At 37.9% G+C, this 72,089-nt stretch overlaps 3 protein-coding genes across 5 annotated transcripts; 1 reads left to right on the top strand and 2 right to left on the bottom strand.

The window, feature by feature from the left end:
• Positions 1-15,656: 15,656 nt before the first annotated feature.
• Positions 15,657-40,751, bottom strand: LOC140237541 (mitochondrial coenzyme A transporter SLC25A42-like). The gene is made up of 7 exons (XM_072317476.1): positions 40,669-40,751; positions 25,557-25,915; positions 20,785-20,893; positions 19,244-19,427; positions 18,879-18,995; positions 17,904-18,055; positions 15,657-17,286 (listed from the first exon to the last, which is right to left on the bottom strand). Exons 2-7 carry the CDS (start codon positions 25,704-25,706, stop codon positions 16,964-16,966), a joined length of 1,035 nt encoding a protein of 344 aa, XP_072173577.1. The 5' UTR covers positions 25,707-25,915; positions 40,669-40,751; the 3' UTR covers positions 15,657-16,963.
• A 2,918-nt stretch (positions 40,752-43,669) lies between these two features.
• Positions 43,670-49,028, top strand: LOC140237988 (calmodulin-like protein 4). Its single transcript, XM_072317917.1, has 5 exons — positions 43,670-43,732; positions 43,838-43,868; positions 46,181-46,321; positions 47,257-47,439; positions 48,309-49,028. The coding sequence occupies exons 1-5, from the start codon at positions 43,730-43,732 to the stop codon at positions 48,410-48,412; spliced, it is 462 nt and encodes a 153-aa protein (XP_072174018.1). The 5' UTR covers positions 43,670-43,729; the 3' UTR covers positions 48,413-49,028.
• A 5,639-nt stretch (positions 49,029-54,667) lies between these two features.
• LOC140237525 (uncharacterized) lies at positions 54,668-68,303 on the bottom strand. Of its 3 annotated transcripts, none has more exons than XM_072317458.1 (12): positions 67,816-68,303; positions 67,176-67,234; positions 66,513-66,731; positions 65,512-65,693; positions 64,783-64,885; positions 61,025-61,178; positions 59,830-60,028; positions 59,001-59,259; positions 58,313-58,478; positions 57,760-57,848; positions 56,655-56,736; positions 54,668-55,952 (listed from the first exon to the last, which is right to left on the bottom strand). In XM_072317458.1, the coding sequence occupies exons 2-12, from the start codon at positions 67,215-67,217 to the stop codon at positions 55,765-55,767; spliced, it is 1,683 nt and encodes a 560-aa protein (XP_072173559.1). In that variant the 5' UTR covers positions 67,218-67,234; positions 67,816-68,303; the 3' UTR covers positions 54,668-55,764. The 3 variants fall into 3 exon arrangements, with proteins under 3 accessions (XP_072173559.1, XP_072173561.1, XP_072173560.1); XM_072317460.1 differs by having other exon boundaries at positions 67,176-67,242; positions 67,818-68,303; XM_072317459.1 differs by lacking the exon at positions 67,816-68,303 and having other exon boundaries at positions 67,176-67,334.
• Between the last annotated feature and the right edge of the window lie 3,786 nt (positions 68,304-72,089).

Raw genomic sequence — 72,089 nt, 5'->3', positions numbered from 1 at the left:
GAATTAACTGAAAAGAAAATGATTTGTGTGAAATTCGTACATAAGAAGGTTGAAATTATACAAAAGATCAAAAACTTTACCTACACTTCAGTTCAATGAAAAAAAGAAAATAACACAATATCTTCCGTTCGTGTATAATTAATTCATGTTATGTCAAATTATCTGAAGAGCAAAAACAAACAAAGCTTCATAGATATCTTTTGAAAATTAATAATCCACATTCGTATGTGCGTATGTATGATTTATGAAAGAGAAATATTTTTGTAAATGAGAGACAAGGTTGAAGAAAACAAAACGGCCTTGTTGCAGGTAGTAGATAGTCTCATCTGTCTCCTTACTGTTACTCCCTCCAAGAGTGTCGAGGAACAGAAAGGAAAGGCAATTATTGCATTTTGGATTTTATAATCAATATGAATTTCAAATAAAACTCTGCGATGCAATTGATTGATACTACTTCAAAATCTAAGCGAGTTCCTCTTTTATATCAAAAAATCAGGTAAGGAATTTCCATCATCATTTTATGTATTTGCTTCAATCGTGATATTTTCCAGGGGAATTATCTTAAAACCCGACCATAGAGGTCATTAAAAGGCAGAAAACGTTACAACCCCGTACCCCCCCCCCCCAAAAAAAAAAACACGCAAAAGCAAACGACAAACAAACAACACACATGCAAATAAACACACAGACAACAAAAACACAAAAGCATATGTCTAAATATAATGCGCTCTATTTTTTGTGAATCTAAGCCGAATTACGGCACATCTGAATTTTCGAAGGAGATCACGCCCAGCCTAAAAATGGGTAGATTTTACACGATGATATCCATTTTGTCAACATCAGAGACCATTTGGTATTTTCATTCCACATCTTAGGTATTCTTTCTAGATTTATCGTACAGGTATCCTTGGTACAAAACTGAAAATTACGGAAAGACCAATCCCTAATGGTGAAAGATATCTCAGAGGACCTACAGAAACCTTGGCATAAGATCCACGTAGTTGGCGCCCTTCTGATTTCCGACTCATTCATTTCATTTCATTTATTTCCATATTCTCATTAAAATACATGTGACAAAGAACAAGGTGAAGATAATAACATTACATTCGGTAATAGTATACATGTACAAGAAAAACAAGCACAATAAAGAGAAAAAAAATTAAACAAAGAGGAAATTCTAAGAGAGAAAATGGAGGAGTCAGCAGAGGCCATTGGCCTTTCTACGGCTGGACTCCCACTTGAGATTTTTTTTTTTTTTTGTACATTATAAGATACACTTAAATGGACGGGAAAAAAGACAATTAAAAAACAGGAAAAATAAAAACAGGCAAACTACGTGTGAAAATATGTAGAAAAAAAATACACATTGCAGACATCATATGTACGTTGTCAGATTAAATTTCTGCAGAAACTTCAATTATAACTATTCAACAAATATATTTTATATCTACGTTTAAAAGAGGCAAGGGAAGGACATAACTTCATTTCTTCAGGCACAGAGTTCCAAACATGTACTCCTTGATATTTAACAGATCTTTGTGATGTAACATATCTCAGAAGAGGTAAATATAAGTTACCAGTTTGTCTAGTGTTATATAAATGAACATCTCTTGTATATTTGAACATATCATCAAAGACAGAGGGTAACAACTTATGAGTATACATATACATAAATGAGGCTGTTTGTAATTTACATATATCAAATACAGTAAGAAGCTGGAGCTTTTTGAACAGAGGCTGGGAAGGTGTTGAAGGGTGAGAATTTGTTATTGCACGCAATGACCTTTTCTGAAGTGTGAACACACGATTTAAAAGAGATTTTGCACATTGGCCCCAGATCATTGTACAATATGTTAAATGTGGCAATATAGTGGCGTTATAGATATACAATAAAATCCTCAACGATAACAGATGTCTTATCCTATAAATCACACCTGTTGCACAGGATATTTTATGCAAAACATCATCTATATGGGGCGCGCAATTAAGATGTTCATCTAACATAACACCAAGAAATGATGTACAAGACACTCGTAATACCTTTTGATTATTTATAACAACATCAGCTATATCATCTGCTATTCTCTTATTTTTCTGTTTAAATACTATACAATTTGTTTTCTTCATATTAACCAACAGCTTATTTGATAAAAACCATTGTTCAAGTTTGGGTATTTCAGTTGTTATAATAGATGTTATTTGGGTGGCGTTTCTACCAGATATAAATACATTTGTATCATCTGCAAAAACAACTGAACTCAAATTACTACTAACATTTTGTATATCATTTATGTACAATAAAAATAATAAAGGGCCTAGAATAGATCCCTGGGGGACACCTGAGGTAATTCTTAGAAACGTAGAGCTATTGCCATCAATACAAACAAATTGTTGTCTATTACTTAAATAACTCTTAATCCATTCCAAAGAAATTCCACGTATGCCATAAAAATATAATTTTTGTAACAAAATAGAATGATTCAGGGTGTCAAAGGCTTTCGACAGATCTAAAAAGATCCCAACTCCTACATGACCAGCCTCAAAAGCTATATTAAGATTGTTAATGAATTCCAGTAGAGCCATATATGTTGAGTGTCCAGATCGAAACCCAAATTGTTTATTATAAAGTATATCGTATTTATCAATAAAAAACATGAACTTAGCATACACAAGCTTCTCAAATATCTTTCCAAAAATTGACAACAAAGAAATTGGCCTGTAATTTTCACACTGAGACTTATCGCCTTTCTTGTATATAGGCAAAACTTTAGCTATCTTTAGTTTTTCGGGAAAACAACCAGTTTGCAAAGATATATTAAAAATATGGGTCAATACTGCAGCAATAATATGTATACACTTTTTCAAAACCATGATGCTGATGTCATCATGACCTGGACTTTTGCCATCTTTCAGACTTAATGTTGCATTAATTACATCAGAGTTGGTTATGGGTGTGAAGAAAAATGAGTTTGGGAAATCACCAATAAGAAAATCAGATGGACTTTTCACTGAGGATGGAACACTTTTTGCAATATTCTCACCAACAGAGACAAAATATTCATTAAATAATTCTGACACTTCCACAGAATTTGATACAGACTTGTTATCTTTCACCAATAATGGGGAATCAATCTTACTCTTATATTTCAAAATACCATTAATAACATTCCATGTACCTTTCAAGTCATTTTTTACTCCCAAGAATTTCTTACCATAAAAATCACGCTTAGCTTTTCTTATTGCATCATTAACAATATTTCTCTGTTTCTTATAAGCAGCCTCTCTATATAATGTAGGATTTTTTACAAATTTACGATAGTAAACATTTTTCTTCCGACAAAGTTTCCTTAAATTCTTATCGAACCATGGATTCATTTTTGTCCTATTATTACCCTTGGTCAATACCATTGGAAAACATGTATTGTATAAAGAACAAAATTTTGTAGAAAATATATCATATAACACATTAACATCATTTGTAAGATTGTGTATGATGTCATCCCAGTTAATCACAGTTAATTCTTCATAAAACAACAATATATTACTCTCATTAATATGTCGTACCAGAGATGAGCATGGCTCATTCACATTCTGTGTGTGTAAAGTTACATTAGATATGAGAAAAATTGGCATATGATCACTTACAGGGTAAGTGACTATACCTGACACATCAATATTGCACGGGTTATTAACAAATATATTGTCTAACAAAGATGATGATTCAGTTGTGACTCTGGTTGGCTTAGAAATAACAGGAAAAAAAGCATATGAATTCATGTATTGTATAAAGTCTTTGGAATTTGTATCATCCTGATTACAATGATTTATGTTGAAATCTCCCATCATAAAACAGGATTTACGCTCGTTTGCAATTTTGAAGAGAATTGTCTCAACACTGTCTTTGAAGGCAAGAATAGGCTGACCAGGTGGTCTATATAACACTCCAATAATGACATTTGAATCGGAGTACAACTCAATACAAAACAATTCCACTGAATCTACAAATACATTCAGATCATCACGTATCTTATATTTTAGAGTGTCTTTTATGAAAAGACCCACTCCACCACCGGGACGGTTCCTTCTTCCCTTTCCAACAAAGTTATAACCACTTAGACCATGTATAGGCAAAAGCTTCTCATTGTTATTCAACCAAGTTTCAGTAATCCCAAGCACTGAAAAATTAGTATTAACATTCGAAACACATGAGTACAATCTATCAATATTCTTTTTAAGACTACGAATATTACAATGAAAAAGATTGAGGGAGGAAGAGGTTCTTGTAGGTACATTATTCAGATCATAATATTCCGAACAAATATGCGGGTATATACGAGATTCATTCATATTGAAGGAATGTCACAAGGAGAGCTGATGACCCATGCCTGAATGAAAAGAAGTCTGCTATATACAGAATTAAAGCAATGAAAAAAATGTATGCTGTAAGACATAGGAGTTTGCCTGCAAGTAATATGCTGTACTGTATCCTGTCACTGAATTGCACAATGGAAATCATAGATATATACACACATGCCTTCATTGTAAGAACTACAGAGGGCAAGAGACGCAGAGAATAAAAACTGGGCAATTACACTGAATACTAATTAAAAAAAAATAATTAATGTACATTAAATGCACAAGCATGTACGAGTTTTGTGCAATATACAATTGTAATAACACAGACTAATCAGAACTAGTAAAAGAGTTCAAAATTTGCTAAAATAGGCATAAAAAGACACCTGCCGGGGACCTACATGTACGTCAGGACCCTTACTGATACAATAAATCAATACATATGATGACAAAAAGAAAGAGTACTGACATGACATGAGAGCACAAAATACAATATGTACAAGGTCAACGATTTAGCTCAGGGCATATCACATACACATTACAACTGCAAACGAGTACAATCGCTGGCTGAGGAGATGACGCATGGTCTGGGAGATGGCTGACCCCGTTGTGTCTTCAGTTGTGCGAAGATTCTGCCATCAGATGTCCATGCACTCGCGACCTTCTTGCTTGTGTAAACTTTCCTGTAGAGCTCTTGTTTTCTGGCTGTCAGGTCCTCTTGGATCGAGATACCACTGCCCTTGAGCTTCCTTCTGCCAGTGATTACCTTGCTCCGTGTCTTGTAGCTGCAGAATTTCACGAGGATACCGCGGTGCTTGCCTTCCTGCGTCTTGCCTACACGATGACATCTGTCGATGTCTGTCGCAGAGATCTCCAGACCTAGACGCTCACGGAGTACACCTAGCGCCAGCTGTTCAGTTGATTCACTAGGAGATTCCTTCAAGCCGAAGATTCGAAGTGAATTCCTTCTCGAATACTGCTGCAGGTCATGAAGCTGGTGTTCCACAGAAGAGAGCCGGTGTTCACATGATGTCAACTGGGATGACAGGGAGTCAATCTCCTTTCTTTTCTCCTGCAGTTGTACTTGTAGGTCGTGTATCTGGCCGGTATTCTTTTCTATGTCGACATGAGAGAATGATTTTGACGTCGCATCAACAACCTCCTTGACTCCCGACCACAGAACTCGTGTGTGTAAAGCCCGCCGCACACTACACGATTTTGCCCCGATTCACCGGTCTTAAGACCTTAAGACTAGAAGTGTGACGTCACAGTCTTGCCATTTTCTAGTCGTACGACTGGGTCTTAGCGCCAGTCGTAGAGATTTGACATGTTGAATTTCTACGACCAGTCGGGAGCTTTCAGCCATTCACAATGCAGTACAAAATGCAAGCTCACGCAGTGCGCACTGCGCGCGCTGTACAGTCGGGTCGTATAGTGTGCGGTGTCCGGTCGTACGACTGGCCTTAAAGGTGCATGGTCCCCGTGTTTTAGTCAAATCCGTACGCGGGCGCACGGCGCAAGTTTCCTATAGAGACCTACGCTATCGACTTCTTTTGGCGCTTACGCTTTGGCCCACTTTCCCCGAGTCCAAAGAAGTCCGATTCACTGTAGTCAGTGATCCGATCACAGTTCGGCTCATGATTCGGCTGAGGGGGATGACAGCTTTAGCAAACTTCTTTTGTGATGTCATAATAACAAGCACATATGCACGCACCCTGGCATTACTACAGACTGCGCGATGCGCAGAGAAGACAACAAAGGCAACGTTACTTAGCAACACCTACGCACTTTACTCTTGATGACAGCGCTACTTCGGTAAACTTCGGCAGTATCATCAATAGCGCCATCTACACTACCGGGACTATGCCCCTTTAAGACCCAGCTTGGCTTAAGACTTTAAGACCAGTCTGATCGTGTAGTGTGCGGTGGCCTTAAGAGTTCTGTAGCTGTGCTCCCGACTATTAGCAGTGCATCCAACCTACAGAGACTGGCAAGCGCAATGTTACTGCTGACATAATTCAGACACTGCAACCAATTGACAATTCCTTCAGGTTTCACTTCTTCTTCGTGTTTTTCCATACTAGTTATGGACTCATTCCACACATCCATCATGTATGCATAGAAATGATTCAGAAAATTGTTTTGGAAAAAGACTACATGTACCATGCAAGCTGCACATGCGAGGTTGCAACAAATCCACTCTTCAAACTGCAAGATCTGGTGTCGACATGTGCATTCAAAGCATCCTTGTGTCTCACTCCCTGGGCACCGAGTCTCATTGTGTGATGTTTACCAGATGATAATGCTGCAACATCAATAATCGCACCACTCAATTTATAGCCTGGCTACTAATCTGTGCATAAATTTGGATGTATTGAAATTGTTTCAAAATAGCCCTTGTCATGTGAACTTTGACCCCAAATCACTCACAGGATGCTATCATTAATTTTAACTTACTAGCTCCCTCTCCTCCCTATTCTCTCTCAACCTCTAAGACATTGCAACAGCAGCAGCACATAATATACCACACACACACACACACACACACACACACACATATATACAGTTGAACCTCTCGTATCCGGACAAGTCGGGACCGGGGTTCATCCGGATAAGGGATTTGGCCGGATACGGGAGACTCAATGCTTTATACACGTACATATACATACACATGTACTGATGTAGCCCATTGTAGTACCACATGTAGTAATGTGTATACTGCAACCTTTTCATTGTTACACTCAGTATAAACAGACCCCAAAATAGAGGTTCGTGTTTGCAAGAATTAAAGGAAATTTGATGTGATGTATGTTAATCATGTTGGAAGTAATATGTAATTCATGTGTGTTTGTGTAGGAGTTCTCAAGGAATTGGGAATCCCCATTTCCTCCCATAATTATTAAAAAAAAAAAAAGAATCACGGCGAGATTGCGTCCGTATAATAGAGAGATCCGGATAAAGGGAGGCCGGATAAGAGAGGTTCAACTGTATATATACATACATATATATATATATACACACACACATATTAAGAGACACTTTCGAAAGATGTGTTGTATAATACCTGTATCATACAGATTGCATTTTATTATATCATTCAAACATTTCAGTGCAATTTCTAAATGAACACTGTTATCTTTATATATAACTCCATAAACAAATAATTTCACACTCTGTAATGTCCCAAGGTAAGAAATGCACCAATATCAACAACTGTAAAGGCAAATCAATCACAAAGATTTGTATCTCAACTCATGTTACACATGCTAAACTCATCAAATGCAAAAATGAACATGATGACCCTCATCATAAGAACTTTTGAGATAAGAAATAAGTTTTGTATATCTTATATACCATTTATGAATTCTCAATAATAACACATTTTGTGCTGTAAATCTCTCTGATACATTAATTCATTGTATTGCAACACATTTAGAAAGATTCTGTCTGGTATTTAATACTTACAAATTTCCTTTCACTCGACAGCCACATTCATGGACTGTACAAGGAGCTAGTCTGTTATATTTTGTAGATTGATGTTGAGCATTTTCTTTTCTTCTCACGCCATTGCACAAGCATGTCCTCAGCTGATTGTCCAAAGAGCACTAACATTGAATATATGGCTCCCCAGTTCAAGCTTGTCTACTTAAAAATGGTGAAAATGTATTGAGATATAAATGGCATTACATTGGTGAAGATGAAATCCAAAGCAGTATGCACAGGTCTGCTCTGAGTATAATCATGTTAGCGCACAACATGTGAGCTGTAGCGAATAATGCTGACTTTCTTTGTGGGTACACAAACTAAGAGAAACCTGAGTCTTCATCAGGAAAGAAAATTCAGTCCAAACATCAATGTATCAAGAGCCAGGCGTGTAAGACGGATGATCTTAGAATAACAGTAAAAAAGAAATATCAAAGAAAACTTTGCATATGGAAGACAAATGAATGTTATATTGCATTGTATCTTACGTAACTTGCTTCAAGCACTGACTTCATTTGTTTGCAGGACAAAAGAACAATTTAGTGATGCAGTCAGTATGAAGGCATAAGCCTGCAAGAGTCTAACATATGAAGGGCTGTCCCATCATTTTATGTTGCTGGTTTGCATTAAGATATGACTCTACAGCGACACATATGTGCCATGATACATAAAATCAATCATACATCTGTGCTATCATCTGAGCATCCATTCAATCTCTTCCATGCCTATCTGAATATGGCAGCAGACAAAACAATATCAGCAAGAGGCTGCTACAGAAAAGATGGGTAGGGAGAAGCTTTATGTAAAAATTGAACATAATAGCTGCTGTGGATAATTTGCCCAAATAATTATGTGACTGTCCATACAATATGGAATACATGTCATTACAATTTACCAAAGGGTAACCCAATACACAAAAGTCATTCCAGATCACTAGAAGTCTTTTAGAAATTGAAAATGAATTGTACTTAACACCATTTTATTCCCTAAAATAAACTATATGACCAATAACACCACTTTTTAACTGATGAAATAGAAACACAGTCTGCCAGATATGAATAAATGCATAATAATTCCATTAACCTTTTCAGGACAACTAAACTAAATTCCTATCATTGACATTGAATATAAACGTCTTGGTCATGGGACTCAAAGAATTATGCATTTGGCAGAAAATGCTGGGTTTTCACTCACTTTTTTTTTTTTTAAATGAGTTGGTAGATCCTGAAAATAATCATAACCTTTATCATAATTGTCCTTATCTCATGACTTGGCCATTAATGCAGAGTTAACTAAAACATGTCAGCATTTATGGTACCTTTGTCAGCATATCTGACAAACCCCATACAACACTGGTGATAACACAATTTTCATTCACATTGACTATAAAACCCATATTTGCACAAACAGGACTACCATACTGGTTTCAAACTTGTTCATGACACAGTAGGTATAATTGTGCAGTTTGATCTCTGGCACTCAAAGGTCATACCACAGATCACTCCTTTGCCCAGTATCACACAATTTCTGCAACTAAAATTACTTATCCAGTACTAGTGCACATGCGCGTGTTAGAGCTAATTGTTTATTGCAGAATAAAGCAGTGAACTGACATCCAAGTACACAAGCTTGCATATACAATGTATTACCAGGTACTGTGAAATCTTCATGGTTTTAATCTGGAAATTTTTACAGGTTTCAAAAAGTTTGATGATTTGTGCAATTCATTCATATTTAGTAACAGATGACATTTCCTGAGAGGTATTTGTTTGAACTGTCCATGACTCTTATCAAAACACAATATAGAGATGTCAAGGGCCCTGCTGATTTTTGAACAAGTAATGACCCTTTGAGGTGAATGCTAAAGCTTTCCATGGTGTATCTAGAATGACATTTCCTTTTTAAATTCATGAAATTCATGCTCATGTCACATACACACAAGCTTGTACTAAATTCACACATTTCCCTTTTTCTTAGACAAACTGAGAGCACACCAATGTTTATTCAATGCCCAGTCATGCAATCACTTGCAATCCAACATTCCCTATACCATATTTTCACCAATCAAGGGATGAATTTGAACATTGCTAAGAAACATTTCATTTGAGAAATACATTTTCGAAGAGCACATCAGCAATTTGCAAGAAAGCTGATGTCAATATGTGTGGCGCTCCGTCGGAATGAGTCAAAAGTCGCAAAAAATGAAATCGAAGTTATGCCTATAGGTGAATTCTACAGACTCTAAGCTTTACACTGATATGTAATACAACTCCTTTCGACATCCCTATAGATCATAAAAACGAATATTAACCACGTTTGTTATGTCAGTTGATTTTCTAAATAACGGAGAAAATCGCTCTCAAAGTTCAGGCTATGTTCATGCTCACAACCTGTTTCTTTCACGGGACGAAACAATACAACTGTCCTGCTTAGCGACGGCGTTTACGCTCCATCGCACGCACTACCGTATAAGGCGATAGCTTGGGTATGTAAGATAATCAACCAATCGCAGGACAGGTCTATCATTAACGATTCTGACCAATACGGCAGCCCGAATGTAAACTTCGGCGCGTTTGTGTCCGTGCCGCTGCCGCCGCATGAATGAGTCGGTACGCGTTGTGTGTCGGCTGCGTTGTGGTTTGCCGCAATTTTTAACTCACAAACAATAGGAAACAGTAGAAAGAAAAGAAGGCACGCAATACGTCTTACGAGAAGCGTCTTTTAGCGAGGGCGTTGATCGCTTCCATTCTCCTCCCATACATGTTGTTGTCAATGGAAACTAAAGAGGATGCGTTTAGCAAGTACCAATACCTAAATAGAACCTGAGAACCTATTGTAGGCGGGCACGCAATGCGTCTTACGAGAAGCGTCTTTTAGCGAGGGCGTTCATCGCTTCCATTCTCCTCCCATGTTGTTGTCAATGGAAACTAAAGAGGATGCGTTTAGCAAGTACCAATACCTATTAAATAGAACCTGAGAACCTATTCTAAGCGGGGGTTCAAAAGACAGCATCGGTAGAAAAAGTCAATGAAGTTGATTAACGATAGTCGTCTTTTGAGATCGTATGCTTTGCGTGTACTTAAAACCCTCAAATTACGCACATGGTCGTAATGTTGCAGAGCATCAAAAACTGCTTTCGCGTCTTTTCTGCTGCAGCTGTATACAGCCGTAACATTATGAATTCCCGCCATATTAAAGGCACATTTCCTTTATAGGCGTTGCGTGCACAGTAATTATCGCTTATCAGAAGTATCAGAAGTATCAGAAGCAAAGGTTGATGTAGGCTTGACAGCTTCACGTTGGGTTTACAATGATTCTCAGTCACTTTTCTAATAGCATAGCATATAAAAAACAATTAACTTGTAGCTTAAGCGGATCTTTTTTTTTTTTACATCACATGTGCAGTTACAATCTTTCTGCGTTTGAGAAGTGGATCATAAACAATAATACTGAAAAATATTCGGAATTAATACTTAGGCCTTCTTCACTTCGTTTTGTATTCACAAACCTTATCAGAAAAAAAAAATGATTGCTTGATTACTTTCGGGTAAAGGAACTACCGGAAAGGAACCGCATTTAATTTTCTTGTTAACGAACCTAAGCTAATAGCAAACCATATTTCATTGTGTGATTAACGAACCTTCAGAATAATCAATTGTATTACCCCCCTCCCCCAAGGAAAAAAAAAAGCATTTCAATGTCATGCGTTGTCAATAGCGATAAAAGGCCCGTTTTTATTTCGTAGTGTGTCTCAGTACTCCTGTGCTTATTTCTAAGGATGTGCCTCTCTTAATGATTGCGATTGATGTTCAACTATTTCTTTCACGCGAGCTTGAACAGGAAGAAGCTAAAATTCAGGCAAGGAGACGAGTTTTCTTCCATGACATGCAATCATTAAGACACATCTATTCACGAAAGTTTTGTGATTGCTTATGTGCTAAAGAATTGTGTCCATTACATGAATCAGGCACTATACAAAACGGTTGAAATCTACTGAAAGTCGAACTTTGTTTTGTTTTTTGTTTTTTTTTGTTCAATTTCATTTCAATTTTAAGCGGGGATAGACTAGAAATTAGTTTGTCTATACTGGCAGGAGACATTACAGTTTTCCAGTACATGCTCCGCATTTAAACAGTCGCCATATTTTCGTGGTCAGAATCAGATAATGGACACGTGATATATTATAAAAATGAAAATAGAAAACAACGAACACGCCATATGTACGAACATTATGAACTTCAATGAATTAAACTTACCTGTGATATTCTGCATAAAAAACAAGCACGCCGATTAAATGATTTAATATAATTAATAGAGCACACAGCGATATCATGCATGGCAGATCAAATCAAGTTCAATTGGTGAGAAAGCTAAATGAAGTTTAAAAGTTGACTTCTTTTCGTTTCTCTTTCAATTCATGAAAACAGAATTACATTGTGTATCTATTGAAGAGGATTGTCTCTGTTGCGAACGATCGCCATATATAGCACTGTTAGTCTCCTGCGCAAATCCGAATCCCTAAATACTTTAATTTTTGCTTGATAATGTAATAACCCTGCTCATAATTTCATAAAGGACTCGCAAATTCAAAGTTTCAAACCGTATACTAAAACATTATATTGTATACAGTGTATTTCAAAATAACATTTTGAATGCGTTGCGTGTTAGCATGTTAATAGCACCAATCTGCCTTTTATTTTCCGTATACGTAAAGCGCACAGAAACGTAACCAAATGTTACAAAATACAGTGAAATGCATTGTACGGCGTGGTACTATCATTAGAAGTATATCCCATTCCTTTTTACTTTTATTGCTTGAACCAAACCATGTGTCATTTTCGTAGCGACATCACTAGGAATTAGAATGTATGAAGATAATCGTTACTCATTTTTTTTTTTGCGCTACTATTATAGCATTTACATTTTCCAACTTTTATTGACATGCAGTACTATGTTACTGTATTGTTACGATTACGAATGTTGGTTATGAATTCAAAAGACTGGTTTATTAATCGAACTACACAGGTAATAGCTGTTTCGAAAGTAGTTCGATACAAGTTCAAAACGCGATCGAAGTCATTGTCATAGGTGGAACTGATAGCTCTAGAAAACTTGTTTAGGCTAGTAAAGATTGCCGTATAGGCAATCTTTGTAGAAAGTTTTGACATAGGCCGTCTATTGAGTATTTTGAGAAATTTAATAAAGAATTATTTGTTTTGATTATGTCAAGAATTAGTTTGAACTATGAGAATAAAAAGGCGCGGTTACCCAAACAATGTCGTAGTTCGATTAGACAGTCATGATGGGTAAAGTGAATTCATGACTTGACTAATCCTTACTGAATTGATGATCACTTCTGTAAACCATCAGTTATGTCTTGTAATCGTAGTCAAAATTCTTTTGAGCGATGAGACGAAAACCAACAAACAAAATGCCAAGTATCATCGCTCGAGATTCCAACATTTGGCGTCACCCGACCAACAATAAGTGACAAATCAAATGGAATATTATATTGTGGGATAGCAGACTGTGTTACGATTTTTAAATGTTTCGAGCAATTGTTTAAAAAAAAGAGAGAAAATGAGGCAAAGTTCAAGAAATTAGAAAAAAAGCACGTAAATGCAGGCGATCATGTTTGATAATCATAGTAAGAGATTACAATCGGCCGTGCGGATGTATATGATTGCCTTATTTACATGTCTGATTTCTGTAAACTATGTGATATTTAAATTTAAGTTCCCTTCCCTCCTTGATAGAAGTTTTGTTGGGTTTTCGCTATAGGCATTTATTAGGAAACGCTGTAAAAACGACAACAAATGCCTACTATACATCAAGAGATGACCTATACATACATGAAACACAAAAAAATCTCTACGTTCTGATATAAATCAACTGCTTGTTTGTTTGTTTGTTTGTTTGTTTGTTTTGAATTACCATGGTCTTTGTCGGGGGAAAGATGAAGAAAAGTAGTATCACTCTCAAATCCGGATGATTGCGATAAGTGTGTATCCCCGCCCTTTCTATACAGGTAAACGATTTAAGCTTGGTATGCTATTATAAAAGCCGGCATGTGTCACGCGGAAGAACTGATTCCGTGATCACTTTTAGCCTTTCATAAAATTCACGTTTTAAGATGGTAACGATAGCTTGTAGGAGATAGAGTAAGTTAGCGTCACTGACTGTGGTTCTGAACACAAAAGGAGACTGAAAAATTCCTTTACAAATTAGCAGACATAATGCCGATCCTCCAACACTGTTGCTCCATTCCGTCATTGATTCTGCTATCAATGGCGAAGAAAGAATACTGGTTGCGTGATTATCCACCCCTTAATAGCAGGAAGTTTACCTTTCATTGTTTAAGGCTTCGTTGATGCGGGGTTTACTCGGATACAAGGCGTGAACATTGCCGTCCGAGTTCTTTCATTCGAAATTCCTCAGAATACGCAATTCAATGGGCAATTAGCGCTGCTACTTGGCAAAGCTGTTAGCCAACCCAATTGTCCCAATTCTTTGCAGACTTGACCTCTCACATGTCAGCTACACGCAATACACGGCAAACAGCTTTCATTACAAACATTCTGATTAAAAAACAAAACAAAATGAAGAAGCACACTTTTGAGTAGCGACACAGCCTTCTGTCCCTTTCTCAAATAGGTCCTACTTCTAAAAAAAATACACAGATGACTAGAGTCAGAATATCCTCCAAAGGGAACACGAGCTATCTGGGCATTAATGTCTTCCTATTTCTCTCCATGCCGTCACGGCCCAAACCATCATAAGTAATAAGGCAATGAGTTTCATTAACCAGGGAAATAATAGTACGCATTACATACATTTGGCGAATTATCACACAAATTGTCGACTTTATAAAAACGAGAATAATTGACAACTTAGGCCCTACTATATCTCCAGAGATGAACTTTAAACAGCAAGTCACATACCAGGGAACGAAAGTTATGATTATTTGAACAAATTCATTAATGAGGCCAATTAATAACCGTTGTAGAAGTACACACACGCATAAAAAAGGTTTCGAGTTCGATATGTGATCATTGTATTAGCTCATAGATAAAGTATCATAAATTTTGCGTAATCGTTCGTTGGAATTATTTTTTTCAGTGCGATTTGTGCGTCATGTCAATCACCACTCATTGAAATGGAGTGCATGTATCAAACGAAACTCGCTGGTCATGCAATCAATAGCCTTGGTCAGCTCACTATTATTGCGTAATTCTATAGCCCTCGCCGCTTGGCCGCCGACGCCGCCGCGCGCACCATGCTTTGTTTTGTCTTCAAAGGGGTCAAGAGCAATGCCTCATTAGCATACACCCTAGCAACGGAGGCGGAGTCTCGATCTGGCAAGAACAATAGGTGCGAAACGCAACGCAAAGGCGAGCGTTCGAAAAAAATGTAACCGAAAAAAATTGTCTCAGAAAAACGGTGATTTGGGACACTTGTACTCATTTTCACACGCTGAAATTTTCTGTACAAACAGATAAAACATAAAGGAATCAAAATCCGTCATAAAAAAATTTCTACCCGAGTAGTGCTTCCCCTTCATTTTCGGCTCATTACGGGAAAACTCCCCGTGCGACTTATGACTCATTTTGTCGGAGCGCCACACATATACTCAGTTTCTTTGACTGGCCAAAACCAATACACTGTACCTCATGTTGGCCATTTTGTTTTTCTTGGCAAGAATAAAGTTCTGTTCAATGCTGTTGCATAAATGCAGCATTATCCCCTCCCCCACCCCCACCCCCCCCCAAAAAAAAATAAATAAATAAAAAATAAAAAATAATGCCTCCGGCACCCTTCGGGCGGAGGCATAAAAATATCTAGGATGCTATTTCATTAGTACATCTTCTTAAAATTTAATTTCTGCGTGTCTACAGTTTAACATTAAAGCAAAACTTCATCTCAAAAATTTTGCATGAAATGTATGTTTATAGTGTTTTGTGATCATTGCAAGTGAATATAAATGTGCAAAGATTTACACTTTGAAACTGATGTTTAGTGCCAGTAAATTACCTTGGTTGAAGGGAAAAGATTAATACACATGAACAATTTCTTTCTTTCTTTTTCAATCTGACAAAAGAACAAAAGAAAATATATAAATAGAAAATATTGGATTTTAAAAAATCCTGAAATGTAAGCATGAACATCTTAATTTAAATTTAAAAGCTTAGGTTTGTAAAAGATTCTCTCCTGTTTGGTATTCATGAAGCAATCTCCTAACAGATGTTGCAAAGTTGATGGACGCACATTAATATGCAGGAATAATCTACCAGGAACAAATATCAAATGTATGTAAATATTTTGCTTTAAGTAGTCTCTGCCATAATACTGCAATATGCACTAGTCAAGTAGACCCACATGTTGCATAGGATGACAAATTTGAATGAACTCACACATTTAAACACACGGTAAATACTATCAGGCACATACTCATATCATTGGAGAAAAACAACAGAAAATAAAACGCACAGATAGTGTCCATATGTAGGAAACTCAAGAATATGAAGTAAGCACAGGACAGGAAAAAGGATAAAGCTTAAGAATGAGCCTATAATGAGAGCTGATAATCCTGGGCAGTGTCAAATTCAGTAACAGCAAGTTCAGGAGTCAGATAACAAGATAGAAAATTGCTGAGATAATTTGACATGTTTCCTGCTTTTAATGTTATAAACTTTTGTGCATTGATCCGAAGTACTGAAGTCAGGACCTGACAATTTGACCTTGGCATCACATCAAACATTTCCTTCCACCAAGTTTAGATCACAAATACAGATTTTATTGGGGTAGTCTAAACTTACAGGACTGAGTTAACATCACCCTGCAGTCGTGGTTTTTGACACACGATAACGGGCAGTTTATATCTTGCATTGATCAGGAATAAATCAAACCATGCAAAAATGTCTGGGTCATGCTTGCAAAGACGACCTCTAACCACACACTGAATAACTGCATCTGCGATGACCACTTGGATGTTGCTGGCAGATATGACCACCTTTACCAATGATTCTTGGTGAACGCATGCAACGTGTGGTATGGTAGCCATAATGGCTGCAGGCAAATGTTGCAATTGCAACAACTACTGCAACAAAGTTGTAAGGAGTTTTCCCTGTCACGAATCGTCCCTGAAAAATTCGGTTGCCGAGAGCCAGCGAAAGGTCAGGTCAAAGACAGTGAAACTAATTCCGACGGCAATGGGTCCTTTGATCCAGTTCATGCTGAGCCCCTTGTACAGTCCACCGATCACTCCCCCCTCCCGCACAATGTTCCTACCCGTATTCAAGATGGAGTCATAGCTGTACTTTGTGATGCCCGCTGTCTGCATCCTGCGACGAATGACATCCAGGGGGTATGATGCCGACTGACCCAGCAAACCTGCAATGGCTCCGAAGGCTAGTCTCTCTGTAGGTGTGGGCTGCCCTTTACTGGTGTACTCTGTCAAGGGTGAATTCAATAAACACGAAATATTACAACATGCACATGGCTTGGTGTTAGTAGTACTGGAAAACATCTGGACTTACTGGTAGTTTTTTGTTTAAGAAATTGGCTAAATACTTTGAAAGCAATGCTTATCTTGTCATTGGTAGTTTTATCTTATCTAAACCCTTGCCTATCAAATTCTCAAATAGGGCACTATGCAGTAATACAGTGCACTCCCGTTATAACGAACATGGTTATAATGAAATTTTACATACAACGAATTAAAAATTCAGGTCACAAAATCATCATCCTTTATATCTGCTTGTGCGTTACTGTTCAGACAGAACAACATTTCCATATGACATAAGAAAACTGCCGGTCTCGAGGAATTCATTATTATTGTAATGGGAGTCGCATGTAAAATATTTCTTCTCTTTTGTCTATTTTCATCAAGTGTGGAATGACTTCCATCTAAAATGATGAAAATTTCTACAAGCAATACTCATGCAAGGCCATGTGTAACTAAGATTTTGTTTTCCCAGTTGGCAACGTGGTGGGGGGGGGGGGGGGGGGTAAAGAGACCTTACAAAATACGGGTATGCCGAAGACAGCATTCTCTGAATCATGTTCACCTTTGTGCCACTTCTTTAGTGTCTCATATGTGAAAAAGCTGATTCCACCGTAGGGTATGACACCAAGCACCGTTGGCAGGAATCCTCGGTAGAAGCTACCCAAACCATCCACTCTCCAAGTATGTAGGAACATGGAGATGATGCCTCGATAACTGCAAAGGAAAAAAACATCTCCCTTATGACATCTGCCAAATCACTTAATAGACCAAACTTGCCTGCACATTTCCCCACCTACAGGAGGGTTACAGCTCTTCGCAAGTCTTCTGCTCATGCGGTCTGATGATGGTATGTGTTAATGGTAAGGCACAAGTCACATTTTAGCTCAAAAGCTTTGGTAGGTTGTGAGCAATGGAGGGATTTCTTGAACTTCTTTTCTATCTCTCGACACATGTTTGAAGTTTCATTTCATCTTGAATGGAGCTTGATTAAATAAAGGCACACAAAGAATGATGTGATCATTATACATCTTTCAACTCAGATTACAAATTAATTGTTTTTTCACTTTTGGGGGCTGTAAACTAGTGATTGTGATGTGAACCTGGACGTGTTTAGCATGGCCTTCATAGACAGTGTACACATATATGGATTTACAGGTATTTTACCTGGTATTTACTCTTCCAAGGTTTTATGTCCACATGTTGTCAAAGTTTGCAACAGGCAAACTGCAATAATTGATTTATGATCAAATCACAGAAACTTGCCAACATACGAAAAACACTCCCAGCATCAACAGTAATAATTTTAAACAACTTGTAATAAGACATTATCATTTATTCAAATAAAATGGCAAATCATTATAAATAATCTAATTGTGCACTCTTTCTAAAAATGTATCCAACTTTACTCCAGGAAATTTCATATGACAAACAACATGCACCACAATCTGAAGCAACAATGACTTTCGATGAGATTACTCAAAGAGATTATATTGTCCCTTATGGTCAACTACTGAATTGAGTTGAGATCGGTTCTGACCTAGCTCTGTGAGTGACCGCCATACGTGCCCTGAGTACGTCCAGTGGGTAGGTCAAGGATGCTGCCGTCACTCCTGCAAGGGAACCTGCCAAAAACCTACGGCCTGGATCCAGGTTTCTGCATCAGATGATACAACAGGATGTGAAAGACACATGAATACTAAATACTGATATAAAGATAAAGCCAACAGTCATGAAAAGGTGAACAATGTTGAATATTTGACAGATGGGAACAACATGCTTACCAAAACATTGAGAGTGGGTAGGCCCTTTTCAGGGCCACACACATATACCCACAAAAGTATATGTGGTGTACCATAAGGCCTTCTGCTACTAAATTTTCATATTATTATAGACTGCACTCACTCTGCATTGGTGGTGTTGAGGAGTTTCTTATACTGTTCATGAGCAGCATACTGAGTGGCAGCATATGGGATGATCCTGGCCATGGTCGCGGAGTTCCCTCTCCACAGTGCCACCACACCATCTTTGTGGTACACGTTGGTCAGCACTCCTAGAGCATTCCTCGCTGAAAACGTCATGTCGGACGCTTCAAATAAGATGCAGGGAAATTGTTCGGTTGGGTGTTAAGAATGGCAGGAAAGGATATATCCACAAAATCTTCATAAGATTTCTTTGCATGAAAAGAATTCAAAAGGAGAAACTACATCGTTCGCATGATAATTATTCAAAAGCTGAAATGAGTTTACTACAAAACTTTTCAAGCACTATTAAAGCTGCTACAGTGCTGACATATAAAGTGCATTGATATTGTTCATATTTAATTGTAGAAATGGGAAATTTCTCAAGCAATGACATCATTGCCTCATGTACTTTTTACAAAGGCCTACATGTCTGATCATTACCAAAATCACTGTTTCATATCACTACATGAAACCTATAAAATTCATAGCTTTTCAAATATTTGTTTGATTTGAATATCACTTTCACTTTTCAATTTGACATAACTCTTTCCATGAAAGTTAACTAAAACATGGTGTTTCCCTTTAACATGTGGGACGACAAATTTTTTCTTCGATATGTCATATTTTTCATTAAACTTATGAGCATTTTCGCCATTTCATTTCAAGCATTGTGAGTGCTTGTTGCGCTTATTTCAGTCGATTAGGGGGAAACAAATTGATGACAAGATACATTTTAGTCTACATTTTAACCAATGAACCCTACACATCTACTTGAGAAAAGGATGAACTTTTGAATAGGTTCAAAAGTCCATTTACAAATGTTATCTTCAAAAACTTCCACCACAATAGGGCAACAGGAACTACTCGTCACACCATGTGCACTTTAATCCATGTCCTTATAAGGTAAAGAGCTCTTTAACTGTAATCTACACAAGGTCTACATTGTACATGGGCTAAGCTCAACTGCACTTGAACTGCAGAAAGAAAAGACAAAAGGAATATTTGCCATAATAAATCATAGTCAAGCACTATCTAAATACACATATTGGATCACTCTAAACTATTTTAACATAGATGACAATGAATACTAATATTTGTACAACTGAACTATCAGTTATATACATGTAAAAGTTTGCAAATAACTTCGGTTTGGAGGACAAGTTCATTCATTGTTGTTTGCATTTAGGTGCATATTAGGCAACTGCACTTGTACATTGTACAAATGAATCTACACACTTCCGTAGACGCATTTTCAAGTGGATCTAGGTTTTGTGAAACCAACATTATGTGAAGACATTTTCATAAAGTGAAAGGAACATTAAGGGTGCTCTACATATTTCATATTCACACCTAAGTATAAATTCAATATGCCATGAAGAATTCTTGTCTTCTCCTGACATCTATCATAACATTGATCTTTTTTGTTTTTGTTTTTGTTTGTAAGTATCTGTAATTGTTGCAAAAGAGCAGTAATTGACTCACTCTGGAAGAGAATCTTGGTCCTATCTAGGGGTGCAATGACAGTCTTGGCTACGGCCCCTGCTGTGGCACCGGCAAGAAGGGATGACAGGATACGACGCCATACCCGTCTCTGAAGAAGCACAAGAGAAAGGGTAAGATAAATCAGTTGTAACATTCAGTTTTTCAGCAAAAGTATTGCACAGATAAATCTTTATCATTACATGCTGCAACTGAGAAGGGAAGGGAGGGGCTCAATACTTAAAGGACAAGTTCATCTTCATAGACATGTGGATTGAGTGAATGCAACAATATTAGTAGACCACATCACTGAAAGTTTGAGGAAAATCCGACAATCGGTTCAAAAGTTATGAATTTTTCAAGCATTTGCACAATCACTGCTGGATGAGAAGACTACTACAGTGTATGATGTCACATGCATAGAATGATAAAATGAAAATAAAAAGAGAATTTCACAAAATCTTACTCTTTGAATAAAGTGCACATTTCTATGACTTGTTCCTGATGTATGTTACGGGTAATATTATTCCCCTTGCCTTTTGAAAGAGAGAAGTTGAGTGTTCTTTTGTTATGTGAGAAAAGTGAAAATATGTTGAATTTGCTTTATACTTTCTTTATATCGTTGTACACACGTGACATCACAACCTATAGGCAGTCTTCTCATCCAGCCATGACTGAGCAGAAACTTCAAAAATTTGTAACGTTTGAACGGATTGTCTGATTTTCCTCAAACTCTCACTGATGTGTTCTACTAATATTGCTGCATTCGCTCAACCCACATGCTTATGAAGGTGAACTTGTCCTTTAAAGTATGAAAGAGTACAAGATGCTTCTTTTTCCACAAGGTATAGTAGAAGTACTAACCACTGCTTCGTGATACCCAATGTATCACTATACACTTCTGTGAAAACCTTCAAACATTGGGTATTGCCAAGCAGAAATGTCAACCGAGTATTTTGTTAGAACTCTCATAATCTGACCAGTTTGTATTCCACTGCATGAACTCTGTGTTGTCTGTTCATCTGACAAGTTACAAAAACATTTGATGTAAAATAACTTCAATTTTTGGAATTACTCAAAATACTATTCCTACTGTGCCTTTCATGTGAAATCAGATGGAGTTAGGAGAGACGTCAAGTTGAAATTCCTACAAATCTGAGGTACATTGAACAAGCAAATATACAAACTGAGGTTTCGTCACTGAAATAGCAAAGTTGAAGATTGGGTTGCACATGATTTTGATAGCATTTGGTTATGGTATCGACCACTGGTACAGTGTACTACTTTCAAAGCCATGGCACTTCCTCACTTTCCCGAGAGGAAGAAAGGGAGACAGACAGATAGCTATAGATAGTTGGATAGATACCATACTGTATATAAACAGAGAGAAAGACAGAGAAGGAGAGTAGAGAAACTAAATGTGTCCAAACTGTATGCATACAATGCAGGTGCAACAGATAATTTTGCTGCAAGACACAGCCTGTAATTCACAAGACTGTTGAAGTATGCATCCAGGTTAAAAAACAAAACAAAATCAATAGAAAAGAAGAAAAAAAAAACACAATGAGGTGTTGGAATACTATGATTCTAACCAACAATTCACAACCCTTAGGATTTGCATTGTACAAGTACTTGTACTGTCACAGTCATAAATTGTATCGGGTACATTTGTTTATGTGGAACATAATAGAAAATGCATATCAATCTTATCCCAAATTACATTTTAGGTACTAAAGGCAACATAATTGATCTTTCTCTTCTTCCATGGTTATGGCTTTCATGGTCACATCAGCAAATTGAAAGCAGATCCCCTGACTGGGGAAAAGCATTTCCTTGTCCTGAAAATGATTAAAGAAAAACAAAACTAAACAAACAAACATGATTCCGGAACTGGTTATACGCTGTCACATGACACTTGAGAGAAGTGTCTGTGTTCTTGTCCGCTCATGTGTGCTACTGCTTTAATAGAATTCAAAGCTGAGATCATGTGGCTAGGCGGCTACTCTGACTGTAATGTGGAAACAAAGAGAAGCAATGATGTGATTTCGATCTGGTACAGTGGTTCCAAAAATGCAGCAGAGCGCAACAATTTAAACTGCTTACAGTACAAGGCATATAAATGTATAGTATTTTATAAGCAATCTGTCAAAAGGACCTACACAGTACAAATGCATGTTGACTTAAGTATTGATTCATAATACCCTGGTCATAACTTACAGTATGTTAAAAAAAAGAGAAGAATATCAATGTGTCATTTACTCTATTCTATTATAACATTTCTACTATTTTTCTTTTATTACCTACCATTTCTTTTGTAAATCATATTAGCACTGTGGCAATCATTGACAGATGATATTACTCGCAGAATCTTGGTTTAGAAGTTTGTTTTTTGTGGGCATATCCAAAGTAGTCTTAAGACTGTATATAACACATCAGGCATGTACACTACGTACCTACAGTCTGTACGTTGGCCACATACATGTGATATTGAGGGTATCATGAATAAAGACAGGTCAACATGAATTTGCATTATAGATTCTATAATTCCTTTAAATTTCAGGGTGCTCACCTGCGCGAGAGAGAGAGTGAGAGAGAGGAAAACAAAATGAAATAGAGTTGAGTGTCAATCGACTTTAATAGCCATGCATCATCATCAGCTGACAAAACCTTATTCATGATACTTTTGTCCTATTCAGGCGAATAAAAGACACAGAATTGTTATTCTTTCATGGGGGAGGGGGTTACTTGTCTAGATTGGGTTTAACAAGGGAAACTGTAGAACTGATCTGGCAGAATATGAAAGTTTGCAGATATGAAGAAAACTTCAGATACTATGTACAGTACCATCTTGCTTTATTTGCCCACTCAATTTGTGTAGTGCTCAGATATACATGTACCAAAGCAAGGTTTGAGTAAGGGCCCTTTCAGATAGGCCTGTAACAGATTTCTTGTATATTCATACAACGCATGAATATGTCAAAAGTTATATTCATACAACGTATGAATATAATAGTATGTAACGTATTGATATGATTTCATTCAGATACATGTACAATACCCGTTTATTTGATAATTGTATGGGAGCATTCAGACGTCACACTCACTTGAGCTTTCGTGAGAAGCTCATTTACATGTACTGTCTCTCTGTTGCACAGTTTGAACTTTGCGCGATCTTTGCGCTTCATGTTTACGTTGTGATGGACTCATTATGTAGTAGAGATCATGCCCTCAGCGCACCTTGTGAGTAAGCCCCGCCCACTTATACGACCTACACGGTTGTATGGATACACGAGAGCTTTTAAGACTAAAAAAGGTGTCATATTGGTAATAATCCTACCAAACGATGCTCAAAACATCGTTTTGAAAACATGCTATATTGAAATGACGTATGGATATTATGCCGGCATTCAGACAAGAAAAAATGTGCTATGTCCATATATCATATATCCATATGTTGTATATCCATATGCTGTATATCAATACAAGAACACTCTCGTCTGAAAGAAGGGTAATACAGGTACAGGTGTAAGCTCATCAGAGGAATAAATCATTAAAGTGAATTTCCCTGTACCTCCTTCTTTGTCTTTTTATAAAATGCCCATGTACACCTTCTAGTCATTCAAGGTTTCTCTTCATAATTGCATTAACTATGTGGAGTGACAAGGACAGGTTTAATGCGTGAAACCACCTGTGTTAATAATCAAATGAGGGCTACTTCCTAAAAGTCCATGTTGAGTGTAGGTTGAACCATTTTGAAAGGCATGAACAATGACAATGAATGTAACATCCTCAAGGACTGGTAAGTTAACATCACGGCACTCTTCTGATGAATCAATTCCACTCTTTCTAAAGTGTTTGCTCAGCACACTTTCTTTTCATGGGAAAACTTCCATATCAAAGTGTTTTTGTTCTAACTCTTCAGTGTGGCAGGATGTTAGTCTTCAGTTACCAATAGAAACCAAAACAGATTGATGAAAATGTCCTTCTTTCCTTTTACAGACGCATTCTTACTGTCTGATGCAAGATACCATGAAGCATCTAGACCAGTTAGAATTTGTGATCAAGTAATGAGAAGACTCATGAAAGTATTTTCCACTTTAAACTTTTGCTAAAGTCTACAGTTCATGAAATGTTTTCACTAGAGAGTAACTGGCAATTCAATAAAAGGAAAAATATCAATAATACATTATACACTGGCGCTCCACACCCATATTTTCATTTACCAGTACTGAACTACACTTTTAAGCTCAGTAGACTTGCATGTTCCACATTTTCTATGGCCAATATTTCAACAATAACAAAGTGCAATCACCTCAATAAGGTGAATATTTCCATAATACATAAACCTCTAGTATGCTCCTAAGGTTTCAGATACATGTACCTGAAACTTCACTCTCAGCAGAATCCCCTACCATTGGTAATCTGGTAAAAATCACATGTAGGTAAAATGAAAAGTGCCTTCAACTATCTTCCCAGTCTGAGTAATATTTTACACAGTGGGTTTCCATATATTTTACACAGTTGGTTTCCACATATGAAGAGCAAAATGCTATGTAATACAACTTACAAGATCTAAACTGACCAGGAGCAAGCTTCTATGGGTACAGAAGCATTGCAAGACTCTGCCAATCGAACGTTAAGCCAATCCATTCCCTATGTCTAATTTCTCTCTTCTAAACATCACAATGAAAGCAATCCTACCTTGTGTTTTTGTTTATTCATGATGTTTGAAAGCTTTGGAGATTGAAAATGGAAGACTGTTTGGGAGGACTTACATAAGCCGGTGAGCTGGGAGGCCTCCCCTCGCCTTTGAGACTGACGGATACCTCCACCATGTGTGGGTCTTCAATGAGTGGCACGCGATGACCGTTGCTCCCCTCCCTGCTGGGCCTGGCTGATGCTGCCTGGACCTCACCTGAGTGCATACTAAACCTGATGCTCACATGGGGGTGAGCTCCAGTGCTGCAAACACACCAAACTTCTCTTCACTCTCTTTTGTTCCGCTTCCTGGTGAAATCCAATGGCTCAGAGAAAAGGCAATTGTTTCCCAGCGATTAGTACACCATGTGACTTTCCCCTGACCTCCAACTGGTCTATCTCAGTCAGTGATTGTTACATCTCAGCTCTTTCCACCCTGTAGATAGACACAATGAAAGGTGAATCAGTGTTTGCAGGTCAGCTCTTTGTTTTTCCCCCCTTTAAAAATTTCAGTCTACCTAGGTAATCAAAATAAGCTGCATCATTGCTAACAATACAAGAAATTACAAATTTAGTTTAATGCACTTTTTGCCATAACATGAGCTTTGAGTGAAAGGATTACTGACAGGTATTTGATATAAAACATTATCTTCATCTTGCATTCCCATAGCCTAGATCAGTATGGTCATTCATAAGTGTCTGTATGGTTGCACTGCTTAAGAAGTACCAGAGTACCCTGACCTTGGTCTACAATCAATGTAAAAAGTTAATCCATCTTTAATCGCACCATTGTAATATCAGATACTCATTGTTCTGACTTCATGCCACAACAAATGAAAATTAAATGATCAAAATGTCATTCTTTTTTTCATTCACGTGCAGTACAATTCTTTATACCTCTGAAATTGTATAAATTCAATATCTGAACAATAAGTAAGGAATAATCTCTTCCAAGAAAATGCACAGCACAAATGAATTCATCCATGACATTTTTTTCTTTTAAATGCCGACACAAACACAACTGCTGTGAATGAATATTTTTGCCTTTCTACAGGCTTTGACAAAAGCTCACTCTCCAAAAGAAACTTCTCACAAACACAAACATTTGACACTCGTCATAATCCAATTCAAAGGTATGTACCATTTTAGACATATAATATGTACATGTACATGTAATACTGTAGAGTTAAGCAGTCATTAATTGATATATTTACTGCCAAACTTCAATAACCTGATACATACAATTCTATCATTTGGTATCCATGTAATACATTTGGGGTATATAATGAGAGAGCTATTAATCAGGGGTTCCTTCTTTTTAGTACCAACCAAATCACTTTTTCCTGGCCAGGATACAGAGCCTGATAAAAGGTCATCATACAAAGCCATGTCCCTATCTATGAACCTGGCTATTTACCAGGCCATTACCATGCACTATTTACCTCTACATTTTTATTCCCAGTCATATTCACTATTCTCGACTTCAACCTGAGATCTATGACCAGTATTCTCAGACTGTAGATGAACTCTATCCTGAAGTCTTTGGGACTAAGGCACCAGGAACATTCTAGGGGTCGACATTAACGGTGGCCCAGTGGCCCAGAGCCACCAAAAAATTCATATCGGGCCACCAAATTTCACAAAGGGTTATCTTTTGGTGGCCTGATCAGCCAGCTAAAATTTGAAATGAAATTTTACATTTTCTTTTCTTTCTGGCCACTACATTTCTTTTTCGAGCCACTAAAATTTCACATTTATAGATTTTATTAGCCTGAACAGGCAACCAGAGAAAAATATTACTGTCAAGCCCTGCATTCTGAATCATAATGCCTCATTTGTGCCTTAGAACCTCAGCAAATCTACCACGGCTAAATGCAAACAAATACCCCAAAATTTAGGCAAAGACATGGGGCAAAGGGGTTATGAATCAAAATGGTCAAACATTGATTTTTCCTTTCAAAACACAGACATCATCAAGGTTGGCTGAGAATATATGAATATTATCTCCCTTTTTTTTTTCTTTGCACAAAACATTGAAGTTTAGCAATAGAACATAAAAAAAGACAAGGAGAACAAAATATCATGGCATCAAAACTCAAGATAGGCTTTTAATAAGCACTACATGCAATCAGCTGGCAGTTAACCAAAATGATATTGATGAGTAGGGATACATTAAAACTGATGAAGCTAAAGTACAATTTAAAGTGCAGTGTCATGATAACACAGTCCAGAGAGCAGTGGTAGATAAAAGGAATGCCTGTCCATCACTGCTCTATACAATCCATATTAGTCCAAAATTCAAGAAATCTAAATATAATCTGAGTATCATCTAAATATCTCTATATTGAAATACAAACATTCCATGCTGTAAAAAAAAAAAAGCACAATTCTTGAAAGATATGAGATCTAGAGTACCTTATTCACAACTCTGTTTGGCTTTCATGTAGGCTTAAGTATCAAAAAGATGACCACCATTGAGTCAAAAGTGAGAAGTTTTGTACAACATGTTTGGTAATGCTGCTTAAAAAATATTCAAGCTACTTCCCACCCCTTCTTTGCTCCTGCAGCCTTCAAGCAAAGGTTACATGTCACAGTTCCTCTACTTACAAGTAGAGTGAGCAGAGGGTCACCATGTGAGATGTGGAGCCAAGATATCTGCAGAGAAGAGCCAGACCCAGTGAAAGGTTTTTCAGAGATCGAGATCTATCCTATTTCCCTGATCCATGCATGGAGCAACAACACTCCATGATCCATGCCTACTGACCTAATTCTGCTACCAATGTTATAATACAATGAAGATGACGTGGCATAACAGAACTACTGGATGTTTGCAATGGTTATGTATCTGGGTCACTGCTTCTCATAGTCCAGGCGCAGCGACCCAGAAAAACTGACTTCGTTCAACCCACCCCGCAGAAAAGGTTTGACTGCATGGGGTGGTCGGTTGGACTCTCTGGAACACCCCTAGGTAGTATGTGATATCAAATTGTGGTATCAATGAAATTTTACAGGCCATTTTAGTTGCGACATGACCATATTCTTTGAGGAAGCGTCTGCGCACACTAAGACTACTACACGTACCACTAGCACTGCTACAGGTGCCAATGCCAGTGGTGCGTGTTATAGTCTTAGCGTACAAAGACTTTTTCCGCGACAAACATCGGTTTTTGCCTGCAAACTAACTTTTCACGCTAAGCTGGGGTCGGTGTAGTATAGTTTCCAGACATTTTTATTTCGTCTTTATTTCTCCGAGTTGAAGCAAGCCAAGTGAGAGTGCATACCCAGCGATTGTGACGCCCGAACCGTTTTTTGTGGCAATCATTGAGCACGCACCCTCACTTGGCTTAGCGCAATACAGCGGGCTTCTGCACAATACACAGGCTGTAACTCAGAGAAATAAAGGCGAAATAAAAACAGCTAGAAATTAAGACTAGGGTCGGTAACGCTTGTTGCTATTGGGGCACTGAAAATGACAAAATTATCACAGTTTTTGCGTTTATTTCACGAAGGATTCATCGAAACGCCTTAAAACTATATATGTGCATGTTGCTAGAGATGTCAGCAATACAATGGGATACATTGTAAGGTATAATATTGAGCATGGTTACCATGGTAACCGGATGCCTACAGGTGATTGGTAACTCCCAAAAATATCTGGAATTTAGACAGGTTTGTTTCTTTTGCCTTTCGTGCACATCATTCATTGTAGATGAGCTCTACACTGTAAAATTAGTCTGGATAAAAAAGGAAAAGACGCCCAAGATTTTTCCCTCATTCTCTCCTCAGCATTAATTCATTACTGCATGCTTTGAATAAAATTTACATATCATGATATTTCATTTAATTCTCTCTCTCTCTCTCTCTCTCTCTCTCTCTATATATATATATATATATATATTTTTTTTTTTTTTACAATAGCTAACGAACACAAAAGTACGCTTAATTCTTTGATGGCTAATCCAGCGCACGTGTATATTCCTTCTTTAGAAAGGAATTTATCGGTATTCTTGAATAAACTTCCTTTAAGAACATAAACAATCAATTGCTTTCCTCTGCTCTTTTCCAGGATTGTTTTGAATAACCATCGCTCTGTAAATACTCGAAAGAGCTACTATAGAATATTGGCTTTGCTTTCTGTATTCATCTTATTTTTAAGGGAAATTTGTGTCCATACATTATCAAAAACTATATACATTTGCCTATGCTTTGAAGTCAAATTTGTGTTGAAAGTACGACGGATGCAACTTTTTCATGCATTTTACTATTCGAAAATGATATCTTTCTTTCAATGGCTGTTTATTATGCCTTTGCTTACAAATTTTGCTGTAACTTGACAATGCTTCAAAATATTCTTCACATATACCTGATGTCGTACACTTTATGCAGAAGGAAGGACATGCTTATTGAGCTTTTTGAAATTATGGGCTTTAGTTTTTGAGTTATTGACAACTAAATTCTGATTGGATAATACTGGTTGCCATGGCAACAGGGAAAACTTTTTTAACGAAAATCAATAAAAAATTGTGTGGTTTTTTTTATTGCATCTATAAGATAAAAAAACAAACAATGTTTGCAGCAGCAGGAGGCATTTTGGGGGTTACCAGTCACCTTTAGGCATCCGGTTACCATGGTAACCATGCACAATATTATAACTGACAATGAATCCCACTGTATGGATGACATCTCTAGCAACATGTACATATAAAGTTTTATGCAGTTTGATGAATTCTTCATGAAATAAATGCAAAAACTGTGTGAGTTTGTCGTTTTCAGTGCCCCAAATAGCGACAAGCGTTTACCGACCCTGGTCTTAATTTCCAGCCGTTTTTTGGTCTTTATTTCTCTGAGTTGCAGCTTGTGTATTATGCAGAAGCCCGCTGTATATATTGCGCTAAGTGGAATGAGAGCACACACCCAGTGATTGCGATTCGGTCGTCACAATCACCGGGTATGCGCTCTCACTCGGCTTGCTTGAACTCTTCAAATAAAGACGAAATAAAAACGGCTAGAAACTACACTACACCGAACCTAGCTTGGCGTGAAAAGTTAGTTTGCAGGCAAAACCCTTGTTTATCGAAGAAAAAGTATATGCGCGCTGAGACTACTACACGCAGCACTGGCACTGGCGCCTGTAGCAGTGCTAGTGGTGCGTGTAATAGTCTTGGCGTGCGCAGACTCTTTTACGTTTGTTCCAACTAAGGCCAAAAAAAAAAAAATTGCTTGTTTGCCCTTAATTGCCAAAACCCAAGAGGGTCGGTAGGTCGGTTTTTTTTTTTTTTTTTTTTTTTTTTAATATCAGGGTACCCTTTTTTCCATGTCAATGCACTCAAAACTCCAAGAGATTCATTCAAATTTACGTCTTGCTATAGGGCCCGGTACGCGAGGCAGAAACACTCACTGACAAACACTTATAACGTTCATTTTTGTTAAATTTTGCAAACAGCACCAAAAAAAGTACCTTCCAGTGAGATGCTGGCAACTGAACTCCAAACAGTTTTGGTGCCATGACAGCTGGTAACGGATGCTGCAAAAGTAGCCATCTTGTGAAGGGCTGCACACTAACCCATTTTTTTCTGCCGGTCCGACCTGTCTCTGTCGGACCGGTAAATGCCCCGTTTTACCAGTTTTTACAGGTCCAAACAGAAAATTTACCGGTCAACAACGACAACATTTTAAAAAACATTAAATGACTTGTAAACTTATTTTCTTGTTTTTTATGGATGTACCCCCCCCCCCATGTACATTTTACAGATTAATATTTTTTTTAAACTTGCATTATTTATTGCACAAGAAATTTAAAAATAAAGACAGGAAAAAATTAGAATGTTTGTTTGTGAATTAGTGTAAAATGATAATGAACAAAATCAGATTGTATCAAATGCGTTTGCGACTTTTTCTAAACATCGGCGCACGAACTTGCTGCGTAACCTGCTCTTGGTGGTCAGTTGGATTGCGATGATTTAATGAATTATTTTAGTTGTGATATTTTCTGATGCACGCGATACAAGGGGTTCTTTATTTTTCTCCCGATAATCTCTTCGCATTTGTGCATGCGTTCTTGAAAGGTACACGACATGCAGGGACGAATTCGCAATCCTTTTTGCGCCCATTTCCACCTCAAATATTAGCGGGATTGTGACGATTTCATAAATTACTTCGGCTGTAATATTTTACGAAGCACGCGCCAAAAGGGGTTGAAAATGCGTCCTTTATTTTTTCCCGATAAACTCTTCGAATTTCGTAAGTGCGTTCTTAAAAGATGTACCACACGGCCGAATTCATGATACTTTTTTGCGCCTATTTCTACCTCAAATGTCAGCGGGATTGTGACGATTTCATACTAGTAAATCACTTCGGATGTAATCTTTTGTGATGCACGCACCAGCTAGAATGGTTGAAAATGCGTTCTTTATTTTTCTCCCCATAATCTCTTCGCATTCCGTAAATGCGTTCTTAAAAGATATACGACACGGCCAAAAATCATGATTCTTTTCGCGCCTATTGTTTCCTCAAACTTCAACGGGATTGCGATGATTTTATGAATTATTATTCGGCTGTAATCTTTATGATGCACGGGCCAAAAGGGGTTGAAAATGTGTCCTGTATTTTTCTCCCTATAATCTCTTCGCATTTCGTACATGCATATACGTCACGGCCGAATTTATGATCCTTTTAGCGCCTATTTCTACATCAAATATCAGCGGGATTGCGATATTTCGTTAATTATTTCGGCTGTAATCTTTTGTGATACATGCACCAGAAGGGTTGAAAATGCGTTCTTTATTTTTTTCCCGATAATCTCTTCGCATTTGTGCATGCGTTTTCAAAACTATACACTGCATGCTGGGCCGAATTCGAGATTCTTTTTGCGCCTATTATGGTTTACTCAAATTTTAACGGGATTGCGAAATTTTCATGAATTACTACTCGGCTGTAATCTATATGATGCAAGCGCCAAAAGGGGATGAAAATGTGTCCTTTATTTTTCTCCCGCTAATCTCTTCCCATTTCGTAGGCCTACATGCGTTCTTAAAAGGTATACGACACGGCCGAATTCACGTTCCTTTTTGCGCCTATTTCTACCTCAAATATCAGCGGGTTTGTGGCGATTTCATTGATTACTTCGGATGTAATCTTTTGTAATGCACGCACCAGAAGGGTGAAAATGTGTTTTTTATTTTTCTCCCGATAATCTTGCCGCATTTGTGCATGCATTTTGATAACCAACACGGCATGCAGGACTGAATTCAAGATCCTTTTTGCGCCTATTGTTTCCTCAAATTTCAACGGGATTGCGTTGATTTCATGAATTTTTATTCGGCTGTAATCTTTTATGATGTACGTACCAAATGTGTCCTTTATTTATTTTTTCTCCTCTATAATCTCTTCGCATTTCGTACATGAGCTTTTGAAAGGTGTACGACGCGGCCGGCCGAATTCATGATCCTTTTTGGGACGCTTTCTACCTCTAATATGTAAGCGGGACTGCGATGATTTCATGATTTTTTTTTTCTCCCTAGTATTATCTCTTCACATTTTGTGCATGCGTTCCTAAAAAGTACACGGAAGGGCCGATTTCGTGATCCTTTTTGCCCCTATCTTCATTGTGAGATCATTCTGAACGAATGAAAATATTCATTTGTGAAATGACTGTGTAAAATGAAACTGAATGCAATCAGATCCATTTACTCTATCGCTGAATATCGAATATGTTTTTACTTTTCTAAAAATCGACACAAGTAAATTAATTCTAACATGTCAACTGCCACGCTGCTGCGAAGCCGGGATCGGATCGTGAGTAATGACCCAGAAATGCGTGCGCTTCTAATTCTATCAATGCTTCTTGTCTGGCATGACCGCCGATCGCAAGCAAACGAAAAGCAGTTACACTGTACATGCTTTGCATGTATTGCATGGCATGGCAGTGCGTGAGCAGCGCCAATGCGCAAGCTAGCGCGACTACTGGGGCCCGTTGCATAAAACTCCAACCGGATTTTTTTCCGGTTGAAATCACAAAATTCTGGTTGGAAGCTCCCAACCAGAGTTTTTATGCAACAGATTTTACATTCTTATGTAAGCAACCTTAAAAAATTCAGGTTGGGCAAATCCCAACCAGAATTTCTTAAGGTTGCTAAAAAGTTTTATGCAACGGGACCCAGGTCGCCAGTGTGCAGACCTGTACTAAGTGCATGATATACATGCATTGATTGGATTTCGTGCGCGTGCACGCATGTGAGCCAAAAAGGTTGCTACATTGTAGCATGCAATGCATGCTGTAAAACGTAGCCTGTGGACCCGCGCGGCCCGAACACAATTACGACGGGTCGATGAGATGAAAAAAAAAAAAAACATTTTTAGACTTTTTTTTATTCTTTCTCTAGCTTAAAATGGATAATTTTGGGTTGAAAACCATTCACAAATTTGTAGAAGGTGAAATTTGTGGAAAAAAATAAACTTGAAAGAGCAAAAAAAAAAAAAAAAAAAAAAAAAAACGCGACCCGAAATTTTCGTGATTTTCGGTCGGTCGCGAAGGGCAAACAAACCATTTTTTTTTTTGGGCCTAATCATGATGAAAAGTGGCCAGTAAAATTCTACTGACACCACAATTTGGAACCACATACTACCTGGGGATGTTCATAGAGGTCCCATCTACCACCTTGTCTGGTCAAACCTTTCCTGCGGGGTGGGTTGAACGAACTCCTTAATTAAGCCTCTTACAGGAATTAGCGCCTTGACTATCAGTGGGAGGTACATGTACGGGACTGGGTCAACAAGAGGTAGTATAGGTACATGTAGAAAAGAGAAAGAGAAGGAATTAAACATATTATCTGATACTAGGGTGCAGTATCTATATTGTGTGAATGTAATAAAGCACAAGCTGTATGTAGAATGAACAAAAGCAAAAAGGTGAGGATGCAGCAAATACAGTTTGTATGATAAAACTCTATTGCAACTAGCATAAACTCCCAATACCTTACAAACAAAAGAGAGGCATGTTATTACTAATCAATGTACAAACATGAAAGCTCATGAGTTGATTTTGTTCCAAAGAGTACAGGATACAATGACTGTGATTATGGCTGGCTTGGAGAAGGACTAATTCCCATGGTAGTTACACTGGAATAGGCAACAATATCCAGTACCTCAGCACAAGTGTACTGGCACATTATAGAAGTGCTGTCATTCAATGCATATGACTGCCTTTCCCCCAAACACTCAGTGATGTATAAAGAGAGAGAGAGAGAGAGAGAGAAAGGAAAAAAAAAAAATCTTGTGTGATTGAGATGTCATTGTACACAAAGCAGAATGCCTGTCTGGCCCTGTGAACTTCATGCTCCATTGTTCTTAGAGGGTTATTTCTCTGTATTTTATTTTATTTTATTTTATTTTATTTTATTTTTTATTATTTTTTTTGGTGGGGGGGGGGGGGACCAAAACTTGTTCATACAACTGGCAAAGTTTACAATGTTCTGTGAAGTTCTGATTCTCTCTTCCATGAAAGGACAAAAATTACCTGTGCATATGTCTTTCTTCTTTGCAGTGTTTGGAAAAGATTTTGTAAAAAACGCGTATTGTTGTCCGCTCAATTTTTACCGTTCAATATCAGAGCATATTGAACGAAATGCATAGGCCAACGTATTAATTCCCCGTAGGGTACCATTATATACTGGCCGTTCAAGTTCACACCGTACTCTGTCTTGTCTGTTGCGTGAGCACTTGCCGAGTGCACAAACGCTTGATACTAGTGTGCGTCATTTTGTTACAATTCACAAGTGCGCAAACATTTTGCTAGTTGCTTATACGCAGTTTTAGGGGCTTCCCTTTTTCAGCGCTGGGATGTGACTGCCGAGTCAACTTCAAAGACGAGTAGAAGCCCGGTATTTTTGTGCAGTTTATGCTTGCTCTACTTGATTGCAGATGATAATAATTATATTGGATGGCATTACAGTAATTCATGGCATACCAGTGAATATTGCACTTGTTAGGGTCAATACTGCACTCATCTTCGATTCATGCAATGTTGGCCCTAACTCGTGTAATATTCCCTGGTGGTATCCCATTCATAGCCATCCAATATAATATAGATATATCAAAACTTGCGTATACTGAAGGAATCCGTTTGCATAATTTTGTCACGAGATTTTTTACAAACCCATATTCATCTTCTTCTTTTTCACCTCACTTTATACAAGTGAGCAGAAGCCATACATGTAAGTCATTATGTGTACACATGTGGTCACACTTACACAGAACAGATGTGAAGCTACCAGCTCTAACTCACAGCTTGAAACTATAAAGGGGATGCCTCTAAACTATGGGGGAAAAATATTGACGTGTTACAATGACTAAGCCCTTAAGTGGTGAAACATACTGAGCTGGCATATGTTTTCTGCGGGACAGTGCCACCACATGCAACAAAATGAGAACTTCAAGGAAAATGTACTACATGAAAAAAACAAAAACAAACATAGATTGTACAAACTGTAAATGTAATAGTGTAAATTACAAGCACAGAGTACAAAATTTGTATGTGGTAAATGGTGAACATTAGACTATGATCTAAAATATTCCATTATTATTTACATCATACATCAGCCGAGCAGTGCCCCGGATCAGGGATACTACCAGATAATGATTTTACAATGTATTCCTGTAACATCACAGGTGTAAGAATAATCATCCCTTGTTTTCCTGCTTCAGGTCTTATCAACTCAGTACACCTTCAATGTACTGGTAGGTACATAATCTATGCTTGTAATGTTTGTCTCTGTTCAGTAAAACCTGACTTTGCAATGTGAAGGTGTTTGAAGTTTGTTTGTTTGTTTGTTTGTTTTTTTGCCATATACAGTGTACAACGTGTACATCAAATCAATAGACAAATCATAGACAAATCATATCTTACTGACAAATTTATGACAGAATAGCTGCACAGGCAAACTTATTTGCTGGTTATTGTTGTTTTTTTTTTAAAGAATAACATGCGCTATTCTCTGCTACTATAAAATGCAAGTATTGAAATTCAAAATGGCCACCAACATGTCTATAGAGGCCACTTCTGTTGTTTCCATTGGGTGGCCGCTATAGACAGGTTTGACTGTCTGTGCAAACCTGGCAAGCCATTGACTAAGTCGCGTGTGCGAATGCAGCACATGATGAAGAGTGAAACAATTCCATCTAGCTACCTCATGCACGCAATTCCTACCACCACTCTCTTATTTGCATACCAATATACCCACATACCAATATGCAGCTTTTGCAGGCTTTCTAGTGGCATTATGTCCCTCTGAATCACATGAAAACATAAACATTATGTAAATGGTACGGAAATATGTGGTTAATCTAACCACAAAACTGTGAAGGACAGTTGCTACAGAAGGCTTACAGCAGTGAATTATTTGTAGCTCTCTATGATCACAACACCCTAAATACATTTTTTACCTTCAATTTTTCACGAATGACCTTGCAGGATGTAAAATTGTCTGTTAAGATGAAGAACTTGTCCTTTTTTGCTTCTCTAGACTTGTACGGTATGACAAATCTGATTTTACTTAAAGGACAAGTCCACCTTCATATACATATGGATTGAGTGAATGCAACAATATTAGTAGAACACACTAGTGAAAGTTTGGGGAAAATCCGACAATCCGTTCAGAAGTTATGAATTTTTAAAGCATTTGCGTAATCACTGCTGAATGAGGAGACTACTACAGTGTATGATGTCACATGCGTACAACGGTATAAGGAAAATAAAAAGAGAATTTCACAAAATTTTGTTTTTCAATAAAGTGCACATTTCTTCGACTCATTACTGACATATGTTAAGGGAAATATTATTCCCCTTGCCTTCTGAAAGAGAGAGGTCGAGCGTTCTTTTGTTATGCGAGAAAAGTGAAAATATGTTGAATTTTCTTTATACTTTCTTTATATCGTTGTACTCATGTGGCATCACAAGCTATAGTAGTCTTCTCATCCAGCCGTGACTGAGCAGAAACTTCAAAAATTCATAACTTTTGAACGGATTGTCCAATTTTCCTCAAACTCTCAGTGATGTGCTCTACTAATATTGCTGCATTCACTCAACCCACATGTCTACGAAGGTGAACTTGTCCTTTAATAGGCTCAGTCACCATAAAGATTGAATAATAATATTCAAATGTCTAACCTACAAAGCTACTTACTACTAGTATGTGAAAGAAAAAACAACAAATGATGTTCATCCACTTTCATTCTCATTTTAATAGCAGTACCGGTACACACCCTAATGTAGGTTTTGTTACAAAACATGCACAAGTCATATTTTCATGCTTATGGTAAGATTCTTGGACGTGGAAAGAATAGAATACTAATCCCTATACACGTCAGAAAAACCATCTCTATCTAGAGTAACTTGCACTATCAACTACCAGATAATCTTTTGGCAGTATCCTTGAACATGTCAGTATATCTATAGGTGGGACTAACAGCTAGATGTATAATAGGCTGATTTTAATATTCATTGTCATACTCCTTAGTGGTAGCCCGACCAGACGCTGTTAATACGCTACGCGAATACAGCGTCTGACCAGCGAGCGGGCACCTTCAAAGTGGGGAACCACAACACAACTACAAAACTTATGAAAATTTATACGTTCTTTATAAACAATGTACACATTACCAAACGTTACTCACCTTAAGTGCATGCTTGTATTACAGAAGGTTCGTAAGTCCATTGAGAGCCCTCGTGATAAGTCCGTGGAACCAAAAAATGATACTTTCTGGCGGATTCCCTAACACCGTTGTGGTTCATCGTTGCAGAATTCAAAATGGCGCCTTGATCTCTGCGGAAATCTTTTGCGTGCGTGCGATGCGCTGCTTGAGTGTTGGTGTAGCAGCACGGTCGACAGCGCGACCTTTTGAAAGGGCATTCAGATCATGTGACCTCCCGGATATTGGAAATGGCCTTGCGTGAAAGACGATGTACCGTTCGTGAACCGTTCACACATGCTGCATATAACCATCATTTTAGGTAAGTTGTTAAATCTAAATTTCAATATTCATAGCATAGATATGAAGTCTCATTATCATTTTGTTCGTCAGATGAGTTTGAAGTGACAAAAAAAATATCTAAAGTATCAAAATTCAATCCGATCGCATGCGATCGTTGGACCCTCTTCGTGTTTGGAGCTTCGTTGGTACAGCCCTGTCGCGCTGCGTATGTACAGCGGCGACTGGGCTGTGTATAATTACCTTAGTGGATGCTAGTTGCACAGCCTATATAATATGCCATACTGCAATCAGGAAGGTGACCCTCACCTTGGAATTCCCTTATGGATATCTGGAAACATGGATCTAGAAAATCAAAGTCCACTACGATGCTCCCCAACATGGACATACAACTACAAGTATTGTGATTGACCTGGTCCACTTGAACTCAGTTTTGAGTTTAACTGTTGCTTTCACTTGACCCCAACCACTGTAAATGTGATAGCATACTACTAGAAGCCACTATTCAAAACAACTACTGGTATCAAACACAGTGCTGTACACAGTGCTGCGGCATGTCTAGCCCGACCAGACGCTATAGCGACTGGGCTGTGTATAGTTACAGCATGTCGTGAAGCAACAGGCTGTGCTTCATGTGGTGTCTGGTTGGGCTTAAAGGACAAGTTCACCTTCATTAACATAAGGATTGAGAGAATGTAGCAATATTTGTAGAACACATCATTGAAAGTTTAAGGAAAATCAGACAATCCATTTAAAAGTTATGAATTTTTGAAATTTTTGTGGAGTCACCGCTGGATGAAAAGACTACAGCAGTGTACAATGTATGATGTCACATGCAAACAACAATATAAGGAAAATATAAAGAGAATTTCACAAAATTTCATCTTTTGAAAAAAGTACACATTACCTTGACTCGTTACTGACCTATGTTATGGGTAATATTATTCCCATTGCCTTTAGAAAGAGGCAAGTCAAGTGCTTTTTTATTATGCGAAAAAAGTGAAAATATGTTGAATTTTCTTTACATTTTCTTTATACTGTTGTACTCATATGACATCATGAGCCTTAGTAGTCTCCTCATCCAGCAGTTCCAACACAAACATTTTAAAAATTCATAACTTTTGCATCGATTGTCCAATTTTCCTCAAACTTTCACTGATCAGTGATGTGTTCTACTAATATTGCTGCATTTTCCCAATCCTTGTTTATGAAGGTGAACTTGTCCTTTAAAAACCAACCATGACATTGCATGCAGTACCAGGCACGGCAATACTGTGTAATTAAGTCGCCAAAAGCATGACCTCGAAGCCTCATTTGCATAAAGTAGACAGCTTGTGTACGCAAAACTGCTGGGGAAGTGTTGCATGACAATCGCAATATCTCACCTCAGAAGCTATCAAATGATTAAATCTAGTGCTATACAGCAAACTGAAGGAGGAATTATTGTCTAATTCGCAATGCTAGTTATTTTGGGTTTTATTGAGGATAAACCTGTGAAAATAACATCTTTTTCTAACATGTTTGTTAATTTACAGATCAGCAGTTGCGATCTGAACAAATTTAATTTGTAGAGGGAGACAAACTGGATTTGAAGAAACTCACACCTGAAAAGACTTCTATTTTGGGAAATTGCATGCATGAAAGGGTGGAAATACAAGTGTGAGTTGCTGCCTAATGCTGGCTTGGCGGAGGTCTGTGAATTTCAAATATGACCGACTCTGACTCTGTGCTCTCCGAGTGCTTTTCTAGTTGTTTTTTGTTCTTGTTTATTGTTGTTGTTGGTTTTTTTTTTGTCAGGTGAATAGATGTCAAATCAGTTTGACCTTGAGTGTCACTATACCCATCCTTTATTCGTAATGTGCATCATGCTCGTCAGATACCCCCTGGCCCTAATATGTCACTGCAAAAAGTGGGTAGGCCTACACTATCGTAGGTAGGTAGGTGATGATTTTACTCCCGGGCCGCGCTGGCGCGCATGGCATTGAAGACACGGTCACACTCCTCTCTCTCGATCTCGTCTGCTATTCACATGGCCATGGGTGTATGAAGTGTTTCACTCAACATTTTATACGACATAAAAACAATTAAAGAAGGGTTGCATTCACTATCACCAGTAAGAGGACTTACATAACACATATTCAGGATAATGTTGAGACTGATATGACAGCATATATCGTGTTGATAAAGAATGGACTTACGAATTACCTTTTCAGTTGTAGAAGGAATGCACGTTGCATCATTCCGATGTACCGCCATTCACAGAATGCATATTGCGGTAGTTGGTATCCGAACTATCCGAGGCCGAGCGAGGTACTGTACGTACGTAACGTTTATCGGGCTGTCTCGACTCCCCCAGGCCTCGCTTCGATCCTTCGATTGTTTTGCATTACTGAGAAGGTCACTTTGTACGGTGATGGGTTTGCGACACCGAGCTCGAGCGACGTCGGCCTACGTGTGCTTTGAAAGAATAGAGGAGATTTTGTTGTTGTTATTGTCGTCGTCGTCGTCCTTGTTGTTGTTGTCGTCGTCGTCGTCGTCGTCGTCGTCGTCGTTGTTGTTGTTGTTGTTGTTGTTGTTGCTGTTGTTGTTGTTGTTGTTGTTGTTGTTGTTGTTGTTGTTGTTGTTGTTGTTGTTGTTGTTGTTGTTGTTGTTGTTGCATTCAAGCTTTTATCCCGGGCCTTATCTTACATAAATGTGGCGCAATTAAGAATACAACTTCCACATAGGGTAGGTAGGGTATGATTTAGCGAAAATCACAGAGGGTAAACAAAACCGAGGGTCACACGCATTATTATTATTATTATTATTTTTTTTTACTGAAATGTGTATGTGTGTGTGTTGTTGTGGGTGCATGGGATTGGGGTTATAGGGGCGTGGGGTGGCTCGGCTGACAGGGTCTGGGGGATTCACAAAGAATTTATAGTAAATATATTAAAATATTTTGTGCCACTGGTTTCAAGCCTGATCAGTTTTACTAAGTGTTTTTTTTTTTTAAATCCCCTCCAAATTGGTATAAAAATTATATATACAGACAAATTCTATTGTCCCTTATTGATTTTGTAGGCCTGTTCATTTTCATGAGGAAGGTAGCAGGGGCGGATCAAGGAATTCTGTAAATGGGGGGGGGGGGCGTGACTAATATTTCTGGTGCCACTTCCGGGTTTCATTTCTTTTTTTTTTTCTTCTTTTTTTTTTTTCTTTTGTTTTTAACGAAAAATAAAGGGGGGCGTGCGCCGGTTGCGCCCCCCTCTGGATCCGCCACTGGGTAGGATGCTATTGAAGACACAACACACAGCATACCATCATTTCACAGGGGCCGCGGAACGGGGGGGGGGGGCCCACACACACACACACACACACACTTTTTTTGGTTCGTGAAAAAAAAAAATAGAAGAGAAAGAAAGAAAAAAAAAAGGGGGAAAAATCGGGGGACAATTAAAATCCCAACACCCGTGAATTTGAATTCCAAAGATTCCGCCCTGACATAAAGTTCCCGTCTAAGCACCGGCGTAGCAAAAGGGGGGGGGGGGGCGATGGGGGCTTTTCGGAGGTGGGGTGGGGTGCTTGACCTTGACCCCCCCCCCCCGGTCCCGCAGCCCCCCCCCCCCCCCCACACACACACACACTGAAAAACGTTCCGTGGCCCCTGTTTCAAGATGATTTCCAGTTAAAGGGGTATAAATTCCAGACGATTTTCATGATTTCACATCATGGAGTACATCAATCAACAGCTCCATGTATACATTTGTGAAATTTATTGTCGTCCTTGAGCAGAGAAAATACTTTGAAAAAACCCAAAACATCAAATTACACTGAACAAAGATGATGACATCCACATTAATGTATATAATAACAATGTAATTCAATTACAATGAGTGTACCACATGCTTTACAAGAATATATGCATGCATGCTTTCTTCTTTTGTTCTGCTTCCTTGAGCCCCTATTTAAATATGTATTCTTATAGTGCATGAGGCTACCATGTCACCATCCTATTTCATTATAAATTTTGAAAACATTCTTATTCCTCATCCCAATCACTAGGCCCTATAAATTTTGAAACTTTGTATTTAAATACCCAGTATAACAAATTTAGAGTTGTTCATATCTATTATGTAAAAGTCTGAAAATCATCCGGAGGTCTCCTTTTTAAGGTCGACTTAAATTCCTTGTGAAATATTGCCCTGATGGGGTCAGATGGGCAGAACTGTTATATGTCTTTTTTATGCAATTTGCTTCTCATTTTTTTCTTTTTTGTAGCCAATCGTGTATTATAAATGCGTTTCATCACCTCCTCTAGATCAGGTACCTACCTATGTATGGAGGAGATTCCTCGTCCTGCACGAGGACCCGAGCTTTTGCATTTTTAGAATTAAATTGGCAATCCAGCGGTGCACAGTTTTGGTGGAGCATTTGGCAAACTTTCAATTGAAAAAAAAAAAGTGGAATGCAGATTGATTTTAGATCTATTAAAAGATTTTTTCGTTGAGGTCCCACTGATAACATCCGAGTCTAAACTTCAATCAAATGGATCATTATCCAATAATGTTATTCTTTTAGGACCCTAAATCTTATAAATGATTCAGAATTAATCTGATTATTATATAAGCACTGATAGAGATCATACTAGGCGTGGAAACGGGACGGCTGCTCTTGTTAAATAAACTTTGCAACTAGACTGAGAGTTGATTTTGTAAGGCTTAATATTTCTTCTTTTATTAGGGCCTATATAATCGTTAGGGAAACTGAACCTCAAGGTGTGGAATTTATCTTTGTAATCTTTAACCTATCGCTGAATATAATCATCTAGAATGTTTTTTTCGTTTATATCCATATTTTCGAGTGGCAATATGAATGATGCTATGATTCGTAGTTATGTGGGGCATATTTTGTTCATACTGGAGCATGGGGGTGGATGGGGGGGGGATCGACCAAAATGTGTGTGGGGGTGGGATTCGAGTGTATACAGTATCCATCAAAGAGATTTTCCCCATCCAGAGAAAAATCTCTTTGACGGTACACGCTTGTGTATCCATCAGTGCAGGGAGGTACCTCCCTGCTTGTATCATCACAGCAGGTATTTCGCTGCTGCTTCGCCGCGTTTTGGATACGCCACTAACGGGAAAACTCTGGCCGCCGTTTGTACCTGATGACTTGGCTTGTGTGATAGGAGGTGAATCAGCGAAGTACGCTAACGATTGGTAGACGACTGCTGCTGTTCTCTGGACTTCTAGCTCTGACATCTGTGGCCTGAGTAATCGCGAAAATGGTATGTAAACCCTCATATTCTCTGTTCGTTCGATGTCATTGTTGTATGAAGTGATATGACCCTGTCATAATTTGATAAATTTGGTTCTTTTCTTTCTTTCATCAGGCGCAACTCTTCACTCAAAAGCAGATTGACGGTAAGTATTCACTGCCGTAACCGGTGTAGCTGTAACGTTAGACACGTAAGTCTGTGTATTTTTGGCCCTGCCCTGGCCCTGTGCCTGTGCTGCGGCTGTGGTTATGTGGTGTCGTGTGCTGCTGTCTTGGAGCATTGTGGTATGATTCATGCAGTGCCTATGCGTTAAAATGGGCGTGTGCGTGTAGAGATCAATACAGTACAAATTATGTTGAAAAATAACCCTGTAAAGAAACTGAAATAGGGGTGTTCTTTCTGTTTCATCTGCCTCCTCCCATTGATCCCAACGACCTCTCAACCTTTTACCTGTACACTACTGTAGAAGTGGATATTTTCGCGCGACTAATTTTTCGCGCTAGGCCGGGTCAGCAGAGTTTCGCGTGTTTTTAATTCCGCGGAATCGAGACATCACGCACAGGAACGTATGGCAAGCAAAAATATTCGCGTGTTTTTATTTTCGCGCTAGTTTCTGGTTGCGCGAAATGCGCGAAAATTTCAACACCGCGAAAATTTCCACTTTTACAGTATACGACTCTCTCTCTCTCCCCCTTGGCCTTCTCCCGTCGTCTCCACTGCACTGCGTGCGTGCAGTGCAGTGCAGTGGAGACGGTAAATACTAAAACTGTTCTTAGGAGTGCCCTGGGGTTATATGGAGTGCACTGGACTGCTACTGATACTGGTAGTGCAACTTCAACTTCTAAGTGTCCAGCTCACTGCTGCTCCTCAATTTGTTATTGTCATAAGGCCTTCATATATTTTGCCTTCCTTCCTTGTGAACACTCCTATGTCGCTTCCCTCCTCATCTCTCCTCTTACTACCAGAGTACTCGTACTAAAAAGTACTATGATGTACTAGGCTCTTCTTCTGGCAGGCAACGGTCCCTGCAAGGACCACATACGCATGGTTTTCAATACAGAAGCCTCTCTCTCTTTCTCTCTCTCTTTTAACCACTTGACTAGTTGGGCAAGCATTTTTTTCTCATTATTGTAGAACACTTGCCTGAACATGAATTTTACTTGTCCAAGAAGAAAGTCCAAAAATATAAGAAAATGAGGGGGAAAAAACTTTTGTAAGTCAAGGGCGTAATAAAACATACTCATTTGAATAAACTGCACATATTAATTTGCACACTTAAGCACACCTTCTTCCGTTATTAAAGTGCAGCATCATGCTTGAAGATTTCTACACACTGTAGTGTGTGAGATTGTGAAGTCAGATAAGTGCTCCACCAGTCAAATTCCACAAAGAAGTGTACAATATGTATTTACAACATACCTGGAGTGCAAGTAAAATCCATAATTTCTCATGAGGTGCAGTTTGTCTCCCTCAAGAAGGACTTGAATGCCTCAAGGGAGGGTGAGTCAGGCAGGTACATGCTGGTTGGTGGTTCCTGGTTTGGAGTAACAAACTTGTTTCAAAATGATTAAATGTTGGTGTTGCAGTACATTTGGGCTTCTTAACTTGCGTGCTGGAAAGTTGCTGTAATGAAATCAAAGTGTGTTGCATTATCAGTAAACAGTCATGATTATCTTTGGGCTCTTGAATGATGGAATTTATGGGTTTGTAAGTGGAAAAAGAGAAGGGAAAAAAAAAGTAGTTTAGAAACTTTTTGCTTGCCAAATTCCAGCAATCATTTTTCTCAATATTTTTCTGATTTTGTTCCTAAACACTTGCCCAACTTTGATTTTCACTTGTCCAAGGCAATCAGGCAAGCGCTTACCTGGTATGTAGCACCTTGCTCAGGATCTATTTTCCCCCTTTCATTTTGTCTGATGCCACATTATGAGGAGAACTGAAGTATGGTCCTATACCTTTGAATTCTTTTCTGTTTTCAATAAATCCTATTAAACTACAACTAGTATTTCTTTCAAATTTTTATGTAATAATGCAGCCTGTAATTGAATGAAATGTGAAACTTTTAATTTATCTCCATGTTTCGTCTGTGAGATAGAGTGGCTCTGAGCATGGCTTCAAGATAAGCATAGAGGCATGTTGGACATCACATTGTAGTGCTTTAGAACCCAAACATGTCTTTGCATGGATTACCAAGAGTTTTTACTCCTTCTATCACACCTCCCTGCTTATTCTAGACAGGGTCTTTTCTCCATGTTGTTCTCCTGTTTATGGTAACACCAACTTAGCCATTGTGAGATGGATGCTGTTTGTGCTTGTGCCTCTTCCTCTCTGCTAAATGCGAGACAAAACTTTCCAATGTGCTCTTGATATTACACTGTATATTCAAACAAAAAACATTAAAGGTATGCTCACAGCAAAGACAAATTTGCATATAATACTTTATTTTTCTTCCTTCAGAATACAAAGAGTGTTTTGCCCTCTATGACAAATCTCGGAAGGGTGTGGTCTTTGCAGATGAGTTGACAAAGATTATGAGATCACTGGGATCAAACCCAACTGTTGAAGAGATCAAAGATTACAGGAAAAAGTATGAAAAAGGTAAGAAGAAAAATAAAACAATTTGCATGACATAGATGTTCTACTAGTACTGGTTAAAGCTACCAGTAATGAAAAATCCAAACATATATACTGGTCTTAGTTAGTTTTAGTGATGAGGAATTTATCTGTCAATAAGCTAGGTTTACAAAGTAAATGGTAAACTTTCCACAGTTTGAAAGTCATGTTGGTGTCTGTATAAATGTACCAGACTGTGTATATGGGGGAGAGGTAGGTATGCTACCAAACTATCTTCTCATTGGTTCCTGAAACTGAATTGCAATGATTGAAACATACAAACATTCACTGACAAGCGAACAAAAAATTGTAGTATTCCATACACATACACGTATGCACAGGCACACATTATACTGTATGTCCCCCCAAAAAAATTACAATGGGACCCTCCACAATTATAACTTTAAAAATAGCAAACCAATCCAAATACAATTTCAGGGTATGAAACAAGAACTCATTTGCCACATCTTACAGAAAGCCCCATTCGATTTGCTTCAGTGGTCAAAGAGAAATGAGGAGCTTTGTAGAGCATGCCAGGAATCCCTTCCCTCCAAGTTCTGTTCATTGTGTTCACACATTAATATCCAGTTCCAAGAGCATCCAAGTGCTAAACTTGGAAGAATCAGACCCACGACATGCTTTGCAACAATCCACATTTCTCTGTGACCACTTAACCAAATTGAATGGGGTTTTCTGCAAAATAGAGCTGAGATGTTATATCTCACGACCCTGAAGTAGCATTTAGATAGTTTAATCATATTGGGAGTTATCAATGCGAAAGTCCGATTCTATTTCTTTCTTCTTCTTTTTTTTTGGGGGGGGGGGGGGAGACATACTGTATAAGTATACAATGTCTACCATGGAATAGATATGTCTAGCAAGAAGAGGCATAGTATCGTTCCTCCCTTCCATTCCTCCAGACAACAGGATAACATTCAGTGACTTCCTGGAGATCATGTACGAGCAGCATAAGGTGGAGAACCCATTCAAAGAGATCATGGATGCCTTCAGACTGACCGACACACAGAACAGGGGCTTCATCATGGCCTCAGAATTTCGCAACATCATGACCAAGTTCGGGGAGAAAATCTCAGATCGAGAAGGTAAGAGCTGGTAGCCTCGGTCAAAGGCTGTGTCAGTTCAGGGTTGACCTGTATCTCACCATGTGTATGTGTGTGTTGTAGATACGACCTATACCTGTGAACAATATTCATATACACATAGAGTCAATATTCAAGAGACGTAAAAATGTTTCCACCAAACAATGTGAACAACAAAGGGCACAAGTAACTGAGAATTATTTACTCTACCTTATGAATAAAGTTACAGATAGAAGTTACATTCAGACCATGATCCCTAACCTATAAGTTCGGCTAATTTTGAGAATAAGCTCATTGTTATGTACCGTGTAGACGTACTCAAAGTTAAACTCATTTGAAGTTAAATCGATGATAAGAACCATAAGATTTGTCAGGATTAGTGCTCTATCCATGAGCTGTGGGGGGTCCTTACTTGTAGTTATACATTGTGTGGACACAACTGCAAGGTCGTCATGACCTTTCCATGATCCCCCATTCCATTTAGCTTCCAGGTCAACCTTCCAAATATAAATACAGTGCCTCCTGTACTGGGGTCATCGTGAACTTCCAGTTGTGTGGTTTTACCATCGAGTGGGACTCGCCCAAAGTTACAGGGGCAGGAGCTTATCATTGATGATAGCTATCTTGGAGGAAAAGCTTCATCGTGTGGGCGCGCGTGATAGGGGGCAAGTGCTTATCCTCGAAGTAAGCTTAATTTAAAGTTAAGGATCATCGGCAGAATGTAACTACTGAAGCACCAAGCCACAGAAATGTGGCTTCTGGAATTAGGTAGGAAAATGCTGTGCTACTATTCTGTGTATCAAAACCAAAATATGTTTTTTGTTTAGGTCTTTTGCTTTGTAACTCATCTCTTTCCTCTTTTTATCTTCCAGTGGATGACATCATGAGAGAGCTTGGCATTCAGAAGAATGGATTCGTTAAGTACTATGAGATCGTGCCACGGCTCCTCGAACCCATTCCTGACCACTTTAAATGAGGTGTCTTGGTTTCGCCTTGCAAGTCTTCCTGTTCTTAATGGGTAACTGGATTTTAGCTAGACATAATGAAGAAGTCATGATTATGTGAATTAGAAACAGACTGAAATATGTAATGAGTACCTCTGGAAACAACAACAACAACAGAAATACATGGAGCATGCTCTCAATGGTAGGTGATAAATGGGGGAAATGTAATGGGCAAGAAATGATGTTGCAACTCAAAGCATGTAAGCTTGATGTTGCATGTAATGTGTCAGTGTATACAGTCGCGTAAGATATGTTTTGTTGGAATTTAAGTGAGAATGCATGTCAAACTTTACTCTCTTTTTTTAATGTGATGGGTAGTGATTAAAATAATCTTGGACACAGTGATGTTCTGGCCTGTGCAGGAAAGAAGAGGCTGTTTCATGGGTTGTTCTGTTGTTAGAAGGTATTACAGTGACATGCATGTACAACATAATGAAAGCTGTTTTATAACCATTGTTCTATGAGCCATCAGTTTATGAAATTATATTTTTGTATTGGTCAAAACAAACATTGCATCTCTTAAAGATGCAATCATTTTGAGCAAATTCATGAAGACCATAGAAACAGCTTTAGCATTACATACAGAATATTTGTGACCCGCTACAACAAAAAGGTCCTAAAGTCGCGCACGGTCGAAGCCGTGAAAATCGAGTTTGAAGTCAGAACATCATAATTGGTCAAAACTTGTGATTTTCTGATTTTGACATATTATTGGAGTCTGACATGTCTTCTATCATCTGTCGAAATTTTGAAGCAAAATGATGAAAGGAAAGACCAAAAAATAGCGTTTTTCTGGGCCATGTTTTTGGCGTTTCAACCAAGCAGAAACCGGTTCGAAAATTTGGATTGAGCGCCACAGATAGGCTCCGCCCCTAACAACGACCGGAGTGATCTCATTGGTCAGTTTGCTGCTTGCCGCTAACCGAAGCGTGAAGCTCGCACACTGCCAAGTCGACTGGTGCGTGCGGGCGGGGTGCGCTATGCCCAGCCGCTTCTCCTGGCATCCTGGTCACTGATTGGTCGGTGAGGAGACCGCCGACGCTGTGCTTGAATGAGCATTTCGGGGGTTGCTAGGGTTTACCTTCTATTGTCCGGAGGTGAAAACTGACTTGCGTGTCCCTTGGTCGCGATTGCGTTGCAAGGAAAACTTTTAGGGCGCTTTTCTCGAAACAGTGATTTCCCATACGTCTCGACATGCTCTCTTTTAAACATCGATATCTCCGCAGTCGATTATTGTCATAAGATGTGTTATATATCAATTTAAAGCAGAAAGATTAGGGAATTTTGTCATGCAATTTTCAAATAATCGACCTCACCCGACTTTAGGATCATTTTGTTGTAGCGGGTCACATTTGTTCTGTAGAACTGAGTGGGAAATCAAAAGACAGTCGATAGGTGTACAGATTGTCAAATCTCTAGATTGCTTTGTTTGCGTGTTTGCTTCACTCTTGCAGTGTTGATTGCACCGACACAAGAGAATTCAGAATACATGGAATGGAAGCTATCTGTGTCTTGACTGTGGTTCTATGCTTTTTGTGTTAGCGAGGTCTATGTACAACTAGCATAGAATTTGATTTCTTGTATGAAATCTGCTTTACACTAGCAGGGTATTTAGGAAAACTTGTCTTAATATGAGTGGAGCTGGTGCATTCTTTTCCTCTAAAACATTACCCTCACATTAATACATTAATATCTACCAACAATCATTCAATGAAACTGCACCTCCTTTGCGCCATTAGAATCCTTATTTTATTATTTTTTGTCTAATATTGCCTAGTCTATGGCTGAATTATTATGTAGCTATACAAAGAATATTCCATAAAACTTGAATTTTTATTGTTTCCTGTATGGAGATTAATTCAAGATGATACCACTGTTTAGAATATGTATTTTACATAAAGTGCACTAATCTTTTTTCTTTTTTACATCTTTGTACGGAACATACATTCATCAGTATTCATGCCAAATTTCTAAAAAACTTAAAAACAATGTTTCATTTCAAACATCAAAGGTGACATCTTTTAAATTACCAGGTAGCTGATGAAAGTTTTCTGCCTGACCTGGTAGTTTGTTCATGTACAATATCTTAGCATTTGTTTGGTACATTTGCATTGACCTTGAGAAAAAATTACCTATGCATACCATGATGTCCTTCGTAACTTTAAACAGAGCTTTATGTAACAACCCCCAGGTATCGTACATTATGAAGTCTGACAACAAAATGAGAGTACTTTATACAGTATGTACCAATTTTCAGTACTAGTTCAAGAAAAGGTCAGTCAAGAAGCTTTTAGAATTAACTTTTGGTCTGTGTATGTATGATTGCAGGCAGTTCATGGCTACAAGATGTTTTATCTGACAGTGTGATAGCAATGTGTAATGGCAAGCTGTATAGAGTTTTTTTTTTTTTCTTATACAAGTACACGACGGATTGGAGTATGTACAGTAGTATGGTCATCTCGGCAGTGTACAAGGGAAGTGAAATTTGTCAACAGAGCTGATGTAAACAATTGTGAATACTGGTCTTGTTTACAGACCAAATTGCATCTTTTGACTAGTTATTCAGATGTTGACATGATGTCTGCTAATTCTGATATATGCACACAGTATGCTCACAATTACTACCCCCCCCCCCCTCCAAAAATGGAGCAAAAGCAACTGAAAGTGCACACACACATGTACTGCCATTCATTTTTGCATCGCATAAGACATGGAAAAGAACAATGTATAAACAAAACTTTGTATGATAATGGCGTAGATGAATCTACATGTATTTTCAAGAGTTAACCCAGCAGACTACGTACAGAAAAGGTACTTCTGCTGAAATTTGTGCAATTACAGTTGTAGTATGTCTGTCACAAACTTTTGTAATATGTAAGGTTTGTTATATCCTTTACACGTTTGTGAGATATTGATTTTGCAAATCACCACTTAAGACATAGTACATGTATTTGTTTGATATGTCAGAAAGGTCAAGACACAAGAAATACAGTATGTTAAGTTGCCAATACAAAGATGGCTAAAAGGAGCAAATTAATAACAGTACCGAGTAATAGGGAACTTGTTCAATCAGCGATGCCGACATTATCCAGCTCAATATGGTGTGCTGAATAATGGCTAGATCAGCAAAAGATGTTCATCAGGAGCTGCAATTGTAGTATACAATGTATATTCACACAAATGTTGTTCAATTTCGTATCAATGTTCAGTACACTCAATGGAAATTTGATATCCAATGTATTCATGATTCCAGAAACTTGTCTTTCACTAATCATCAGCCTTGATTTGTATGACCAAACTATTTCACATAAAAGATTAGTTATTTATTTAGTGTCATGCGATGTATATTAAATGTAACCTGACTCACATAAAGAACAAAATGTAGTATGTGTTCTGGATTGAATTGCAATTTTGTCCAGCTAGTGACTGTAATGAAGTGTGTGTATTTGAAGCAATGTGAAATGACTACAGTAACATGCTAGAGACACAAAGTTAGGTAACATCAGAATTTATTCCGAATGGAAAATAGGGCTGTACACAATCACTCTAAATGAGCTACATGCATGTAAATGTAGAAAGCACACATTAAAATAACATATACAGTGTACAATGCTAAATATACAAATAAATCCTCATAGATTTTTCATACACACAAATAGCTTTTTCATTCAAGGTGGATAATAAAACAGAAGACCATGCTGTGAAAGACTGGATTTAAGACTAACTTCTGTATACTGTAAGACTAGGAATTCTGCATGTTAATTTTGTAATAGCCAAGATTTGCAAAATTAAATTGCATGCAATAATTCTTGTCTACGATTATGCATTGAATGCCAGTGGCGATTTTTGAAAATTTCACTCTGCGAAAAAAGCCATCGGGTCCAGTTTGCAAAAATTTCACGCTGCAAAAATGTCTTGCTTTACAATATTACTGTTCGCAATAGGCATACAAGATGTATGTCACTATGAACAATATGTATGTACAAATGTATACATTGTACATACATGGCTTCGTTGTGAATTCAGCCAACCATCAATTACTGAGCAGATCAAATTTATGCATTCTTGACATCTCGTTAGACAAAAACAAAACAAAATGAAGCACTACGTGACAATAAACTGTACCAGAAAAACAAAGGTGGTATAAGTTCACAGATTAATCAATATTCTTTCTGAAGCGCCCTCTATGTTTGGTGTTTGCTGTGTTTATGAAAATTATCCTGGTATATTTTTGTTTCTTTAATCAGAGGAATGATCAGCACCATAATTCTACAGTGTACTTACTAAGTAATTATTCACTTCCAGGAACATTTGTTGGGTAAAATTACTCCATGTTCATGTAACATTTGTGTTACAGTGCCCACACCTTTTTACACCAATACACACAACATTAATACAGTACATCATGTCCTACTCATTAAAGGGAAGATAAACCCCAAGAGCAATGTGGATTGAGTGAAAGCAGCAACATTAGTAGAACACAGCAGTGAAAGTTTGATGAAAATCGGACAATCGATGCAAAAGTTATGAATTTTTAAAGTTTTGGTGTTGGAACCGCTGGATGAGGAGACTACTAGAGGTTATGACGTATGAGTGGACAACAAAACCAAGAAAATATAAAGAAAATTCTACAAAAATCCATTTTTCATGAAAATTACAAAATCCATCAACTTGATATTGACATATGTTAAGGGTAGCAACTATTCCCCCTGCTCTCTGAAAGCGGTTGGTCCATTGCTCTTTCATAATTCTAGAAAAGTGATTTTTTTTGGTTGAATTTCCTTTATATTTTCTTTGTATTGTTGTCCACTCATACGTCATATCCTGTAGTAGTCTCCTCATCCAGCGGTTCCAACACCAAAACTTTAAATATTCATAACTTTTGCATCGATTGTCCGATTTTCCTCAAACTTTCACTGATGTGTTCTACCAATGTTGCTGCTTTCACTCAATCCACATTTCTCTTTGGGTTTACCTTCCCTTTATGTAGTGAAAGACAATGAAAATCCTTGGCATAAATATTCCACTTAATATGTGAAAAGTGCTTGGATTAAATTGAGTTTCACCCACTGTCTTGGAATAGCCTTATCATATTTTTTATGTTTGTTGCACCATTTTGAAATAGTCATACAATATTGTTGTGACTTTGTCAGCACGTTGATACTACTTCTTCCAGTACTGGCCTTTTAGCTAGGATCATATGTACTGTGTCGTAACTACTTGTAGCAGTGGCCAAATACAGTATTAATGAAAAACATCAAGTACATTGTACTAACTTTGAATTTTTGTGAATACAAACAATGAGTGATTCAACTGCCTTTTTACAAATGATGGACGGTATTTCGAACACACATGAATAATCATTAGGTGCACAAACGCTATTACAAAATTTTGTGCTTCACATTATGATTGTCGGCTTGCTACTCATCTGTTACATAGCTGTACAGGTACTATGATAAAAGTACAAGAGCTACCAATACACTGCACTGCTATGATTCACTGTAACTCCAAAGTCCAAAATCTATAACCAGTATCTACATCCTCCTGTGTTAGTAATTTAGAAGATCTACAATTGAGTAAATCAAGCAAATTCAGCATTACTCATTGAACATCTCATCAGTTTGTAAGCTATGAAATTAGAGTGCAATGTACAATGTTTCACACACTAAACACATTTTCATAAACATACACTGTACATTGTATTGCTTCTGTGAAAAAAAAAAGGTATGAAAAATATAACTTTTTTTTTGTTGTTGGACAAATTAAAGAAGCAATCGTGAGGCACAACAGAGGCACACCTCGAACATTTCTGCCAAAAGAAACATATTTTTTTTCTTTTAGCTAGAAAAACATCTTTACAGAATCACCAAAGACCTCTAATGTTTGCGATACAAATGTATCTATGTTATACAATATTACAGCTAATTATTGCTGTGGTATTTTTATTAAAATCTATTTATTTAGCTACCTGATGGATTTAGGAATGTAACAACTGAATTATTCAAGAAACATTCCGGTGCAGTCTTGTTACATTCTAACAACTGTAAATAGCCGGCCTTTAGATACAAAAATCTCAAAGGTGACCTGCTATTGATGTGATGTGTTCACACATACACTGTACTTTACTTGTACATCACTCATCTGTCATATCTTTAGGACCAATTCACACTGAAATGATGATCACCACTCTGTCTCTCTCTCCCCCTCTCTCTCTCTCTCTGTCTCTCTCTCTCTCTCTCTCTCTCAAATCTGCAAAAATATATTATCAGACATGTACATCAGAAGTTCTATACCAAATATCACAAAATCCTTGTTTTTACACAAATAAAAGTAGCTGAATTCAAGGTGTCGTTAACTGGCCATTCGTTGCCAAGCTAGCTGACCAGCGGTCTCCCGATTTGCAATGGACGGTTTGAATACTTCCTGCCAAGGCAAATACTTATGCGAAGATGAATAGATTTTTCTGTCTTTATACATATTTACAGGCAGCCCTCAATCTGCAGTGGGTTGCTTAGATCTTGAATCTTTGTAAATCAGTGACGTACACAGTGTACATCTTTTACACTCACTGCAAATCATCGAGTTAAATTTAAAAAAAAAAAGAAAAAAGAAAGGTCAGAAAATTTCTCTGATGTTCCTTCCAATCTCAACCATCATACAACATAAATTTTTAAAGGTTCTAAGATCAACTTAACCACAGCTTAAAATTGCACTTGTGAATCAAGCTCAATACTTTGCCTCAATTTATCTGCTTACTTCACAACTTGTCTTGTCCCACTGTCTGTAATGATTTATTTCCAAACAGTCTGTTTTTGTTTGAGAGAGGAAGGGGGAACACAATCACTTGTGAAATAATTTTTTGTACTTAAAAAGAAAAAGCCAAGAAGTGTCCTAATTTCAGGCACACAAAGTGACAGACCAAAACAACCATGGAAATTAGCAAATAAGTTGCTTCATCAGGTGATAAACATCCACAAAACAGTCTGATTCATGTCTAGCGTTCCGAACATAAGCCACATGCTGTAACTACTGTACATGAAGGTGATAGCATCAATACCAAGAATTTTCTCTCTGGAGTGGAAGTGGCAGTTTGGAACATTGTTCTTGACAACTCTTAGAGTGTGAAAGAAGTGACTTGTCGGTAACTGCAGTCTCATTCACATCAGGTACTACATAGCTTGATCAAAGCAAAACGCCATTTATATAAGAGATTTGATCTGTACAACTTAAATCACAAGGACAGAGGATGTGCGAGTGGATTTCATCAACGCAGAAAGACAATCTCTGTGAGAGAAATGGTCGAGACAAAGTCTCTCCTCCTACTTTAGTAGGGAGACGAGTCCTGCAGGGCTGCCATCTCGGCTTCTTGAGCGGCCTGTCGCTGACGCCTGGACCGGCGGGCTGCCAGCTTGCTCTGAAGGTCCTGGTCTGCCCGGGTCTTGGCCACCTCCTGCTGACGCTCGTACTCTTTGACCTGCTCGTCGTGCTTCCGTTTCAGCTCCTCAATGTTGCCTACGTGACAAAGAACCAGGTACCAGAATTAGTGACATCAGCAAGCATCATTTGATACCAACAGCGCAATAATTACAATTACATATCATTCATGGAAAGATGTTTAGTACAGGCAACTCACATTACAACAAAGTCCTCAGGATTGGCAGTATTCTTTTGTTATATCGAAATTTTGTATAAGCTAACAGTAAAAAAGGTACATAGATACAGATGATAATTTCAGGACCTCATTATTTACTTTGTTGTCACAGAACCTCGTTATAATTGTGTATGTTATAACGGGAGTGCACTGTATGAATTGTTTAATAATCCACATACAAAGTACAAACATAGACAAAACTATTTTCCACAAGGAGAAAACAATATATTTGATGACAACAAATCTAGCTTTAGCTCCTAGATTTTCTTTCACCTACTCAGGAGAACATGAGAGGCAGGAAAGCCTGCAGAAAAATGCAAGAGAGGATTTAAAACAGGCAACATATTACAGCAGCAATTACATGCAATATAGCAAATTTGAACACAGAATATTCACATGGATGCTCTAAATCTAACTGGGGATGTCATGACTACACTTTCAGTAACTTGCAGGCCTGTCACATTTGGGAATAATACTGAAGAGTTAGGTATGTTCAAATGACACAAAGAAGGCGAAGGGTATTCTGAAGATGATGGGAGTCACACTCTTGACAGGTGACTTACCAAAGATATCATCCATGGCTGGGGTGGGGGCGAGCTCCTCTACACCCAGAGGCGTCGGTGCCTGGATACCATTGTTCTGCTCCTGAGGGCGTAAGAAAGCAGAAAGACAAAATTATACACAGGGTATACAGGCAGGGCAGTTATATCCTGGGGGACCTTGTTTTAATGAGTACCTAAAAACCATGACAATAACCTTGTGATATCAGGTTGCTTGCCATATCAGGGTATTATAACAGAGATGTATTGAACTGGAGCCTGCAAAATCACCTTTATATATGATGAGGGTTTTGTAAGATATCACACCTCTTTATAACAGAGTTCAACTATACTTGGTATTCACTGGAGTCATGTCAATATGAATCATTCACTATTACAGAATACATTAACACTCCACTTGATGGACAAGTTTTAATAATTTTGAGTACAACATTACAACTTCTATTGTTAGCAAATAATAATAATAATAAGTATTATTATTATTATTATTATTATTATTATTATTATTATTATTATTATAATTATAATAATAAGATGCACATGTGCACAGCTAGAAAGCACAATTGAATAGAGAAAGTAAGATGAGACTATTCAACTGTGGTCTCTTTAAATCACTATCCTTTTACTAATTTTTCACTACGTTAAAACATATCTTGGCTGTCTGAAGATGCCTTTACAATCATTACCAATTGCAATGACTGCTGTTTTGGGTAACTTAATTCCGCTACATAATCTTGGTTTGCCTGGCCGTCAAAACATCAAATTAAATCCATAAATGTCTACTGTAATATAATCCTGAGGCTCATGGTTACCAGATTGAACTGGTACTTATATAGGACTGCTGCTTTACAGACCATCAAGACAGCAGGCAGACATAATATATTTCTGTTAAATGTTGCCTCCTATTTGTTTGCTTTGAAATTTATTTCATTGATGATCATATCAGCTCAAAAGTGATAAAGTTCTTAACCCGTTCCATACTGAATTCTGAAATGTCCATAGCCTTAATACCCAGGCCACCAGATTCCCGTACGGAACAGGTTACGAGTGCAGTTAAAAAAGCTTGCAAGGATGAGGCCGAGGATGAGGGAAAGAAGCAAGGACTTACCACAGTGAGTTCTCCTGCCTGAGACACCCTGTCTGCATCAACCAGCATGGCTAGCTCTGGTTCTTCTTTGTCTTCTGTCAGCTCAGAATCTGTGGGGACAACAAAAACAAAGATTCAACAATGAGAAAATAAACACAGGTATAATTTTCTTTTTCCATTTCAGCTCTGTTTGCTTTGTTTTCGGTTCATCTTGTCTGATAGCCTCTGATTGACAGAATAGAATCCTCAAACAAGTTTGGTGAAAATCTGTCATGGGGTGGTCAAGAAGAAGTTAAAAAATGTAAAAAGTTTATGCATGACCAACTATGTGCCGAACAATGAATTATCGTCGAACCGTTGGCTCAGGTGAGCTAAATGTTCTTTTTCAAGGCTGAAAAGAATTGTTCCAGAGTTGGTAGCTTCCTGCCACAGCATAAATGCTTGCAACTGAATACATTTACATGTTTTGCTTGCTCTCCACAAAAGCTGGAGACCAAAAAGTATCTAAAAGATGCATTGGGCTGTATCGACTGTAAAAGAGCTGCTGTCCTGTCTCAGAGAAATCTTCAGTCACCTGTGTTCTGCACTTGGGCCTCCATCTTGTTGGCGACTTCGTCCCCGAGCTGGTCTCGAACCTTCTTGTGGACTAGCTTCATTCTCTCCATCTTCAGGTCTCGCTGCTTGCCGGCCAAGTTCTTGGTGACCCCTTCCAGGTCTTTGTTGATGGTCTTGTTGATCACCTGTGTGGCCAAGACACCATGGGGTATCGATTAAATCTAACAACGTGAAGCCAGCTAAACATAAACCAATCAGGGAATCAAAGTAACACACTCTACTCTACCAGTAACTTGAAATGTCACATCTTATGAGTGATGCATTATTTTCTTCATAGTAAACCTCAACACTTTTCTAAGTCAATAAAATCATGTTTTGTCATTTCCCAGCAAATATTTTCCACTGTGATTAGATGCTCCTATGGCTTTATCCAGTCTGAGACCTGTGGTTGTATCATGGAAACAAAAAAATCATAATTTGGACACTGCATCATTTTATGAATAGCAAACTTGTCCAATGTTAGAAAACATCAACTCTTGATTAGGCAGAATCTCTAAACTTTAATGGAGTCCACTGAACAGAAATGGTAATGAATATTATATTAGATTTGGTTCTAGATTTTGGTAAGATCATTAAGCACACATAATAGCCAGCGAAGTGCAAATGAGAAAACTCTTGGACATAACAGTCATTGACTTTTGACTTACATGTTCAAACCACTGAACGAGAGCAGCTGACCGCCTGTAAACTGTCACATAGCACTCCATGGCATGCTTATGTCTCTCATTGGACATCATGTCTGTGAAAATATTGGCGATGGCTTTATTGAGAGTTGCCATTTCGTCATTTGTGCAGTATGGGAATGTGATGGTGTTGAGGTAGCCCTGCGCTGTCGTGATGTTCTGTGATGCTGCCACAAAGTTGTTTCTTGCTTCAGCGGCAAACTGGTACCTGATTGAACTATTTCTGTTGTTTGTGAAAGAGACAACATGAGAGAAAATGGCTCAACTGGCACTGTACAGTGCTACAATCAGACAGGAAACCCACTGACATACAATCAAACTTTACAAGCAGTTACAGCTGCCGTCATTTCTTTGCTGAAATATTTTTTGATATTAAGTGAGACACTGATTGATCCTTGATGATGGCCATAATGGCTAAGGCCCAAACTCTTTGGTATCCTCTCAGGGGAGTAAAACTCCCAGGTGGGTAAAATGTGACCATGTCACTGTTAAAGCAGGCATGTGACCCATCACACTGATTCCTGCTGGTTCCTTTTTTCCAACATGTTTGTCCCTTGGTTACATTTTTCTGAAGTGTTTGTTAAAAAATTGTAGATCAGCAGTTGCGCTCTAACAAATTTAATTTGTACAGAGGGAAACAAATTCAAGAGAACTCACAGTCCAAAGTCCAAATTCTTATATTACAGCTGAGTAACCTCATTTTGCAGTTATCACAGAAATACTGCCTACCACTACACACTTCCAACAACATTCCTTTCTGACTTTTACAAAGGATGGATCAAAATTTACTCACTCTACTGGGAGCTGAAGCACATCTCCCCACCGCCTGATGCCGAAGCTGAGCTGACCACAGGCGTGCTTGACCAGCGTGTGTGAGTTGTTCCACTTGTAACGGGCCACCGCCACTCTCTGCTTGCGCTCCATCAACATGTCCAGCTCTGTTTCCAGGCGATACTCTGCCTCACTGCCATACTTGCCATCAAAGATGCTTGCTACATGGGTGAATGGAATTGAATTCAAAGGATGGCTATGTAAAAGACAGAAGCTTTTTCAGAAATAACAGCCCAGATTCATGAGCATGTTGTATCAATTCTACTCTCTTTAACAAAGGTAGCCCATAGCAACATTAATAATGCCTAGAGAAGTGTAACTTGAATAATGTTTACAGTACATTATTCCAACAGTTTGTTAATCCGAAAATTAAATATGAATCATTATTCCAAAGGTTCATTTATCCAAAAAATGTAAAAAGGTTTGTTATTTGGAAGATCTGTTGGTCCCTGAAATGATACATGGTGCAAAATTCAAAAGGTTCAATAGAAACACTTTCCTTTTGTTCTTTTATTAATAAACCTTCTTTCATTTTCTGATCAACAGACTTTCGGAATAACAAACCTTGCATTTCATTTTCAAATTTACAAACCTTTGTAAGAACAAACCTTATTTCATTTTCAGATTAACAAACCTTTGGAATAATAACTCTTTTTTTTTCCCATTTTCAGACTAATAGATCTGCAAATTATTGAGCTTCAGAATGACAACACCGGTGTTTTGAAAAAAAAAAAAAAACTTTTTTCATTTCTGGATTAACAAACATCTAGGTATATGGCCTTACAAGAATGTAGTTTGTTTGGAATAAGAAACCTTTGAAATAAGGAACTTTCTTTCATTTTTTGATTAACTAAACTTTGGAAAAACATAAGACAACAACAGCAAACATCACTCTGAATGACATCATACAGGTACATACTACAATGATGTTTGCCAAATTCACTAAAGATACAATTAGATATCATTTCTGCCTGAAAGTTAAAAAATCTAGCATTTTCACACTCATACATAGTTATGACAATACAACTTGAGGAAAGAACAAGTTTCATAAAGATTTGAAAAGTCAACAATATGCACTTCAGATCTATACTAGGCCACAGACTGGCAATTAATGTGCTTGATTAGAATTTCATCCTCTTCACAGTATTTTCACTTACACAGAATGGAGTCCTGTTTGTCATAGAGAGACTGAAGATTGTCGCGGTCTCCCTGAAGGTTGGTCACCTCATTTTTGATCAGCGTCTGCTGCTGGGTCAGCGACAGAATCTTCTTCTTGTGAATCTCTTGCTGGTTAAGGGCATCCATGTATTCCTGCAGGAATGGACATGTTACACCAGTTACAGCATGGGCTGCTAGCAACCAAGCCATTAAAAAATGGCAAGTGAAGATTGAAATTACTAATTTTTCCCCTTTTCTTCTCAGCTCATGCACTATTTGTTTGTAAATTTACCCATGATTCATACTTATTACTCATTCAATTTACTGCACACTCATTAAAGAAGCATGCAGACCATATCATATAAAGTTTAAGTACTAAACCATTAAATTGCTTAACTACTAGATTGACAGAAGGGTTGGAAACCAAATTAAGGGTCTCTAGTAGCATTTGTCATTCATTATGCTATCACTTCCCAGCATCACTAATAAGTCTCTTTATGGACTCACAATAATCGAATCACATAATGGGAAGTTAATGTATTAATACTCTTTCTCTCAAATGTATGTACATGTATATATGAAACATGATATAGTTAAATGTATATCTGTGTGTGTGTGTGTGTGTATGATAGACTGTGTGTGTTTCTGTTTGTCTGTCTGTCTGTGCAAGCATATGGATTTGTGTCTTTTTTCATATTTGTTTGGAAGTGGGGGCTTATCACATGATGTATTTTGAGGAAGCACAGTCTGCATTAAACAACACAAAACTGTAGGTTGTGAGAAGAATTGTGAATATAATACACCACATATTGTATGGGGAAATAAATGCAGTACCAGTGCCAGTATATGCAAGGAAATGCCCCCCCCCCCAAAAAAAAAAAAAAAAAGTGAAACAGGACAGCTTTCAAACCGGATATCAGAGTAAAATGTACCCTTTCCCCCAACTAGATTTTTTCTCAGTACCATGCTATTTTGTTAAGTGTTCATATGATATCCTACACTGAAAGCTAGAGACAGCACATGTGAGCTTTTGATGTAGAACAAATACACACATGACAGGACAAGGAAATATACAACACAAGGGAATTGGCCTAGCTTGTAAAACATCGGCAAAATTGTAATGAAACCCATACAAGAGCTTCTGGTACTATATCACAGCCACACAGAATTTGTGTTTTAAGCAGACTTTCTTTATTCATTCTACTGCAAGACTATCATTCACTGGATCTTATTTTGATGAAATCAGTAATAACAATAGTGTCGAAAAGACTTTAAAAAAAAAAATATGTGGATGAGTTTTCCTTTATAAATTGAAAATTCTTTAGCTCAAATTTCATTTGGTTCCAAAAACATGGTGACTTTTTCTTTTCTTACTTCATTTCAAGCTTGGCAAAATGTGACCGTGCATCACAAAACCAACAAAAAGTCGCACCACTTGATTTTACCTGAAGATTCAAAAAGATGAAACCAGTCAACTTAGTCAATCTTCAGTTTTTCATATTTTCTGAAAGAGCTCTTCTTCTACATCATTCGTAAGTTTGGGATCGTAAAATGAATGGGAAATTGTGTCTTTAACAATTTTCTACGACACTTTTTTTTTTTTTTGTACGATAGTGTGATTAGGTTTGTCTCGGAGGCCCCTTTTTCATTTCTTAAAAATCCTTTACACATTCTTCACTTTCAACTTTTAAAAAGATGATGCTACTGCTTTGAAGGTTGGTATTAGTCATGGACAGAATGTGCTTATAGAGCATGCTCAATTTCAACTCAATCTGATAATCCCTCCATTGTTCTTGCTCCAGTGGTATACATCCTGTTTTTTTGTCCCATTCATTGCACAGCGAGCATGGCCTGGTAAAGATTGAAGTGCTTGTAATGAATAGACCCAATACTTCGAAGCCTCTTTTCTCAGTTCACACTTTTCCAGAGTGTGTGCTTTCTTTCTAATATTTAGATAGGTTAGGAGAGTCCATTTGTACACATCATTTAAAGCTTAAAATCTGCTTTTTCAGAATATATCATGTCTGGCAACTTTTTGTTGGTTTTGTGATGCAGGATCACATATGTCACATTTCTACTACAACATTTCCTTTGTCAAACTTCACTACATGTCCCTTATTTCACATAAACCATCATATCTGTGACTTAACAAGCAGTCACACAGTTGTAAACAAGATAAAGAAATGATTCTCAATGAGACTGATGAGAAAAAAGTCTTTAATGGAGCCTACAATTGTATGGAAGTCAGAGTTTGGGCCTCGTATAGACAACATACAATTATGCTTTCACATTCTTACTGATTTGCAGGACTTCACAGCAATAAATGACGTTTAGTAATACCTTCGTTTGATTTCAGGGACAACTACAACACATTATGAACATACAGCATGATATAGTATGATATTGAGAACTACAATTTTCCTAATGCGGCAATGAATGCTTTGACACATAGGCAAGTGGTGGACCCTGCCACAGTATGTGTATGATGTATATGCACATAGCATTTATAGGGTGCATACAGAAGTGGAGATAGTGAACATGATACACTACATGGCAATGTACGGAAGCTGAAATTTAACAGTAACAGGCTGTACGAACCTTCAACTTTTATTAATGTGACAATATTAACACTGAGATTTTAAGAGATGCAATGACAATGCTTTCAACATAGGAGTTGTTTATGTCATGATTAAGTCATTGGTATCATGTGATTATGAAAGCAATTGAGTATTGAAGATCACTCTGACATATATGTCAATACAATGGAGCATTTGATTGATGACATTCAATGAAAATATGACTGTTTGATGATCACTGTTTGATATTATTGACTGAATGTAACATTTCCTTTGGGATACCAATGCTTGGATGGAAAAGTATGAAAGGTGTCATTACTAAAATGATTTTCAGCTTTAGGTTGTTAATACTATACAGTACCTGTTGCTGGATGGTGAATTCCTATTTGTAATATTTGAAAAACAAAATTGAAACAGACTTTAGGTTTCACTGATCTCCAAGTGTTGGGAGAACATACGATTTTAAAAATAATAAGGGTACTAACTCTGTTTATCCTGTATAAACCATTTTGGAATATATATCGTTCACCATTTTCTGTCTCTAATTCGAAACTAATGCATATTATGGATTGCTTCAATACTCGAATAAATCACATGCCTGCAATGACAGAACTTAGTGAAATGCCTTGCAATGGCCTCATGACCACTGGACACTTGACATTTTCTGCTACATGGTTTTGCTCGTCCTTTTGCGCGTGGTTGAATCACACACTCACCCATGCCCACATTAAACACACACACCGACACACACATCGTCACACAAGTAACTTACAATGTAAGTTTTGCCACCAGCAATGTTACATTTTCCTGTTGCATATATCATAACAACACCAGTACATTATTTATGCCATCTCAAGACATCTTTGGGCCATTAGATTTATCATGACAGGCTCAGAGGAATAAACTGGAAACCATGGGGTAGGCCTGTATGATAATTGCAATGCACGAATGAAGAGCACTTTATATTATGGGGATGCAGACTTGTAATAATAAGATTTCCATTTTTCATTTCTCAATCTGATGCTCCTCTATTACAAATAGGAAACTTACTGGCATCAGACAAGTCAACCCTTCTCCCCCTTTTCCTGTTTGCTTGCTTTTAAGTCCATGGGGTAGGGGTCGATAAAATTAGGTCCAGAGGAAGCATGGGACGGTCATGAACAAGTATCATACCAAATTACCTGCTGTTCCTTGCCCATCTGTTGATCGAACTGTTGTTGAGACCACATTTGACGGACGGACGTATTGTTTTGCAGATCCACGACATCTTGATATTCCTTCCTCCTGTGTACATTGAAAGTTACACACACCATGATCATGAGTTATACATAGTGTTCCTAGGTATGTAAACAGGAAAACAGGCATTTAACATTACAATGTTAATATACCTACCTCAATGAGCTCAAATTCTTATCAAAATGTAGCAAAAAAGCTGCTGAAACAGTGGAGGGCCAATGAAGTAATAAGTAAATTCTTATAAAAGCACACATTGCATCCTGTCAAATTCAATGTCCAAGTGTGGGAAAGCTCTTAGGAGTACAAGATATATCCAGCCATCGCTTTTTTTTTTTTTTTTTTGGGGGGGGGGGGGGTTAATTTCATTTGTCATGCTTTGATGTATGAAGTCTTACACATGGATAGGAATTGACACTGTAAGGTAGCTGCCATGTAAACCACATAAGTACATCATCGTGAGAGAAAATACAGACAACTACCTATCATTTTTTAAAGGCATGAAGTAAGATGAAAAACTGAGTCTAAGTTTGGCAAAAATCCTGAGATGTTTCATTTAGCACAGAAAGTTGTATGCCCAAAGCACTGACACAAAGTACCTGCTTGCTTTAACCCCTATGAGTTCCAAATGGAAAGAAGCGGAAGGAAATTCTTGCAATGTTAAGCATCAAACTTACGTCCTCTCAGCTAGCTGCTGCTGTTCCGCCACCATGGCCTTCATCTGGGCGTCAAGGCGCTGCAGCTGGTCCTGCTTCATACTGCACTGCTTCAGCACATTACGGCTCTCCAGCAGGGCAATCTGGTTGTCCAGCTCCAGCATGGAGTTAACCAGCTCCACTGTCAGCTCAACATGAGCAGGCTGGGGGTAGACAGTCAGAGAGGATTTTACTATTATGCAAGTGACATATCAGATGATCAAAGGCATAATTTACCATTTGCAGATGAAACAAAAACCTAGCATTAGTGCTTTAAAATAGTTCTAAAATGTGAGTGAGGGATAGAAACAACCACTGTATAAATTTCAACCGGTAAACTCAATGATAAGTACAATGTATTGTTAAATATACAAAATGTGAACGATAGCTAATAATAAAAATGTTTCCAGACTCAACCGTCTCCAGTTACGGTTTAATGAGGAAAATACTGATATATCCTTATATTTTAGGCTTCATTGCAAACATTTCATATGGTAGGATGTTTTGTGATACAACAAACCTACACATATATATGCATCATATGTGATATCTCGAACATTTTTAAATCACTGCTCCCAAAGGTAAGCTGTAATGAAGATGTTACTGGTTTGTAGTTACAGTAAAAGCTGCTATTTTCATGAGGGTTTAATTTTGTGAATTTTGAGAGCCACTGTTGGATCACAAAAATCGCCACACTCTAGGATATGTTCTGGTATCTGTGCACATGATAGCCTCCTTGTCAAATTGCTAGATCAACATTTCACGAAAATGTCTGTATCCTCCTCATTCACAAAAATATCTGTTCACAAAAATAACGGCTTTTACAGGACTGACTTTTAAGTAGATTTTGCTTTGCCTGAAGTGAAATTTATGGCATTTATAAAGGGAAGCAGAGGTCAATGCACACTAATTTGTGCTTCTTGCTGATAATCACTAGGACATACTATAGGCTGAAATGTGGCAGGTTGTAGGAGAGAGCTTACTTCTTCATTCTGTGGTTGTGAGTTGACTGGTGGTGCACTCTGCACTGGTTGTTGTGGTTGTGACTGTGGTTGTGGCGGTGGGGGTGGATTCTGTGGCATGGCTGAAGCTGGTGGTGGTGCGGGTGGGTTCCGCTGCATGGCTGGTCCTGGTGGTGGTGGGGGGTTAGCTCTTTGCATGTTTGGTGGGGCAGCTGACTTTTGCTGTGTTGGGTATGTGCCCTGCAAAAGACCAACAACAACAAGAACAAAATAAGTAACAATTACAACTGAAAATGTTCAAATGAATGTTGATTCCCAAGCATCTTACAAGATAAAGTGTCATTGTAAATTCACAGAATGTGAGAATTAAGTCATTTACATCTACAATGCCAATGGAAATTTGTCTGTGTCAAGCCTGACCTTTGCCATAGAAAAAGAAAATTAAGGAGAGATTTATTCTCTCTAGTAAATTCACATATAAATTATTCACCCTCACATGAATGAATTGGACCTTGGAAAATTCCTTTTGTGTGGACTATTAATGACTGCAGTATACTGATGCCAAGAAATGTGTCATTTTTTTTTTTTTTTTTATTCCTGATATGGTCACTGCCACTAAAATTGCACAGTCAAACCAATCATATTCGGCTGAGGGGGTCAAGCATGTCACATCAATCAACTTACCGGTGCAGGTCTTGGTGGTGGACTGGATGATGCGCAACCCATCTTGACTGTTACTGAAACTGTGACAGAAAAGAGTGAAGTGTGAGAAACTGAACAAAACAAAATTTATCATTTGTGTGAGACACCATGGAGATTTACACTATTATTACAGTACTTGTCAGTAGATATTTGTGCTCAAAACATGATAAAGCCAAAGGGGATTCATTAAATTATACAGTAGGCCAGTCTACAACTACACTACATCAAGCAGATAATAAATATAGAAGTAGAACTAGTCTAGTAGAATTCTATGTGCTTCACTATCCTATGTAAGGTTCTAGACCACTTTACAGTTTACTTCAAAGTTCTAGCTGTCCTTGTCCATCATGTTGAATATACATTGTCATTAATATCAGTTTAAAAAAGTTTAATTAGAATATGCAAGCTCTTGATTCTCCTTAGCTATCTTCGTATCTCCAACTCGAGGCATAGACTAACGGAGGTATCCTTAAATTCATTCATCAAGTGCAGGTTATCTTGTGATTCTTATTAAAACTCTTACTACGTATTTGTATGCTCATGCGCTTGAGTTGCGATGATTGGCTCAGTCAACATGTTACTAACACATATGACCACACATGGGACTATCATGCCAACTTACCACGATTGTCAGACAAGCTCAAACGTGCGAGTGGTGTAATTACGCGGAATTGTCTCCTTTTCTCTATTCCTCGATGGCAAAGCTGTGTGTTTTTCTCAATTATTTAAGACGAAATATGATTTCCGCCATTCCCACGAAATTAGCAGATTTCAGCCAAGTTTCCCTCGCGCAGTTTCACTCCGGAGCAGAGACGTCCGAGGATGGCATTATTTAGCATAACAAAGGTTGACGTCATTTCACTATAGTGATGCATAAACAGACAACACGCCCTTTTGTCATTTCTCCGTGATACGAGAGAAACAGTGCAAAACACAGCCTTCGGTCCGTCAGTGGAAAAAGGATGTCCTGAGTGCTGATGGATCGATATAAGCGGCTAATAGATAAGACCTCCAGTGCCGCCGTGTCATTTACTCGTACTTTCTGAGCATCAGTACCTTTCATAAGAGAGTAGGCCTAGTGGCCGGAGCTGCACAGATATTAGACAGAAAACGTTGAGTGGTCAGGCCCGTAGCCAAGGGGGGGGGGGGGGGGGGGGGGGGGGTGCGTCGGGTGCGTACGCACCCCCCCCCCCAAATTCTGAAAGGTCCACTTTTTCATAACAACGGTTCTTAGCAATTCTCAAGATAACAATCCAAATAAATATAAAGACACATTATATGCTACGTAAATGTGGAAGAGTACGTTTAACAATGTTAAAAATAATTGTACGAAACCCTTTTGTTGTATGAACCATCGGATCGTCCCCATGCACACAAACACAAAATAAAAAATGTTATGTATCAATTTGTGCGAGCTATTATTACATTGGCACTGCATGCCATGTCCCTTGGCGCGTGTGACCGGTGGTTTTTTTTTTTCCACTGGCCGCCCGAGTACGTGCGATTCGTGGATGACATTGAGGTTGACACTTGCATTTTTTTCACAGGAACAGAGGTAAGTGGATGAAAATCTAATAGCCTCAAGTTTACATATATGATAAAAATTAAAGAAATTTCCTCGAAATTATATACTATAATCGAAAACCTGAGACATTTTATATCTACGTCTCACAAAGATATAGTAGGAAAAGCCTGAATATTGCAAGAGCTCCGGAGTAAAAACAGTCAGTGAAAAACCCTATGTATGATAGCATTGTGAGAGCGTTAGACTGCATTGTGACGCATCGTTATTTAATTTACATTCTTTATTGATATATTTTCATAAATATCTCAGGTAATGAGTCGGATTGGATTACAATTCTCACTTACAGCTTTGTAGAAGTCTGAGTCAACAGTATCACACAGTACTTCAAGACGTATTATAGTACAAACGATTTCTTGAGCCTGCACCGTTTCAGGCTCTGTTCTGGATACGGCAGTAGAAACTCATTCTTTTTTGTTGTTTATTTTATCATTATTTACTAATCTCTTTTCTAACTTACAGGTAGCGGATTTCTTTGCAGGCCAAATTCGGAAATGTAGTGTTGATTATTACTTATACATTTTCTCATGTTGTGACAGTTCTATTGGTTCTCATTTTAAAGTGAGCCAAAACCTAAGAACATTTTCACTTATAATTTCCAAAGAGTATTATGCAGGCACGCAAACTCATTTCAGTTGTATTTCATTTAAATGTAATGGGTAAGAGGGTATGAGAGATAATGGAAAATGCTGAGCTATGAAGTAAAATGGTAAAGCAAAAAGTTTTTCAGATAGTATTACAAAAGAAACTCATTCTTTTTTGTTTGTTTATTTTATCATTATTTACTTATCTCTCTTCTAACTTAAAGGTAGTGGATCTCTTTGCAGCCCAAATTCGAAAATGCCTAGAGACAGCTAGTAACCAAATATGCTACTATAATTTAATAAATAAGAAATAACCATTCCAGTATGTATCTTAGTGTGCACAGTAAGACAGATCAAATCAAATAGGAAAACATCTGAGCACAAAGCCTGAGGTCTGAATTTGCACTCAACTTCTTCCAATGGCTAACGGATGTTTAATTTTTGAATTTCACTGACCTCCAAATTTCACAAAGAAAACCTTCTTAGCATGATGGTTAATATGACATTTGACTGATATTGGAGATGTTTGCGAATCGGATCTACTACCTTTAATATTATTAAATCTAAAATGATTATTTGAAAGTTCGGAAATGCTGGAAATATCCTACCAGAAGGAGGCAAAATGTAAATGGTTCACATTTACAATTCATTTTGTTTTAAAAATTTTCTTATTTATTTTCGTTTTTTACAAACTCGCATACCAACGGCTGATATACTGTATAGTAAAGTGAATGTTTCATCTTCCAAACAGCATCCAATGGGATGGAAAACTCCAACTGAAAGGTGGACACCGTGACCATACTCGCTAAAGAAAACGCGTAATAGGGGTCGTTTTTTCTCACGGATTAGATGGAAAGTGTGATGTACGAGCGTATATAATCAAAGGGTATCAAAAAGGCCAAAATTTGGGAAAGTGGTATATTGTTCAATCATGATGAAGTACTTCTTTAGGGTGCAGGAAACATTTAAGGAATACTTGTTTTTAAGGCCCAAGGAATACTTGTTTTTAAGGCCCGAAAAAATCATATGATCATTACTTGTTTAGGGGCCATTTTGAAAGTCCATGTATGAGCATGGTGTCCACCTTTTAATTGTCGCTACCCCTCCCGGGACAGTATCAAAGGACCGTTTTGTTAATTAACGCAATCCCCCCTTCCTTTAAAAATCCTGGCTTCAGGCCTGCTAACGCGGGTATACAATAGAAAAAATAAAAGTTAAAACAACACCAGGAAAATCACTATTCTCAATTTTGCGGCGCGCTACGGGCGCAGAGTCTCGAACACAATTAAACTTTGCAACTTCCTGGCAAAATGAGTTTTTACTATTTCCTAGATGAAATACCGTAACGCGATTGCATGCAACAGACAAAAATACAAATTTCCTCGAGACTCTAAAACGTCATTAAAACAGTCAAAATTCACAATTTGCGGCGCGCTTCGCGCGCAAATTCTTATACAACTTTTGTAGTTCGATCGTCCAAAGAATATATATATATATATATATATATATATATAATTGTGTGTGTGTGTGTGTGTGTGTGTGTGTCATCATTGGTATTGGTACCGAAGGTCCGTTTTTTTAGTGACCGCACCCCCCCTTGAAAAATCCTGGCTACGGGCCTGGTGGTCACCAGCGCGTTTGCTCGGACATTCGTTTGTTGTTCGTCTGGCCATGGACCTAGCAATCTCCATGGTCTGGCAAAGCGTCCCGGGGATACTCTAACTGCTGGTTTGCTTGAATGTCGGCCTATCACCATCCCATAATGGCTACACGTTCTGAGCAATCATTTCGCACAAGATATAGGGCATAAATTGTATTTCCCCCCAATATCATGTTGTTGTTGTTTTTCCAAAACAAACTGAAAATGTTATGCTGTAAAAGCTGTCTATTACATTGATAGTTATTTTAATCACTGAAGATGTACCTTTCATTATTATCGACACTCACAATCATCATCACTGTTATCATCGTTATCATTATCTTATCTGTTTCATCTTTATCATTATCATTCTCTCATTGCCATCATCTATTGTTGTCACAATTGTCATAATAATTCGTTATCATCATCGTCGTCTTCAACGCTATCATTGCCCCTATAATAATGATACCCATGATGCAAATCATAATTTAAACGGGAAAAGCGTTCTTTGCCCTGATATTATTGGTTGTATTTTACTACTAAGAGCGTGTTAGTAAAATTCAATAGTAACAAAGGCCAATAGTACATTTTCCTTTTCTACAAAACGATAGTCTCTTTGATCTCATAAACTAGAAAGATTTCGGCATATAATATTGTCAGGAAGCATGATCTAGGCCTATATACTGTCAAAGTCTTCTGTGATAATAGATACAGGATCAATATCGCCTATAAATATTGTGAAATAATAAATTATTTTGTGATGCATAGAAAATTATTACATAATACGTATTACACATGCTAAAATAATTGCATTTCCACATCAAAGTTTATTGCTTTGATTAATAAATAAAAACAGATAAAATGACAAGGTTTCATCACAATGATCACACCCAAAATGGAATTATGAATGAAATAATTATTCTAAAGCTGCGTTGTATACCCGGTATGTCTTTACGCAATATTTATACAGTGGAAGCAACCCTGTGTTATAATCTATCTCATCAATATTTTATGCTGTATCAACTTTTGTTCTTTTTTAATGTCTACCCGTGTACACATGTCTGAAATGCTGAATAAACAATAATGATGAT

This window comes from Diadema setosum, chromosome 14 (genome assembly GCF_964275005.1).
Source record: "Diadema setosum chromosome 14, eeDiaSeto1, whole genome shotgun sequence".
Classification (NCBI taxonomy): domain Eukaryota; kingdom Metazoa; phylum Echinodermata; class Echinoidea; order Diadematoida; family Diadematidae; genus Diadema; species Diadema setosum.
This window is presented reverse-complemented; position numbering and strand designations above follow the sequence as displayed.

Coding starts and splice junctions, on each gene's coding strand:
- LOC140237541 (XM_072317476.1), bottom strand. CDS start 25,706: ATGCACTCAGGTGAGGTCCAGGCAGCATCAGCCAGGCCCAGCAGGGAG. Junction 20,894..25,556: donor CTCCCAGCTCACCGGCTTAT/GTAAGTCCTCCC, acceptor GTGCTTCTTCAG/AGACGGGTATGGCGTCGTAT. Junction 19,428..20,784: donor GACCAAGATTCTCTTCCAGA/GTGAGTCAATTA, acceptor TCTTATTTGAAG/CGTCCGACATGACGTTTTCA.
- LOC140237988 (XM_072317917.1), top strand. Junction 46,322..47,256: donor CAGGAAAAAGTATGAAAAAG/GTAAGAAGAAAA, acceptor CCATTCCTCCAG/ACAACAGGATAACATTCAGT. Junction 47,440..48,308: donor GAAAATCTCAGATCGAGAAG/GTAAGAGCTGGT, acceptor TTTATCTTCCAG/TGGATGACATCATGAGAGAG.
- LOC140237525 (XM_072317458.1), bottom strand. CDS start 67,217: ATGGGTTGCGCATCATCCAGTCCACCACCAAGACCTGCACCG. Junction 66,732..67,175: donor CACCACCAAGACCTGCACCG/GTAAGTTGATTG, acceptor GGTCTTTTGCAG/GGCACATACCCAACACAGCA. Junction 64,886..65,511: donor CAGCAGCTAGCTGAGAGGAC/GTAAGTTTGATG, acceptor CAATGTACACAG/GAGGAAGGAATATCAAGATG.